The sequence below is a fragment of the Podarcis melisellensis genome, assembly GCF_964234715.1.
Source record: "Podarcis melisellensis genome assembly, chromosome: 13".
Taxonomy (NCBI): Eukaryota; Metazoa; Chordata; class Lepidosauria; order Squamata; family Lacertidae; genus Podarcis; species Podarcis melisellensis.
In genome coordinates this window covers 10,058,187-10,129,111 of record NC_138545.1, presented here as the reverse complement: position 1 = coordinate 10,129,111, position 70,925 = coordinate 10,058,187, and the positions used below count along the sequence as shown (strand labels likewise).

Genomic DNA, 70,925 nt, shown 5'->3' with positions numbered 1-70,925 from the left:
AAAAAAAGGAGCCACATTTACTTGATCAAAGAGCTCTCCAGGGCTGTATAAATAAAATTGTAGTTTAAACACAGCAAAACAAAAAAAACTCCCCCCCCCCCAGATTCTACAATATATATATGTGCACCATGTTGTAGAATACACACCTGTTTGAGGTAAGGGGTTTAAGGTAAGGGATTATAATGGGCAATGTGATATATATTTCATTGGAATGTCATAATGACATGCCCTGCTAGAAGCTCTTCACATCATCAGTTAGGGATAATGCCATTGATTTCTCCTTTTTTTTGGAAAACATTTTTATTTGGTTTTACTTCCCCTCATCCCCTATTTGGTTTACTTCCCCTCATCCCCTCCATGGGGTTCTATTTTAAACATTTAATATTGCATATTCTTTGATACGCCAACTTTTATATCAATCCATAATTATCCATGGTAGTTGGAACACAACAAGTGAAATAAAAATCCCGCTAATGTTTCCATCTGCTTACAGTGGTCGCCTAAATAGCTTATAATTTCACTGCCATTCTTTTATAAAGTTTTTATCCTCTTGGTTGAGGTAATGCCATTGATTTCAATGGAATGAACATCTGCAGGGGTGTACTTAGAGTCAGAGTGTAAATTATGTACAGTTTGGATTCTGTTCCCTCCAAATCATCAGGCTCCCTTGACACTGTTAGTGAGCACCCAAAACCAAGCAGAGCATCCTAAGCCTCTTGAAGGTAGAACAGATCTTAGTTAGAGAGCTGGGGCTCAGCAAGGGATGGGGCAGAAACCCATTCAATTCACATTTAAAGGTAAACCTGCCCAATGTGCACTTTCTAGAATGAAAAGTGATTCGAAGCACAGCCATACTTCTCTGAAAATTGCAACGCAATTCTTCAGCCCAGTAATGTGTACCAGAATGCATATACGAGGGCAAAGTTTCAGGAAACTCAAATTCAATCATTCCTCCTTTAAATGTGAACGCAATCTGATTTCTCCCCCATCCAGAGTTGAATGTCATTTGCGAATTTTGTTTTGCCCTTGCAGAAAAGACCAGAGCCCACCATCCATCCATGCCTTATGCCAATTCTTCAGCCGTGCGGGAGTTCTACCTGGTGGGCTTCCCCACAGAACCTTCCACGCAGTTGCTTCTCTTCTTCCTGGTGTTGACCAACTACCTCATCACACTCTCAGGGAACACGGTCATCATCTGCATCACTCTGTCCGACCATCGCCTGCAGAGCCCCATGTACTTCTTCCTCCGCAATTTCTCCTTTGCAGAAATTTGGTTCACGACGGTGACGGTGCCTAAGCTTTTGGCCGGGTTCCTCTGGGGAAGCCACACCATCTCCTTCGCTGGTTGCATGACTCAATGTTACTTCTACTTTCTCCTCGGGGCTACTGAGTTCTTGCTTTTAGGAGTCATGTCCTTTGACCGCTATCAAGCCGTGTGCAACCCCTTGCGCTACCCAGCACTGATGACCAGGAAGTTCTGCCTTAAGCTGGTCTGTGGGACATGGGTAGCAGCCTTCTTCACTATCCTTGGCCCACTCATCATGGTCACTGGTCTACCCTACTGTGACTCCAACGTCATCAACCATTTCTTCTGCGACCGCACGCCCTTGGTGAACCTGGCTTGCACAGACACCGAATGGGTGGAGACCATCAACTTGGTTCTGGCTGGGGGGCTCATCCTCGGATCCTTGGTTCTGACTGTCATCTCCTATTGTTTGATCACCCTGGCTGTTCTGAGGATCCCCTCCGTGCAAGGTCGAAGCAAGGCCTTCTCCACTTGCGCCTCCCACATGGTTGTGGTCACCATCGTCTACGGCAGCCACATCTTCATGCATGTCCGGACCACACACACCTATACCGAGAGGGTGGACAAAGTGGTGGCTCTTTTGACTAGTGTGGTGGCCCCATCGCTCAACCCCTTCATCTACACCCTGCGGAATGAGAAGGTCAAGGAAGCCCTTCGAGATGTTGCAAGGAAGAGAGGACTGTGCCTCAAGGAAGAAGTAAAGGAAAAGACTGGGAAGAACTTTCACAAAATTGTGGTGGGTGAGATGTGAAGCTGCTGGTGTGACCGGATGTAGGTCTTGGGGGTCCTGCTACATTTGCACAGGGAAGGACAGGAGCTCCTTCACTGAGTACCTTCAAGGCAATGTTGGACTAATTTCTATTTATGAAACAAGCATATTCTGTTTTCTTCCCCAGAGCAAGATGATTTACTCAATGTAACCCAAGAATCACTTTCAGTTCCATTTATTTGCTTCTACTTCTAGGTTAATAAATACATTTTACCTCTCAAATGTCTTAAACTCCATTCAGCATTCATATGGTTTCCAAGAAGTCTCCCATCCAGGCACTGACCACAGCTGGACTTGCTTAGCTTCAACAAAGTTGCTGCACTGTGTACTGTCAGACCCTAGCCCCAGACCATGATTCACATTCATCTGAATGGTCCAGATGAGTAGCTGAAAGTTTGAATTGAGTACACTGAGAAGAAGAAGAAGAGTTTGGATTTGATATCCTGCTTTATCACTACCCGAAGGAGTCTCAAAGCGGCTAACATTCTCCTTTCCCTTCCTCCCCCACAACAAACACTCTGTGAGGTGAGTGGGGCTGAGAGACTTCAGAGAAGTGTGACTGGCCCAAAGTCACCCCGCAGCTGCATGTGGAGGAGCAGAGACGCGAACCCGGTTCCTCAGATTACGAATCTACCGCTCTTAACCACTACACCACACTGGTGAAGGACTGTCCCTTTGTGGTCAATACTCAAAATGAGTGATTTTTTGTGTGTGTCAGGTGCAGTTGCTGATTTACATGAAATGTTGACTTGGAATTGCAGGTAGCAGGAGATAGAAAGTAGAAGACTCTCTCAAGGGAAGAACTTGAGGTGGAAGACTGTCATAGATATTCTTACTAACTTTCAGGAAATGACATTTATGTTGATTTGAATTGATTTAAAGTTTCCATGCCCAAAACTTGTATGGTGCATGTATAGGCATTCTTTGTGGGGTGCTGGTGGTATTTTATATCCTGGTCTGCACACATGTGGCTATTTAAGACACTTTATTGGTATTCAAAACATACATATAGAATAAGAGCTTTTCTACTAGAAAAACATAACGGTGCTGGCACTCAGCATGAAGTTGTTGCAATAAGTGAGAAGGTAAAGGACCCCTGGGCGGTTAAGTCCAGTCAAACTTAACTATGGGGTGCAGTGTTCATCTTGCTTTCAGGCCGAGGGAGCCAGCATTTGTCCACAGACAGCTTTCCGGGTCATGTGGCCAGCATGACTAAACCACTTCTGGTGCAACAGGACACTGTGACAAGAGCCAGAGCTCATGGAAACGCTGTTTACCTTCCCACTGCAGCGGTACCAATTTATCTACTTGCACTGGCATGCTTCTGAACTTCTAGGTTGGCAGAAGTTAGGATAGAGCAATGGGAGCTCACCCCATTGTGCAGATTTGAACTGCTGATCAGCAAGCCCAAGAGACTCAGTGGTTAAGATGACAGTGCCACCCGTGTCCACTCCCCCCCCCCAGTAAGTTCCACACTTATAAACAGTACTTTTTAATAGAAAAAAGTGCTGGTACTGCATACTTTTGAGTACCTCCAGAATAAACAACAGCAGTGCATAGAAACTTTTAAACATCTTGTAGTACACAGCAGCCCCTCGGCGGTAAATATTTCCCATTTCCCATCAGTAAATGAGAGTGACTTGTGCTCATGAAGAAAGTTAACCCTTTCTCCCAGAGGAGAGTTCTCCAACAATCAAATGCTGGGGCATTTATTCCATCTAGTTGACTGCTATGCTTTTCACTGATTCACAGCACTGAATTCTCATCACCTCTCATTCTATTCATCTGGCAAAATATTAGAGACATGATATGAATATTCCTTCATTTGGCTTATGATTCTCAGTAACTCATAAAACTCATCTTGAATGTAAGTTGGAACACTATAATCCCCTGAGTTCTTCTCTGGCTTGGATCTTGATTTGAGCCAGAGAATAACTCATCTTCTTTCTGTCTGACACTGCTGCAAAGCTTTGACCCCCTGCTCCCAGTTTTCCATTTTAAGGAAGTTGCTCCCAGAAGAGCAAGCATCATGACTGAGCAAATGGATAGCTTTAAAAGAGGATTAGACAAACTCATGAAGACTACCAAGGGCTATTCACTATCCACAGTGTCTATGTTCTGCCCCCACCATCAGAGGCAGTATGCACCTGAACACCAGTCACTGGGAATGACAACTTGTGTTGTGTTCACATTCTATTGTGCAGTTATTCCTATGGGTATCTGGCTGGCCACAGTGAGAACACAATTCTTGACTAGATGGGCCTTTGACTTGATGCAACAGGGCTGTTTTCTATTCCAGTGCTCCTTTCCACTCAGGATCCCTGTGATGTAAGTTCGGCTGAGATACACGTAGTGATTATCCCAAGGCCAACCAGTGCATTTCATAGAAGAACATTTTTTTGAGTCCAGAACTCTCCACCTGAAATTGAACACTCATTCCAACACAGTACATTGGTAAAAGGGAGAATAGGATGATGTTGTTGATGATGATTTCATTACAAAAGAACTGGTTCAAAAGAACTAAATGAAATTCCCGTTTCATCGACTACCACATCAACTTTTGTATTAGAGAATTATTCTAACAGTATCCCTGGAGTCTGTCTCTCTAGAGCCCCACTAATGATTTCACACTCTCAATGCATTACTAAATGGGATTCCTCAAACCTGTCCTCTCTCATTTGCACACGTTGGGAACAATTCAATTCTAACTACAAATGGGTGGGTTACTTGCCACAGAGCATGGCAGGAGGAAGATTTTTCAGTAGAGTTCATCTTTTAAGAAAACATGAACAGCTGAGATCAAAGAGGGTTGAAGAATGGAGTATTTTACAAATCCAGTTTGATAGACAGACAGCAGGTTTCTTGACAGAACACAAAATAACATTGAGTATCTAGAAGCATCTTCCTTGCAACCATGCCTACAAATCCAGTATTGGACATGACTGGATTTTTGCTTGCTACAGTAAGTAAATGTTGGTGTTTGTCATAACTGTGTATTTGATTAAAGTCATTTAGTAGATTTATATCCCATCCCAAATAAATGCCTAAAAAGTGTGGTGGGAAAGATGAATAAGGATTGTAAAGCACCACCTGTGTTTTGGGTTCAAAGTTCTGACTCTCACCATTCTACTGTTCCTTCAAGAAAATGTGCTGAGAGTGACAAGGGGAAAGTCTGATGGAGAACCAGAGTGTGTCTGAATTCATCCTGCTGGGCTTCTCCATTGACCACCACGAAGAGATCCTTCTCGCCCTCTTCTTTTTGGTCCTCTACGTTGTGACTGTGCTGGGCAACATGGTCATCCTCTTTGTGGTGTTGGTGGACAGCCGGCTCCACACCCCAATGTACTTCTTCCTTGGCAACTTTGCTGCCCTAGATATCTTCTTCACCTCGGCCATCAGCCCACAATTGCTGTGGAACCTCTTTTCCAATGACAAGTCCATTTCTTTTGCTGGCTGCATGACCCAATCCTATTTCTACTTCTTTCTGGGCACAGTGGAGTTCATCCTCTTGACTTCCATGTCCTTTGACCGATATGCTGCCATCTGCAAACCCCTGCAGTATCATGCCATTATGAACAGCCAGGTGTGCATTCAAATGCTGGTGGGTTCCTGGCTGGGTGGATTCCTCTCGGTCCTCTTTCCCACCATCCTGATCACCAGATTGTCATTCTGTAGGTCCAACGTCATCAATCATTTCTTTTGTGACAGCGGTCCACTGCTGGAACTGTCGTGCAGCGATACCAGTTTCATTGAGCTGATGGACTTTTTTCTGTCTGCTGTTGTCATCATATGTTCATTAACTGTGACTCTGTTTTCCTACATGTTCATCATCTCAGCGGTAATGCACATCTCCACCACCACTGGCCGGGCCAAGGCTTTCAACACCTGTGCTTCACACCTGACCATAATCTCCATCTCCTGCAGCATCAGCATCTTCATCTATGTTACACCTTCCCAGAAAGAGACCTTGGAAGTTCACAAAGTGCCTGCCGTTCTCACCACCATCGTCTGCCCCTTTCTGAACCCATTTATCTTCACATTGAAAAATGACACTGTGAAGCAGGCACTGAAAGATGTGTTGAGACAATACGAGGTGTTGGTCACTCAAAAGGCTTGGGGCTTCTTGCAAAAGAAAAGGCCCATTTAAGTAAGTTTGGAGGTGATTCATAGGCCTAAGGGGAAAATGGAAGAAGCTAAAACAACATCCAATTGTTTTGTTTGGGAGTAACTGTGTAGTCACTGTGATTAAAGGGAGGAGAGGCAATGGCAGATGTAGATAAATTCTCTATTTTATTTGGGTAACCTTTTTATGCTTTATTGAAACTTTTCAGCGAGAAAATAAAGTGAATGAATAGAAAAGAAAAACGACAAAAAGAAAAAGAAGAAATTGTGATAGGATACAAAATATAGGTTTACAAGTAATACTGTATATATACCATTTTGGAGGGGGGATTTAAAATTCTCAAATATTATTTTAAACCATACACCGCTTATATGAAGTTTGACAACATATAAATGTAGATGGACTCTCCATGCCCTAACTTCTGCCAAAGACTGATATTGATCATTGCAGGGGTTTAGAATAGATGAGAGCCTTGGGCCCTTTTCAACGCTTCGAGTCTATGATTGGAAAGATGATACCATGGTCCCCTTTGAACAACGGACCAAAGATATGACAACTCTTGCAACATATGAATGGATTGCTTTTAGATGCTGATGGTATATGGATAAACACAATGGTATTTGGAATGCATTTATTAAAAATATATAATGTCTTTCATATTGTTTGGAAATCTCTATTTCCTTTTAAAAATACTCCCCACTTTAAACATGGTGAATCTGTGTGAAATGCAGTACGTAACTCGAGAAAGGTGAACTTTTGGACTAGCTGACATTGCCTGGCACGAATTCTCATCAGTGATGGTCAATAAGGCCTCAGTGGTCAGGGATTGTGGGAGCAACATTTAGAGGGCCACATGTTCCCTGTCCCTGATATGAATAAACTGACTGCAATCAGGCTTCTTCTGGGTTAGGGTGCTGAGGAAACCTTGAAAAATGACACTGTGAAGCAGGAACTGAAAGATGTGTTGAGACGATACAAGGTGTTGATTACAGTGGTACCTCGGATTAAGAACATAGTTCGTTCTGGAGGTCCATTCTTAACCTGAAACTGTTCTTAACCTGAGGTACCACTTTAGCTAATGGGGCCTCCTGCTGCCAGCACACAATTTCTGTTCTCATCCTGAAGCAAAGTTCTTAACCCAAGGTACTATTTCTGGGTTAGCAGAGTCTGTAACCTGAAGCGTCTGTAACCTGAAGCATCTGTAACCCAAGGTACCACTGTACTCCGAAAAATTGAGATCCATGGAGGGGGGGGGGAGGCCCTTTTAAACAAGTTTGGAGGTGACTCAGAGGATCTAGGAGAGAATGAAATGAAATGAAACAACATCCAGTTGTTTTGCTGGGGAGGAACTGTGTAATCACTGTGATTAAAAGGAGGAAAGGCAATAGCAGATGAAGTTAAATTCTCTATTTTGTATTAAAAAACAAAACACTTTGAACATGATGCATGTGTGAAATGAGGTATATAAATTAAGGAAGCTGAACTTGTGGACCTGCTTACATTGCTGGACATGAGCTCTCATCAGTACCAGTCGGTTTGACCTGGTGGTCAGGGATTGCATGAGCAACATATAGGGGGCCACCAGTTCTCTATCCCTAATATAAATGAACTGACCAGGACTAGGCTTCTCCTGGGTAAGGAGACTGCTATAACAACCTAGGTCACCCTGATATTGACTGGTAGCAGATTTAGAACATACCAGATAAAATACTTTTTCACAAAATACTAAACTTCTGGAGCTCACTGGTGTGAGAAGTGGTTTTTAGATTGCTTCATAAGGATATGAGGGAGGGAAATCACAGAACAACAAAAGAGTATTGTTGCTGAGGCAGAGTCCAGGGATGGTGAACCTCAGGCCCAATGACTGACAGCAGTGCTTCATGTCCCTTTCTGGCCCTTAGGACTATTTTCAGGCCACCCCCCTAACCAATCCTGCTTCACAACCTTCTTGAGTGTTTCCCCCAGCTACAATGTATCCTTGAACCCTGATAAAGTCTCTTGCTAAACTGGATGGAGGATGGAGGTGTCTGTGTGTACAGTGGTAAAATTAACATTCATGGCTCCATCCACTTAACACTCCTAGCTGATACATCATTGGTATGTGGCCCTGAGAGGGTTGCCTAGAATTGAATGTAACCTTTGGGCTGAAAAAGGCCCCCCATCCCTGGACTACTCAGTGTAGGCCACAAGATTATGGGCTACACAGGAAGCTGTCTTATTGTGAGACAGGTCGTTGGTCCATCTAGTTCAGAATTGTCTTCACTGACTGACAGGTGCTCATTGAAGACAACACTGAGCTTGATGGATCAATGTTCTAACGGGAACTTCGTTCTGATGCAGCTGTATATAACTTTGTAGTTTTTGTGTTTTTTAAATCAAGGTCAATACCATATGAAGGCATATGATGCCACCACTGAAACTAAGTACCGGGCAGGTCTGTGTCTGGTCAGTGGTTAGATGGATTACCACTTGAGAACCATATGCACACACCACCTTGGATTCCATGATGGAAGAAAGGCAGGATGTACACGTAAGAAAGGAAATAATAAAATTCAGAATTTTTGTTATGTATAGACACAGTGCGGGAACCATGTAGATGCAAGCATTGGCATGATGACTGGAAAATATACAGATTTGCTAAAAAGCATAGAAATACAGGAAGCTGCCTTTCACCAAGTCAGATCCTTGGTCCATCTGGCTCAGTATTGCCCACAGTGATTGGCAAAAGATTCCCAAAGCTTCAGATAGAGGTTTTCTCCTCGCTCCAATGCAACCATAACCATAACTCTAATGCCAGCCCTGTCAGGAGATCCTAAGGGGCAAAACCTGGGACCTTCAGCATGCACAATATGTGCCCTACCACTGAACTTCTGTCCTGAAGTCTCATTAAATTTGGTGGTAGATGTGCTTCACCTTGTAGGGTGACAAATAATGGAATCCCTTAGCTTCCTGTTAATAAGTAAGCCTTGCCTTGGAATGTTCTTCTGATTGCATCCCTAGAGAAGATGAATAGAATCATCTTAGGAAAGCGAACACACAACGGATTGAGAAAGTAGGCTGCAGAAGGGGAGGAGGGATGAGATTTTGGGTGAGAAGAAGCTTCAGATTTTTCTGTAGAGTACAAATTGAACATTGACTTCTTGTTCAACTTGTGGACTCACCTCACTTCCTATTTTTCCTTTAAATACTTTTTGGAATAATTTCTCTCCTGTCAGTGTGGGCCTTTTTCTGTCTCATTCCCTTTCCTTCCAATCCATTATGCCTATACATTTGCTATCAATCAACTCCACACAAACAGCATTTGTATTTTAGGAGGAAAACACCCCCAAATGTTGTGACCTCTTATTGAAGAGGATGTTCATTTAAGCTCCCAAAATTTCACGCTTAAAGCACTGGTAAGAAGGGAAAGTGCGGACTGACCGTTTCATGCTGTCTCAGTTGTTTTCCTGGAACAACAATATTGCCATTTCTATATGCTTCCAAAATGGATTAGGCTAATGGTAGATTAAGCTAATACTACATGAAGTGGTTTGTGGGAAGTGTGACACTTCAGCCACAAGGGCTGAAGACCAAATGACCTTTGAGGTTCCTTCCTTTCAATGCAGTGATTCAGCAAAGTCATTTCGAACTCAGGGGGACTTCCTTCTGAGTCTTACGAATGTGCTGTTAGACAATTAAAAAGAGGGTAGATGGTCATTCATCACTAGATGAATACAACAAAGAAGAGCACCTAGGGTCTCTCATTAAATGAAATGGAACTAAAAGGAACATCAGACTGCATCTTGTTCATATGCTAAAGTGAGTATTTTTACACAGCCGTTTTTCACTGTTTCAGGCAAGTTGCCTTCCATTTATATTGTAGGATGAGGCTAGTCTTTCTTGTGTGAATAATCTGGAGGGTTCTACTAAACAAAAAAAAAGTGTACAAACATGTTGATAATGGGAGAGAATGTGCACAAAAAGGGTATTACTTTGTTTTCAGGACAAATCAGAAGTCACTTTGTAAAGTTTGGATTATATGCCACAGTCCCCTCCTCCTGTTGTCCTCTCTAAGCCTCTTGGGTCAATTGTCTTACAGATTTAAAACCACAATCAGTGAACAAATCAGTTGGGGTGCCACATATCTGAAATTCCCCGGACGTATATGGAATATTGTCGTTGGTAGCTGTGTCTGGGTGGAAATCGGCAGAAATATCTGGCAAAATCTGGACGTATAGCAACCCATGTCAACAGTGTCATTTTTTCTGATTTCCCATAAAAATGGCTCAACAACTTTTCTGTCTGGATTTTCATTTTTAAAAATTTAAAATATGGCAGCCCTAAAATAAGGTTGATCAGGAGCTACTGGGAGTTGTGTAGCTGATTTGCAGTAGACCAGAAAGGGTTTCAAACTCCCAATCATTGGGCATCGAGAGCAACAAAATTGCTTCTTCTGCTGAATTGGACTGTGGAAATGAAGAAAGCTAACCAAGAGAGTACTTCTCAGTTTAGCTCAGTTTCACTCAGAGGCACCATGGGCTGAGTCTATTTGAAAGTCTTTTCCACCTGGTTCTGCTTGGTAGATCTTAGGATTATAGTTCATCATCATCATCATCCAAAATAGATCTGACAAGTCAGAAATCTGCAAACCCCTGCTGCAGATCATCAGGTTGTGGTTGTAGATGGGGGATGAGGAGGGAGGAAGAAGAAGTACAGTTTTCAACGTTGATATGCAATCCTTAAAACTGTATTTGAAATTTAAGCAGCCCAATCTGTATATGATTCCATGGGCTCCCAGATTTCATTAGAAACTTTTAGGCAGATGCTGGACGACAGCCTTTCAGGCATGGTGTAGCAACACATAGCCTACATCAGCAGGGAGTTGGTCTACAAGATTTCTGAGGTCCCTTCCAACTCTTTGAAACTCAAACCTGGGCTAGAAATTAATTCTATTGCTGTTGCATGCCATTTTATGGAGGCAAATTCTCTTTGTGTTTGTTTGTTTGTGTGTGTGTGTGTGTTTTGTTTTGTTTTGTTTTGTTTTGAAAGATTAGAGATGGGAAACCACACCGGATATGAAGACTTCATCCTGATAGGTTTTCTGATGCAACGTGAAGCAGAGATTCTGTTGGCAACAGTTCTTATAGCTGTGTACATCTTGACACTGTTGGGTAACATGGTCGTTCTGTTCATTACCTCCACCAACAGCAGCCTCCATACACCCATGTACTTCTTCCTTGGCAACCTCTCCATCCTGGACCTTGCTTTTTCGACTGTGACTGTTCCGAGCTTGCTAAGGGGCCTTCTTTCTGGAGCCAAGACCATTTCTTTTGCTAGCTGCATGGCCCAATCCTACTTCTACTTCTTTTTGGCCACAGTGGAGTACTTCCTCTTGACGTCCATGTCCTATGACCGTTATGTAGCCATATGCAACCCATTACGTTACCCCATCATTATGAATGGCCAGGTTTGTGTCCAATTGGTATTGGTCTGCTGGCTGGGTGGGTTCATCTCTGTCCTCTATCCAACCATCATGATCACCAAGTTCTCCTATTGCAAGTCCCATGTCATTGACCACTTCTTCTGTGACAGTGAGCCTCTGCTGAAACTATCCTGTACCGATACAGGCTTGATACAGATAATCACTTTTCTGCTGTCAACAATGGTCATCCTCTGCTCCTTGGTTCTAACTCTCATCTCCTATGCGTACATTGTCTCCACCATTTTGGCCATACCCACTGACACTGGGAGGAAGAAGGCCTTCAACACATGCGCCTCTCATCTCACCTTGTTCCTAATGGCTGTAAGCATCTCCATCTTACTGTATGTGATCCCATCTAAGAAATCTGCTTTGGGGGCTCGCAAGGTTCCAGCATTACTGAGTAGCATAGTCAACCCATTCCTGAGTCCTTTCGTGTATACACTGAGAAATGATTTGGTCAAGGGCATCTTGCAAGGGATTTTTGGTCAGGGCAAAGCTTCAGAGACTCAGAAGCTTCGGAAGTTGCTCATGAATCATGCTTAATTTTGTGATTTTGTGGGCAAAGCATTGACTTCAGTACATAGCTGGAACTTTCCAGTGACCCTCATGTTCAATTCCTCAAAAATCTGTCTTCAGCTACACTCTTTCAATGTAAGCCCTTGTTCGCTCATGAGAAGATCACCAGAAACTTTGTATGATAGAAAGAATTGTGGTGATTTTACCTGCAATTTTACCTTACAGTTGAACTAAATGTACTGTAGTGGACCATAACGTCATTCTCTGAGATGAAGAGGGAACTATATAGTCCTAAGACAGGTGCATTTTATTTAGCAGGGGTGAGCTACCTCAGGGTTGGGAGACAGATGTGGTTCTCCAGGCCTCTCTTTTTGATTTTCAGGACTTTCCCCAAACCACACACTATGTATGAGTGGAACATATCATTGAACTATGATAATGCCTTTTCAGTAGCCAGATTTAGAAGGTGGAGGAGATTTTTAACTGCTGTTATTTTCAGACAGTCGAGAGTCAGAAACTTTGCCTGATCTACTACAAATCAACCAGAGATTTAACAGTAGCTATTCTAATATACCTTCTGCCCATCCCTGGAATTTAATACTATTTATTGATCCATATAATGAATCAACATTAGAATGCACACAGAGAGGAATGCATTTCCTAGACCTTGCAGCTAAGTGCTGCCCTCCTGCTTTGTAAAGTAGCACACACACACACATGGTTTCAGGTTTAAATATAGCCTGGTTGAAGGATAATTGATATTGGCATGTAGTTTAAAGTGGATTTGTGTGTTGAATGGGTTAGAGTCCAGCTAAGCATGGGGAGACTTGCGATCATATCCCTACTCAGACATAAGTTAATGAATTGATTTGTGGATTTCTGCTTGACTCATTGGAGTAAAAGGAGAATAAAGTAAATTAATGAAATGAAATGCAAAATCAAATACACCTGAAATACATTTTTGTTCAAGTGCTTGGAATATACTGTGAATTGCCCCAGGAAAACTGGTTTTTCCAGCAGTTTGTTAAAACTACCTTGGTCCTGAATACCTGAAGAAGCGTCTCCACCCCCATTGTCCAGCCTGGACACTGAGGTCCAGCGCTGAGGGCCTTCTGGCGGTTCCCTCACTGCAAAAAGTGAGGTTACAGGGAACCAGGCAGAGGGCCTTTTCGGTGGTGGCGCCTGCCCTGTGGAACGTCCTCCCAGCAGATGTCAAGGAAATAAGCAACGATTTTACTTTTAAAAGACAACTGAAGGCGGCCCTGTTTAGGGAAGTTTTTAATGTTAGGTGCTGTATTGGTTTTAATATTCTATTGGAAGCCGCCCAGAGTGGCTGGGGAAACCCAGCCAGATGGGCAGGGTATAAATAATAAATTATCATCATCATCATCATCATCACCATCACCATCTTCTTCATCATCATTATTATTTGGTTGGTAGTACTCAAACCAATAGCTTCAAGTTACAAGAAAGGAGATTCTAACTAAACAACAGGAGGAACTTTCTGAGGGTAAGAGCTGTCCTACAGTGAAATGGACTCCCTTGGAAGGTTGTGGACTCTCCTTCCTTGAAGGTTCTATCAAGAACTGTACTCGCAGGAAAGCATGGTTGCTGACACAGCCATTGACTGCATCCAGACTCTGCCTATCTTGGAAGAGTTAGATGTCCTTCCTCCCCCTGATGAGCTGAAGAACACCATCAACTCCCAGGATAAGACAGAATCCCAACAGAAGTGTTGAAGGCCTGCCTCAACTCTTCCCTCAGGGTGCTCCTCCACACCTTTTCTTGCAACGTTGGGAGACAGGATCCATGCCACAAGACATGTGTGACCCCATGTCAGGGGCTGGACTGAGGAGGAATGGTGGAGGCCAATCCCCTTTCTCCTGAACCTTCCTGAGAACAGGAGGACAGTATAGATTTAGAACAGTATTTAGTAAAACACTGCAGAGGGCAGAAGCTGGGAAATATTGGAAGAGGAACAGCAAGAAGAAGAAGCGCCAGGAGAGAGACAGCTGACAGACTCAGTGACCTTGGAAAGCATACCTGACCCCCCTCCCAGGACCAGGCGTGCACTGAAGGTAGTAGAACAGAAAGCTCAGATGCAGAAAGCTCAGATTAGCCGATGCAGGGGTGATGCAGAATAGGGAAGACACATGGGGGGTGGGACTTTATTTGCAGCAACACCATTATTAGGGAAGGCTGCATTCCTTCCTCACTCTCTGTGAATTATTGAATAAATTGCTTGGTAAGAACTATCATTTCTCTGATTCTTGGCTGACAACGCAGCCTGACACCGCAGCACGATCAGTCATGATTAAAAACATAGCTTTTTAAAGTGCCCCATTCTTTAACTTGGTAATTTTAGAACAATTGGAAAGTAATCCCATAAGATTCAAGGAAAGAACTCACTATGAGTTAATTGTTTTTTTGTTGATTTTAAAAAGCAACCTCCCTCTGGCTTTATTTTTTTTAACCAAATTTATTAATCAGCAAAGGCAAAAGAGATAACTAGATTGAGATATCCAAATAAATACAAAATAGCAAGGGATCCAATACAAACAAATTCAAGGAGGTGCAAATTTCAAAGAATGGCCATGTTTTGGTTCTCACATTATTTCAGAAAGTGTGAATTAGGTGGGCTCATCTTGAAATGTGAACTGAAAAAACTCTTTCCCCATCACTAATTCTGTTGAGCACATACAATATCCATTCAGAAAAAGCTCCCAGCTTTTACTGCTAATGTGTACAGAAGACCTGATTCTTCCAAAGATTACAACAGAAAATATCCACAACTGATAAATGTGAGGACTTCCATTAGCTCTCAAATGGGCTCATCCCTCACTTCCTGGGTTAAGAGTTGTTAAACCACTCCGGAAGGGAAAAAGGGATCTCCTAATGTCAGGCTTCAAGGAATCGGCTTCCTCCTCCCTTGGCAGTAGATAAGCAAAACAAAGTGAGCGGAGTCTTCTTACTAGTTTGAATTCTATAAGAATCACAGTGAGGGATAACAAATGTCTCCCACTAAGAATGGCGGTATTCCCAATTAAGGCCACACACGCGCGTGCACACGCATGCACACACACACACACACACACACACACACACACACACCCTCCCAATCTACGTCACCCCTATGTCTGGTAACCCGAGCCTGTAGTTGCTGTACTTTCTGTTCAGCAATTTTCTCAGCTCTCCTAGAATGTGGAGAGGGAAGGGAAGGGGGATGCTATCCAACAACTGTGACTCTGTTAACCCTCTCTCTTCCAGTGTTTCTTCTCCAAGCTGCTCTTCATCCATTTTCCCAGCTTTCCCCTTCTGAACTATGCCCCTCTGCAAACCACTGTTCTACATCTATACTGTCCTCCTGCTCCTGGGGAGATTCAGGGTCAGGGGGAGGCAGTAGCTCCCACCATGCCTCCTCATTGTAGCCCTCCTCAGCACAGTCCCTGACACCTAACAACTCTAAGAACCCTTAATAAACTACAGTTCCTGGGATACTTTGAGGGGAAGCCATGGGAGTTTAAAGAGGTGCAACACTGCTTTAAATGCATGGTGTGAATGTGACCCATTCCACAAAACAGAATTTAATGGAAATGGTTGCCTATTGCAGCCAGCACCCAAAGGTTCCTGATTTTGATGCCAAATCCTACCCAAAATCAATTTGGAGTCTTATAAAACCTCCCAACAAATTGCCTAGTTGTTCCTCTCAAGGCATCCTGGACCTGTCTGTTCCTAAGGCAATATATGAAAGGGATGAGAAGAGGGGCCACCACAGTGTTCAGAAGAGCCACCCCTTTGTTGAAAATTAATTCATTGGCGCCTTTTGGTTTTATGTACATGAAAATGCAACTGCCGTAGCCGAGAGAGACCATGATGCTGTGAGAAACGCAAGTGGAGAAAGCCTTTTGCCTCCCTGCAGTTGATGGGATGCGCATGATGGTGGAAATAATATTGATGTAGGATACAATGTTTATAGCCAAGGTCCCGAGGAGAGAAAGAACAGCGGTGAGGAGAACCATGAGTTCCAGAAGACTTGTATCTGTGCATGCCAGTTTAATCAGAGGCCCAATGTCACAGAAAAAATGGTCCATGGCATTTGGACCACAAAAGGGCATTTGAAATAATGTAATTGCTGGAGCCATGATAAGCAAAAATCCCCCAGCCCAAGAGCAGAGCACCATCAATGAGCAGGTTCGGCCATTCATTATGGTTGAGTAGTGAAGAGGGTTGCAGATAGCCACATATCTGTCAATGGACATGACCGCCGCCAGAGCAAACTCTGTGGTTCCCACAACCAGGTATAGATACATCTGCATGAAACAACCAGGTAGGGAGATAGTCCGTTGGCCATTGACCATGTTGGTCAAAGCTTTTGGAAGGACGGTGCTGGTGAAACCAATGTCCACAACTGCAAGATGTCGGAGGAAGAAATACATTGGGGTGTAGAGCTGCTTATTCACCAGCGTGATCAGAATAATCACTGTGTTTCCCAATATGGTCAGAAAATACGTGGTGGAGAGCAGGAGAAAGATCAAGATTTCAAGCCAGCATTTGTCACTGAAGCCCAGGAGTATGAATTCCCTCACAACAGTGTTGTTCCTCATTTCTGGGCACTTCTCTGAAAACAAAGTGAAGGAAAATGAGTCAATAAGGCTGGCCTCTCCAAAAGCAGAAGTCATTTAGTGTTGATTCACTCCCATTAAATCAATACAGTAATTCCTCATATATTTAAGAATGGACTTGCTGAAACCAATCAAGGTCTCTATGTGTCAGGGACTGGCTGGATGAGGAAGAGTTTGGATTTGATATCCCGCCTTTCACTCCCCCTTCAGGAGTCTCAAAGCGGCTAACAATCTCCTTTCCCTTCCTTCACCACAACAAACACTCTGTGAGGTGAGTGGGGATGAGAGACTTCAGAGAAGTGTGACTAGCCCAAGGTCACCCAGCAGCTGCATGTGGAGGAGCGGAGACGCGAACCCGGTTCCCCAGATTACGTGACTACCACTCTTAACCACTACACCACACTGGAGGAGTAGGGAGGGAGTAGACTCCATGCGTTTCTGCTTGATACTAATAAATGAACTGAAGAAGAAGCTTGCTGCATGCCTGGTTTCTCTTGGCTGTTCACTAAGTGTGTTGCCTGTCAGCTCCCTCATGACACTAAGCAATCCATCATATTTTTTCTCCCACAGTGGCAAACCAGATGTCTGAGGACCGTGACCCTCAGTTGTTTGTCTCTAAATTTTTGGTTGTCTCCATGTATCAGTGAATTTTGGTGCCAGTGTAAAGTCATGAGGTCCCCATTTTTCAGCAGTTCAATATGAATTATTTTGGCATGGATTCTTCAAACACAGCTGAATCGTTTGAGGAAGGAGGAAGAAATGTGGGCACTGTAAATCTGGAATTTATGTAAATAATATCGTGCAGATATGTAATAATATTACAGAAACTAAGGTAAACTAATAAGTAGTAAATGTGTAGATATGAATTGGGGTATGAGTTTGGTTGGGAGAGGAAAAGAGTCTGCTTGGAATGTGGGAAGTGAGTGGTGCTTGGATAAGAATTTGAAAGGGAGTGTGAATAATGGGAGACAGTTCAGAGAAATAATTGTGTGGTAATTGCAGTGAGATATGGGAAGAGTGTTTGGGTGGTGGCAGAGTTAGTTTAATAAAGGAGGCCCAGCCTTGTTATTAGTCGCTGTGCTGTATGTAACCAATAAGACTCTGTAAAACTTCTGTAACACTAATCAATCATCAGACCTTTTAATATTTGTATCTCAATAAATTATTTTATCATACACACTTGCCTTTTGATTGGTAATGATAGTGGTAGGAAATATATGCAGGTACAGTGGTACCTCAGGTTACATACGCTTCAGGTTACAAACTCCGCTAACCCAGAAATAGTGCTTCAGGTTAAGAACTTTGCTTCAGGATAACAACAGAAATTAGGCTCCGGCGGCGTGGCGGCAGCAGGAGACCCCATTAGCTAAAGTGGTGCTTCAGGTTAAGAACAGTTTCAGGTTAAGAACGGACCTCCAGAACGAATTAAGTACTTAACCTGAGGTACCACTGTACTTACTATCTGTTGTAGCAGATGCGGTTGGCGGATGGGTGGCAGCTAATAGATTGAGGTTGAATTCTGACAAGACAGAAGTACTGTTCTTGGGGGACAGGGGGTGGGTGAGTGTGGAGGACTCCCTGGTCCTGAGCGGGATAACCGTGCCCCTGAAAGACCAGGTGTGTAGCCTGGGAGTAATTTTGGACTCATAGCTGTCCATGGAGACACAGGTCAATTCTATGTCCAGGGCAGCTGTTTACCAGTTCCATCTGGTTCGCAGGCTGAGACCCTTCGTGCCTGCAGACTGTCTTGCCAGAGTGGTCATGCTCTGGTTATCTCCCGCTTGGACTACTGCAATGTGCTGTATGTAGAGCTACCTTTGAAGGTGACTGGGAGTGGCTGCCAGGACCATATAACACCTGTTCTAGAGGATCTTCACTGACTCCCAGTACATTTCCAAGCACAATTCAAAGTGTTGGTGCTGACCTTTAAAGCCCTAAACAGCCTTGGCCCAGTATACCTGAAGGAGTGTCTCCACCCCCATCGTTCAGCCTAGACATTGAGGTCCAGTGCTGAGGGCCTTCTGGCAGTTCCCTTACTGCGAGGTTATAGGGAACCAGGCAGAGGGCCTTCTCGATAGGGGCGCCCTCCTTGTTTAACACCCTCCCATCAGATGTTGAGGAAATAAACAACTATCTATTCTTCTAAAAGGCAGCCCTGTTTAGGGAACTTTTTAAGGATTGATGTTTTTATTATGTTGTAAGCTGAGGATAATAATAATAATAATAATAATAATAATAATAATAATAATAATAATAATAATAATAATAATAAATAAAAAATTCAGATGTAACTCTCAGAAACCTAGCCCCAAGCTGCGCATCTTACAGAGAGAAGGAGAAGTTGTTAGAAGAGAGTTGCAGTGTTATATTGTTTATAACACAGCCATTCACCATCCGGATACGAGTTCTCTGCAAAGTACTCACCACTTACAATCCAAACTCACCAGAGGGCTTCAGCATATTCTCCTTGGTCCTCTGCAGAATGGTGCCTAGTCTCTGATTTCTGCAGATGGTAGATGAGTGCCTAGAACTTGCAAGCTGCAGCTGTTAAAGGATCTTAAATGCAAGACTCAGTTGTGCTGAAGCTGATTTTCTGCTTGCTTCCCAAGCAAAGGTAAAGGCTAAAAACTGCACACTCTAACAGAGCAAGGCTCGGTATTATAGGGGATTTACTCCTGGTTTAGAACACATAGGTTTCCCATTTTCCATCTTTCTCAGTTGACTATGCCTTCCTGAATATTCTTTGCTTCTTTGCTTCATATAAGCTTATCAGCATGACTGTATGTATTCCTACATCTCTTTGCATCAGGACTGAACATGGAATCAGCCTCTCAGACATAGTGGTGCATGCTGACATCCCTAAGCACAAAGCATAAGAGATATTGGGTCTTTACTAGGTAGGCTACACAAGAGACGTTTGTTTTAATTCTCTGAGGAGCAGGAAACCTACTGTACAACTGATGAATAAAGCTAATTTTGTAACATATTAGTCTCTAAGGGTCATAGGTTGTAGATGTGCATTCCATGTGCATTGGCAAGTTCTTTTTAGTTATTTCATACTATTATTTTTGTAGATGCAAACCAATATGTAACATAGTGTTCAACCTTTAATTACTTCCCTGATAGTTTATGATCTGTTCCTTTTAGGAGTCTTTTGGTGTGTGCTTATTTTGTTGCTTTTTCATTTTGTAATTTTAATATTTGTATTAGCTTGCTGGAAAACAATGTGTGCAAAGCCTAGAGTGAATTGTATTATGTGAGATGTTACTCATACAACTTAAAATCTTCATTGGTTTACATGAAAATTACATATACAGTGGTACCTTGGCTTACAGCCACAATCCGTTCCGGAGGTCCGTTTGTAAACCAAAACAGGTTGTAACCCAAGGTGCGCTTTCGCCAATGAGGCCTCCCCCCCAAATTGTTCGTAGTCCAAAAAAAAAGGGGGGGGTTAATAAAAAAAAAGAGGTTGCAAACCCGGACACGCACTTCCGGGTTTGACGTGTTTGTAATCCAAAACGTATGCAAACCAAGATGTAGGCAAACCGAGGTACCACTGTATATTGGCAGTAACTAACAAAAGAAAACTATTTTCTCCCAAAACTTTGCTTTCTTCCTTCTTTTACCCTCCTTATTATTTTTTTATTTCAGCAATTTTCAAGTTTTTTTGCCAACCATTCACACTGAATGCCTTTGCGTTTGTTGCCAGAATATCAGTTGAACTGAATGCCATTGGGAAACAATGAGAATTCATTCTGCTGGTAACAAGTTCAAACCTGAGACTGGATGCTCTTTACCTAAATTGTTTTAGTCACTGATACTATGTAATGAACACTGTTGCTGTTTGATTCAGAGGGGAGTGAATAGAAGGAGCAGAAAGAGGAAAAGAAAGGATCACCATTAGCAAAATAATAGCAGGGTTTGTCTGGGCAGAACATCCACCTTTTGTGTGGTGGTAGCATGCATTTGACTGAGCACACAAAAGGTCACTGGTTCAATCCCTTGCATCTCCAGATAGGATTAGGAATGTCCTCTGTCTGAACCCTTGGCAAGCCTCTACCCATCAGTATAGAAAATACAGGGCCAGATACACCAAAGGTCTCTCTCAGTACAAGACACGCTCCCATGTTTCTAAAACCTTTCTACAGTCCCATTTCAAATCATCAGTGCTTGGAAATCCCAGAAAACTTAATTCTCTGACCAATGACATCTTTCAGGGCCTCCTTGACCTGCTTGTTCCTCAAGCTGTAGATGAACGGGTTGAGTAGCGGAGACACCACATTGTTCAGAACACCCACCGTTGTGCTGAGGTCCAGTCCCCCACTCTGCCTTGGTTTGACATACATAAAAATGCAGCTTCCATAGGTGATGAAGACAACCAGAAGGTGGGAGGCACAAGTTGAGAAGGCTTTCTGCCGCCCTGCCTTTGAAGGGATGTGCATGATAGTAGAAATAATCTTAAAATATGAAACTATGGTCACAGTTAAAGTTCCCAGGACACTAAAAGTGGCCAGGAGAAAATCAAGCAATTCTAGGGACTGAGTATCAGTGCAAGCAAGCTTTACCAATGGCAGATTATCACAGAAGAAGTGATTGATGACATTTGGGCCACAGAAGGGTAAATGGAACAACAAAATAAGAGGAACAATAAGGTATAGGAAACTGAATATCCAAGAACCCAACACTAAGTGGGTACAGAGACGACTGTTCATGATGGTTGTATAGCGAAGTGGATTACAGATGGCCACGTATCTGTCAAAGGACATAGTAGCCAAGAGGAAGAATTCAGTGGTCCCCAGTATGAAATAGAAAAAGGACTGAGTGAAACAGCCTGCAACAGAAATGGTTTTGTCATCAAAGGCCAGGTTGAGCAAAACCTTGGGGATGGTGGAAGAGGTGAAACCAATTTCCAAGAGAGAGAAATTTCTGAGGAAGAAATACATGGGGGTCTGGAGACGATGGTCAAGCAAGGTGATGGAGATGATAAGGACGTTCCCACCAATGGTCAAGAAGTAGGTGATGAGGAGAAGTACAAACAGGAGAAGTTGTAGCCACCGGACACTGGTGAAGTCCACAAGGATGAATTCAGCAACTATGGTAGACTTGTTTTCCATTGTAGGCATTCATCATTCATTTGTAGGGAAGGTTTTCTAGAAAAGAAAAGAAATCCAATTGGTAATGGAAAACTCAAGATGTCTTCAATCATTGTTATAATGTCTAAAGGCAGTGTGATGGGATAATGAGCTGCTTGTGCGTAAAAGCTTGATCCCTCTGGTGTTTGGCTGGTCAACCAAACCGAGGCACTAACGGAGCCTCCCAAGGCGTGACTCCGTTAGTCGCTGGTAGAATCTGACAGTGGGCGTCTACGAAATTTACGCCAGCATAAAAGTTGTTTCACGGACATGCGCCTTCGTGACTCTCTGCGTAACAGCTTCCGGCGAAGGGTGGGAGTTGCCAACGGGGGTCTTGTTACCTCTGCACTATTCTCACTAGAAGTATCCCAGAGCCCTCCCTCCTCCGACTCCCCTTCTGCCGGAGCTTCTGCTCTCCCCCTGCTGGTTCCCTCCTCCGCTGCAGAATCTCTCCGAGTCTGCTGGAGCCTCTGCACCATCTCTCTTTCCGATGGCAGTTCCCTGACATCCACCTCCCCCTCAGGGCCCCCTTCACCCCCCGCTTCCTCTCCCACTGGCGGTGAGGGCGGAAAGCCCCTAAAGGAACTCTCCTCGTCGTCCGAGGATTCAAACACTTCTAACCATGGCGTACCGTCTCTCTCCCCGTCTTCCTCTTCTTCGTCGGAGTCGGCTTCCTCACCCACCCCTGACTCTGGGAACCCTCCAAACTCTCCTTCCTCATCGGTGGTCCCAAAGTGTTCCCTTCTAAATCGTGCCACGGGTTGCGGTTTTTTTGGGAAACGCCGATGAAATGTTTCTATTAAAACCTCGTCATTGACTACCTCAGCGGGTACCCAAGTGTTTTCCGACTCTACTTCCCCCTCCCATTCTACCAGATATTCCACCTGATCCCCCTTCCACCTGGAATCAATGATTCCTGCCACGTTCATGTCGCGTTCTCTCTCTTCTATCACGGGCGTTCGGGAGACCTCTCTCTCACGCTCTCCCCCCCATTCACGTCCCTCTCGGTACGGCGACAGTAATGACCTGTGAAATACTGGGTGCAATTTCATGTGACTGGGCAGTCTGAGTTTGAATGCTACTGGGTTCACCTGCTGTATGACCTCAAAGGGTCCCAATCTTTTGGGTTTCAGTTTCTTACAACCCCCCTTGAAAGGTAGTCCCTGGGTGGATAGCCACACCCGGTCTCCCACCCTTATAGTTTCACCTTCCCTCCTATTTTTGTCTGCTTGCTTTTTATATTCTTCCTTGGCTCTCTCTAAGTTAAGTTGTAGCTGACGGTGGATGGCTTCCATCTCTTCAACAAAATGTTCCGCCGCCGGCACACTCCACCTCTCCCCTCCTTCTCCTGGAAATGCCCTGGGATGACACCCATAATTTGCCAGAAAGGGACTCAGCCCTGTGGACACGTTCTCAGCGTTGTTGTAGGCAAATTCTGCCAGAGGTAACTTATCTACCCAATCATTTTCTCGGTCCTTTACATAACACCTCAGGTATTGTTGTAAAATCCCGTTTGCCCTTTCCACTTGCCCATTTGTTTCCGGGTGCCGGGCAGTGGAGAAATTGATTTCCACGTGCAGTAAGCTCATAAGTTTCCTCCAGAACCTGGAAGTAAACTGTTTCCCTCTGTCGCTGACCACCCTCAAGGGGGCGCCATGCAACCAGAAAATATGCTCTACGAACAACTTGGCGGTTTCCTCCGCTGTGACCGCATGTGAACAGGCTATAAAATTACACATCTTAGTTAATAGATCTACCACTACCATGACCGCCGTTTTGCCCTTGGATTTTGGCAGGTCCGTCATAAAATCTATGGAGACTGCCTCCCATGGCCTTTCTGGTGTGGGTAAGGGTTGTAAGAGCCCCGCTAGCGCCACCCTCTCCGCTTTCGCTCGCTGGCACCTGTCGCAACCCCTGACATATTCCCGTACATCCTCCCTCACCTTGGGCCACCAAAACTCCCTGGTAACCAACCACATGGTTTTGTGCTGTCCAAAATGCCCCGCTGTGGGGCTATCATGCAACTGCTTGAGTACTCTGCCCCTCAGTTCCCCATCGGGTATGTACAGTGCCCCTTTGTAATACAACGCCCCACTCTTTTCTTCAAACCCCCCTGTGTTCTCCTCTGTCCTCCTGAGTTCTCTGAGTTTCTCTTGGGCGTATTCGTCGTTCTCCGTACCCTCTAACAGTTCTTTCTGCCCCACCAAAGCCGCCCCACACACCCAGCGGTCTTCAGGGATTACGTGCCTTGCTTCCGGCGCGCCCTCCCCCTCTAAGTACTCAGGCTTTCTGGAAAGAGCGTCCGCCCTTACGTTCTCGGACCCTGGCACGTAACGAATCTCAAAATTGAATTTGGAGAACTCCTGGGCCCATCTCACTTGTCTCTGGTTCAGCACTCGGGCTGTTCTCCAGTACTCCAGATTTTTGTGGTCAGTCCGGACTTGAACCTTGTGCTGCGCCCCAATCAGCAAGTGCCGCCATCTCCGGAATGCTTCATGAATAGCGAGCAGTTCTCGGTCGTATACTGTGTAGTTCCTCTCGGATTTGTTCAACTTCCGCGAGAAGAATGCACACGGTCTCCATTCAGACGCATCTTTCCCCGGCTGGAGAAGCACGGCCCCTACCGCTCGGTCTGACGCGTCAGTCTCCACTCGCATTGGTTGCCGTAGATCCACGTGCAAAAGTTGCTCCTCCGACGCAAACGCTGCCTTTAAGCGTTCGAATGCCCCTTGCGCTTCTTCCGTCCAAGCAAATTTTTTCTTGCTGCTAAGACAATCCGTGATGGGCGCTGTTAAATGGGCAAAGTTCTTGATGAACTTCCTATAGAAGTTTCCGAAGCCCAGGAACCTTTGCACGTCCTTCTTGGTCTTTGGTGTTTTCCATTCCAGTACCGCTTGAACCTTGCTGGGATCCATAGCCAACCCCTTGTCAGACAACCGGTACCCCAGGAATTCCACCTCCCTGCTATGAAACTGGCATTTCTCCAGTTTCACCCACAGCCGATTTTCTCGCAGTTTGCTCAGTACTTCTCTGACATCTCACACATGCTGCTCCTCATTCTCTGAGTACACCAGGATGTCATCTAAGAACGCCACACAGTTCTTGTAAAGCAATGGCCCCAGGACGTGATTCATGAATGATTGAAAGCAGGCGGAGCCCCCTTGTAATCCAAAAGGCATAACTAGGTACTCAAACGCCCCCAAGGGGGTGAACATAGTGGTTTTCCACTCATCCCCCTTCCTCACACGTATCAAGTTATATGCCCCCCTAAGGTCCAGCTTGGTAAAAATCTTCCCTTTTCTCACCCGTGTCAGAATGTCATCAATTCTGGGCATAGGGAAAGTCACTGGTTCTGACACAGCATTTAGGGCCCTGAAATCACACACAAGCCTGGGTTTGCCCGTGTTTTTTTTGTCCACAAAGAACACTGGGCTACCCCCCACCGCTCGTGACTCTCTGATGAAACCTCGCTTGAGGTTCTTGTCAATGAACTCCCTTAACTCCTGCATCTCACGGTCTGACATGGCATACAGCTTGCCCACTGGCAATTGTGCTCCTGGGAGTAAGGTGATTTGACAGTCAAAGGGTCTGTGCGGGGGCAGTTTATCTGCTTCCTTTTCACTGAAGACGTCAATCAAATCAGCGTATTGTGGTGGCACCTTCCCCTTGTCAGTCACTTCCATCCCTGCTAGAGTGGCTCTGGCCCCTGCCTGACCCTCTCCCTCCTTGCAGTGTTCTAGGCAATGTGCTGAACCAAAGGAAACCACCCTCTGATGCCAGCCTACTAGCGGATCGTGTAGTGCCAGCCAGCTCATTCCCAGAATGATGGGAGCTCCTCCCAAGGTGGCTACATTAAACGCTATCAGTTCTGTGTGTCTTGCCACCCTCATAATCATTGGTACAGTCTGTTGGCTCACTTCTCCCCCCAACAGTTCCCTCCCATCAATCGTGGTTACTTGCAAAGGCTTACTTAATGGGAGAGTTTGTATCTGGTGTTCAGCAGCAAACTCCTTACTCATGAAATTACAGGAGCTGCCTGAATCCAATAGCGCTTTTATCTTTAGTGGGTGTCCGTTTGACAGTTCCAGCAACACCTCTATCACAAGCGCTGGTCTTGGAGGTTCCGGCGTGGGCACATTCACTACTCCCTGGCCTGGCTGCTGTGCCCTGATGTTGGCAACCAGGCGTTGGCTTTTACTTGCTCCTCTATTTCTCCTTCCTCCTTTCCCCCAACAGTTCCCGCCATGCCCTGCCATTCCTTCCTTTGCGGACAAACTCTGGCAAAGTGCCCTGGCTGTTGGCAGAGATAACATCTCTTGGCACTCTTTCCCTCCTTCTTCCGCCCTTCACTGGTGTTTGAAACTGCGCGCGCGCGCGCTGTTCCCAGTTCCATCGGCTCTGCGGGCGGAAAAGACTGCTCTGGAATCTCTGGAATGCGGAAGTCCTTCCAACGTTCCCCCTTTCCTTCCCGCTTTTCCAAAGCTCTTGCTTCTTGGCGCGCTCCTATGGACAGTGCAGATTTAGTCAGCTGATCCATAGACTCCGCCCTGGGCGCCCGGGAAAGTTCATCTTTCACAGTTGGGGAGAGCCCTTCTTCAAATAACATTTGAATTGGTTCACTTGCTAGATCCCACCCCAGTCTATGAATAAGCATAGTGAACTCAGTCCAGTACTCACGTACAGATCGGCTCCCCTGTTTGCACCCCATCAACTGCCTCCGCACCACCCCCTGCTCAATCTCGCTGGAAAACATCAAGTCCATGGCGCGAAAAAACTTCCTCGTGTCCTTTAAGATATCATTATTGGCTGCCATCAGGGGTCGAACCCAGTCCCTCGCCTCTCCCTCTAGATGGCTAATTACGTACGCCACTCTAGAGTTCTCATCGGTGAAGTCATCAAACAGTAGATTGAGAGCATATTGCATCTCCGTTCTAAAGGCTTGATAGTTCCTGGGATCCCCCCCAAATCTCTGCACCAATCCAGGCACCTTTCTGGCAAGTGGGGCGGTTTTCCCCTTATCCGCATCTTGAGCCCTCCTCTCCTCAAGCCTCGCCGTTTGCAGCGCGAGCTGGACCTCCATCGCCCTGTACCTTTCCTCCAGGCTTGGACCTGCTCCAGCTCCAGCTCCTGCGGTTCCGGCTGGTTCGCTCATGATGCCCTCTGCTTGCACAAGCTGCTTTCAAAGACTGTCAGATTGCTGTGATGGGATAATGAGCTGCTTGTGCGTAAAAGCTTGATCCCTCTGGTGTTTGGCTGGTCAACCAAACCGAGGCACTAACGGAGCCTCCCAAGGCGTGACTCCGTTAGTCGCTGGTAGAATCTGACAGTGGGCGTCTACGAAATTTACGCCAGCATAAAAGTTGTTTCACGGACATGCGCCTTCGTGACTCTCTGCGTGACAGCTTCCAGCGAAGGGTGGGAGTTGCCAACGGGGGTCTTGTTACCTCTGCACTATTCTCACTAGAAGTATCCCAGAGCCCTCCCTCCTCCGACTCCCCTTCTGCCGGAGCTTCTGCTCTCCCCCTGCTGGTTCCCTCCTCCGCTGCAGAATCTCTCCGAGTCTGCTGGAGCCTCTGCACCATCTCTCTTTCCGATGGCAGTTCCCTGACAGGCAGCATTGACAGCAATCTGTAGGAAATGCTGAAATATGAGCAACCAAGAATAAAGCAATTTCGAAAATGAAACAATGGGTGGAATTAATCAGTGTATGTTAAGTTAAACATTTATATTTTTCTTAAATAGTCAACACATTGACCTTCAATCTTTACAGATCTAGGATCTGCTTTTAAGGCAAATATACATTTATGGACCTATTTCTTAATATTTGCCATATATTTTCTCTTGTTGCAATCCACCTTGGAACAGGTCATGATCACTTAGTGGGTACTGACCCACTAGCTGAAGATTGGTTGATTATTTAATTTATTCTCCACTTAATATATTAAAAATATCTCTAAGCAGTGTACAAAAATCTCAAGCAACCACAGACAACTTAAACAAAATATTACAAAAATATACAGTTGCATATAAAAATGTTACATTAATACAACTCTCAGCCCCCAGGTTTTCACCCAGGGTCGAAACAAACTCTCACCTCACCCACAAAAGTTCCACAATGATAAGAGTTCCAGGAAACAGCGGGCATTGCCCTGGTCTCTCACTCTAGACTTGTTTCTTATAGGCAGGCCCAAGGTGGATGGCTCTTCCTCAAGCTGCCCAGAGCAGTGTCCCGTTCAGGCCAGTGGAACACACAGAAAGAAGGGAAGAGCGGCAAGAGGAAAATTTGTGGGGACTGGGGTGGGAAAGAAAAGGAGAGATCAATCTTTCAAGCTGCTTCTCGTGACTGTATAAATAATGATCATCTTTCTTGGTTCAATAAGAATGACATCACCATGCTTGCCAAAGTTTTTCCTCCTTTGCTCTTGTAACTATTCCCATTGAGGTTAATTGGTGAACACCATAACTATATTCACTAGAGAATTCACTTTGTGTACGGGGATGTGGGAGGCAGGGACCGTTTTACTTCAAAGCTGGGATTCATTTACTTTATTTTACCCCTATTCATGAATCACTGCCTATAAAATATCTAGAATATATTTTATAATAATAATAATAACAATAACAATAATAACAATAATAATAGCATTGATGATAAAACAATTACAACAGTTTTGTATGTAAAACATTTTTTAAAAATGCCATATATAGAGACAATTTCAAAGTCAATGTAGATCAGGCCAGGGATGATAAAAATCTCCACTTAAATGCCTTGAAAAAGAAGGTCATCAGTTGGTGCTTTGAAGACAACAAGGTGGTCCCTGTCAGGCATGAAATGGGAGAGAGTAGTGTCACCACACTAAAGACCTAATTTCTACATCACACGAAACTGATATCCTATTGGCTATCAGTTGGCTATCTAAGAAATGGAAAATTTTTGTTGGGATGCTTTGTTAATTTTGTTTGATTTGGCCAATGGACCAATGGACAGTGCTGGCCCTACTATTAGCTGGAGGGAGAGGGCCACTTCATGCAAGAATGGTGAGCGGCAGGGAGCAATGATGTCAGAGACCAGGCTGAGGAATATTGCTCTGATGAGGAATGGTGGGAGCCTCCCCCTGCTCCTGACCAGGATTGTGAAGCTGCCCAGGAGCAGTGGAGCAGTATAGATTTGAAGCAGTGGTTTGCAGAGGGGCATAGTTCTGAAGACAAAAGTTGGGACGAACGGGGGGGGGCGGTGAACAGCTAGGAGAAGAAGAACTGGGGGAGAGAGAGAGTTATCTGACTCTCTCGCTTGAAAGTCCACATCTGCCCAGCCCAAGGTCACGGCGAGCAGATAAGGTGGCAGCCCAGAAAGCGAAGCAGTTGTGAGATCAGGTTGCAAGGCGTGGACGTGACTAGAGAGGAAGTGGGTGGAAACCTTAATTCGGAACACCGTCATTCTGAGAATGGCTGCTTTGTTCTTTTGCTGTGATCATTCAAGACTCTTTAAATGGTACGCGGCTCTTTTTGCTTTGTTCTGCTTATCTCCAGCCAAAGGGGGGAGGAAGCTGAGTCCCCAAAGCCTGACAAATGGTGAGGTGTTGAAGGACAAAACTTTGTGTGCCACATGGTCTTCCCTTTAACCTTCTAAACTAGCACAGTGCCCTCAGGTGACTGAACAGACATTTCTAACACATGCTACATTCATAACAATTGAACAAATAGTCAGCCTTGTTTTCTGTTTGTCCTTCAACTTAGGGAAGGTGTTTTTCAGCAAATACTGTATAGTCTTTCTCTTCTAGCTCCCAATTTCATGTCTCATACTGCTCCACAGGGTCCCCCAACCTTCTAGAGCAGACTTGAAGGGAAGTATGGGACAATGTAGAGAGAAGGAAAGAGCAGGAATTACCTTCTCCTCCCCTTTGATGGAAGATTCCTCAAAATCAATAAGCCTTCTGCAAGCAAAGAGGCATCAGTATGTTTGTGGAACTCAAGCGACCATTCAAATACCACTTTTCCCACACAGCATCAAACCCCAAAAAGTGTCAAATGTCTCAGGCCTATGAATTGTGTATGCACATATGTAACTATGTATGTATGCATTTCCTGTCTTTCTTCATGGAGCTCAAGGCGATATATGTTGATTCTCCTCCACACTTTATCCTCGCAAGAAGTCTGTGAAGTAGGTAAGGCTAAGAAAGATTGACTGGCCTAAGGGTCACACAGGGATCTTACAAGTTGAGTGCAGGTTTAACCCTGAGCTATCCAGTCCCAGTCCAATACTCTTAACTACTAAACCACACTCCTTACAAACTTCATACCACAACTTCCTGAATTCCTGTTTTGGAATGTAGGCTAGCGGGGAGTTCTGTGTCCAGATTATCTGTATTTGCTCTTTTCTTGAAAATGTTTCACATTTCCCAAATACACTGTTGGTGAATCAGTGCTCTCTCTCTCTCCCCCTCCCTCCCTCCCTCCCTCCCTCCCTCCCTCCCTCCCTCCCTCCCTTCCTCCCTTCCTCTCTCTCTCTCACACACATTTTCCACATACATGTTGGTGGCAAGAAAAAAAAAATGGTATTAAAAGAAGAATTCTCTCAATGCCAATATCCAGATTTGGGGCAAGTACTCTTTGGTGAGAGAACCACAGCAGAGATTTAAAATCGCAAATTGCGCAGCAAAGTAAAGAGTGGAAATATAGGCCATTAGACCTTTAAAATATGCCCTTGTGAGTTCCTTCCAAAATTTCCCTCTTCCATTATGATAGAAAAAGACCCTGAGTCTGGTAAGTTAAAGAAATGGTTTACTTACAAACTTTCCAAAGGTCAGGTTCATGTGCTTTTCCATACAGCATTCAAAAAAATGTAGCACAGGCAGTAAAACTTGGCTTAGTTACAGTGGTGAAGTTTCTTAAATAATTGGTATAGGAACACAAGAATGTCCCGTAAGAGCCACACAGTCTGAACTAGGAGAAACTAGTTCAGACCTCTTTCACCACTGAACTTCTCTGGTTGACTGAAGTACAACAGTAGGCCTGTGTGAGGTGGAGGGAACTAAGACTGGCTTACACCATGGCATTAACCCCTTCATGCATTGATTAAACTTAAGCATGTTGCTTATAGGAAGCTGGTTATCCCACAATACATTACCAGAATATAAATGACATTGAGTTCCTAGAAGTTGACAAAAGAAAGTTAGTTTCTAAGACCAGCTTCTGCAACCATATGTATCAATACTTACTGTTTAGTATTATTTTTTTGCTCTGATATACCTGAATCACCCTTCCAGAATGAAAAAAGCTGTCTAATTGTTGCTCTCAAAGCATCTTGAACCTGTTTATTCCTCAGGCAGTATATGAATGGGATCAGAAGAGGAGAGAGAACAGTGTTTAGAACAGCTACCCCTTTCCTGAAGCCTAACTCACTGGTCCCTCTTGGTTTTATGTACATGAAAATGCAACTGCCATAAGTGATGGAGACCACAATGAAGTGAGAAGCACAAGTGGAGAAAGCCTTTTGCCTCCCTGTGGTTGACGGGATGCGCATGATGGTGCAGATAATATTGATGTAGGACACAATGTTTATGGCTAAGGTCCCAAGGAGAGAAAGAACAGCAATGAGGAAACTGAGGAGCTCCAGCAGGCTTGTGTTGGCACATGCAAGTTTCATCAGTGGTCCATTGTCACAGAAAAAATGGTTGATGACGTTTGGTCCACAAAAGGGCATCCGGAATAATACAGCTGCAGGAACGATGATCAGCAACAATGCCCCAGCCCAAGACCAGAGCACTAGCAATGAGCAGATCCGATTGTTCATGACGGTAGAGTAGCGAAGAGGGTTGCAGATGGCAACATACCTGTCAATGGACATTGCTGCCAGCAGAAGGAACTCTGTGGTTCCCAGGACAAAGTATAGAAAGGACTGTGTGAAGCAACCAGCTAGAGAGATAGTCTTCTGGCCAATGGCTATGTTGGCCAAAGCTTTAGGAACAATGGCACTGGTATACCCAATCTCCACAAATGCAACATGTCGTAGGAAGAAATACATTGGGGTGTAGAGCTGTTGATTTACCAGTGTTATTAGAATAATCAGTATGTTTCCCATTATTGTCAAAAGGTATATCCCCATTAGCAGTAGGAAAAGGATAATTTCAAGTTCATGGTTGCCCGTCAAGCCCAGGAGTATTAATTCTCTCACCATGGTGTTGTTCCTCATTTTAGGCACATCTCTGTAAGTGAAAGGACACCAATCATTTCAATACTGACCATTTAAAATAAGGACAAGTTGTTCAGCTTTGATTCTTGCATTGCCACTAATATCATGAAGTATTGGATCATCTCAGGGGTTGCAGCAATGGACTTTGGGCTTTCAAATTTCAGCAGCACCCTGTGTGATGCTGAAATTTGGCACCCCACCACCTCTGGCCTTCATTATAAGTTATTGCTGTGGTGCCCTCTGTGCCATCCTCTCAGCTCAGCATCCACTGCGGATGAACTGGCCGTGCTCCCCTGAATCCACCTCTTTTGGTTGTCAGCCACAGGCAAGCTGATGGCTGTTCTCTGTTGTGTCTCTCCCTCCACCCACCCCATATCTGGTAGTCAATGATCTGCTGTCTCTGTCCAAAAGGACTCATAACTACCATGTAAACCAGCCTTCAACCAATGTGGCGTCCTCCAGATTTTTTGGACTACAACTCCCAGTATATCCAGCAAGCACATAAATGTACCATAAAGCCTTAATCAGTTTCTGTTCTCATTTATTCTTCTAGCTAAAGATGCAGGTTGTGTTTTTTTTTGTATCATGCCATTCAGCATTTATTTATATAACATATATTTCAGAACAGTCTCTCTCATATAGCATGTGACAGTCCTTCAGATACTTTGCTCTCAGGCTATTTAGAATGGTATGGATTAGGGATGGGGAACCTGTGACTCTCTGGATAATGTTAAGACTCCCGCTCCAATCTTCCATGACTATTGGCCATGCTGGGTGAGGCTGATGGCAGTTGGAGTGCAGCAACATCTGGAGAAAAACAGGTTACCTGGAATCCAGAGCAGAAGATTTTCATTGCACATGGGGGGGGGGGGAGTCCTGTAAATATTAAAAGTTGATGTTCCATCCCCAGCAGACCCATGAATTAGTGCAGGCCCCTCTCTGTCACCATCCAAAGGCTCATCATAATCAATTCCATTGATTATGATTTAAATGATGTTGTAAATATGCACGCATGTACAATCGGTTCCCTTTTTAATTTTTTGCAGTACTTCGCAACACTTCTTGCACTGCCAAAACATGAGGTTGTAGTGAAATACTCACCAATTACCAGTAAAATCAAATTAGGGAGCAGAGACTGTTCTCTTATTTTCACAAATGCAAACCAAGTTGTTGGAACCTGCAGGTTGTGATGGTGAAGAGTAAACCATCCGTTGTGATGGTGGCAATGTTCTCCTGCTAACTAAGTAAATGGAGCTTAGGCCCCCCACTCCCTGTTTTCACAACCGATTAACATGCCACATTCTTAACGCTTTGTGGAGGATTATTTGCTTTCTTTCTGCACAAACTAGTTACCTTAGTTATATTTTGCTGCAGGTGTGAAGACTGAAGCAATCTCTAGGTGCTGGTTCATGTTCCTAAACACATGATGCAAGAGGTATTCACTCTTTGCTTGTTAGGATACACAAGGGACATGCATATTGTTTCTAAAGAGCAACAGACTTATTGTACGTTGTATGAAAATCGCTCAGGAGGAATTCCCATAGGCACCTGGTTGGACTAGATGGGACTTTGGCCGAATCCATCACATGCTCTTGTGTTCTGCAAATGACATGTAGTGTAATGGCTTGGGTCTCTCCGACACACACAAGATGACTCTGGCAGTTCATTATTTCAGATTTATTAATCAAATAACAAACCCTGGGTCAGAGCTCAGCTAGGCTTCGGCATCATCTGATGGCACAGTTGCAGGAACTAAGCTCTGCCCCCTTTTCACCCAATAGGAAAACTCCCACCTTCTCTTCCTTTCCTTTTTGCGCTTCTCGTAAAGTCTTGTGAACATACGAGATTTTGGAGAGAGCACTGCTGGTGTTCCTGTTTCCGAGTCCATGTCTGAGCTGACAAGCTGCATTCTTTCACTCTGGCTCTCCCTTCCGTTATCTTTGTGCTCAGAGATCAAGTTTCTGCTGCTCTCTGCGGATTCTCCCCCCCCCCGCACATTCCATTCCTAGCTGCTCTCTCTGTGTGTTATCTTCCTCATTCCCTGTCAGCAAAGGAGCATAGCTGACATGTAGGTAGCCTGCCTAAGCTTCACTTACCTATACTGAGCTTGTACAATATGACGTGATTCCATGAATATTGTCATAACCAGGCCTTCTATGGCCCATTGCGTTCAGTTTTATAATCCTCCTCCAGCCCAGAAGTAAAATAGACATTAACAAAAGAAAGAAAGAAAAGATGAATCTGTTAGAATTCCTGCTCCATGATTGCAGTCATGGGATTGTTGTCTTTCACATGATGCTATATGTTTTGACTCCACAGAGTGGGAAGTGACATAGACAGGATGTTTGTGTTATTGTGTTCCGTGAAGTGGGACTATTATCCTTTGTTCTTTTTTCTCTCTCTTTGCTGTCTGATGCTAGAGAGAGAGGGAGCCATGTTGCAGTGCTCTGTGTGTGTTTATATGTAAATAAAGTAGATTAGCCAAAACGCTGAATTGCTCAGGTCTGTCACACGAAATGCACAAACTCTGCGGATCCCTAAGTGTGCTGGTGTCGGTTGACATCGGTCACTGTGATGTTTGGGCTGAAGAAAGCTTATGAAGCTCCCAAATGATTGACCAGGAGGGAGGGAACATGCCAGTTGGGCATGTGTCTCTGCCAGGGTCCTACTCGAGTGTAGGCTGAACTCCTGACAGAATCTACCCCACACAATATGACACAGAGGGACAAATTTGGTGGTGGAGGATATGAATGTCACCAGTGGGTGTGAATGTCATGAGGAGCAGGGCTTATGCTTTTGGGCACACTGAAATGTATTGGCTGTACCTGAATGTTCATAAAATGATGGCGGGGGTGGGGAAGCTGGCTATCCATAGGCAGGAAAGGATTGAATGGACAATGAATGGAGAAGGAGAAACACAAGGGAATGTTTAGTGACTGAAGAGAAGGCTGGATTGGGAAGAAGTAGGGAACTAATGGAGCAAGGGACCAAGAAGAGAGGGAAATCTGAGGGAAACTCACAGCACTTAACATCTGTAGGCATTATATGCTAAGGTATTTAGTTGTGAGAGGCAATCATATCAGAGCTACCTAAGGCCACTCAAAGTGAGTGAGGTTAACTGGGACACAATGCATTGTGTATAAAAAGCAAGGAATTCCACAAATTTACACATTTTCCTGTCTGAGAAAAGGAGAAGATGGGCCAACCAGATTCCACACACAGAACCTTATCAGATCTATTTCAACATTATATATGGGACAGCACCCTCCACTATATCCAAGTACAGCCATCTAGGTTAGCAAATGAAGAGCAGGCTAACTTCTGGGACTCTGGGGGAATGATGGATGGACTACACAAGCACCCAGCATCTGGTACCTGAGGCAGATTCCTCACACTGTCTAGTAGTAGGGCCAGCTCTGAATGGTTTGAAATATCTTGCTAGTTCTTTAGCTGCAAACTCCGGTTTAATAGATTTTGCTGGCTTTCGACATCATGCCTCAATGCTTCTCCTTTGGAGTCTAATTCTGATAAACTTCTAATTATTTTTCATGACTACATGGCTCACTTTTCCAGTTGACATTGCTGGAGAAAGATTTCAAAACCAATTCTGTACCTGTGGGAAATTATTTATTTGTTTGTCTTTAATATACAAAATCAAATATATATAATACCATAATAATATAATTTGTTACATAGAATCAAAAGACAGAAAAAGAATTTTAGTTTATTATTTACTTATCATTTGCTATTTAAAGCCTTATCCTAATTCTGGCTGCATAAAGTTCCTTACAAAATATACAGGTCAATGTTATCTTGCAGTTTGTTCCACCAATAGTTAACAAAAAGGGTTCAATTTTTCAATAAATTGATTACTGTGTTGTCTTCTTCCTCACATGTTAACCAGATCTGTCAATTTAGCCATATGAACATCCTCTCATAACAGCATTAATCTATCAGCCAGTGTCAGAAAACAAAGATTATTCTGACTGCAGCTGATTATCGTACAGGCAGCTTCTTGTAAATGAATGGCCATCTCTCAATGCAGTAAAATAAGTCAATAATAAACATAACCAAAAGGGATTAGTTGGCAAAACATAGTCTCTCATTTCATTTATTACATGAATTATCAACTTCCAAAAAGAATGAATGTTTTGCTTTGCAAAAAATTATATTGAATTTCATCTGATTTTTCTTATTTGATTTTTCTAAACAAAGTTAGATATTTTACTCACATATGGTACTAGAATATAACTGGCATTCAGATATTGAAAGAAATCTAGTATTCCAATTTCGAATGGGTGTCTCCATGATCAGTGTTTAATATTACTGTTTATTCTGATGTCAATTGAACCCCAAATCATCTTGAGTCCTTCCTAATGGCAATAAACTGTCTACATGCTCCTCTCAAGGCATCCTGGACTTGTGTGTTCCTAAGGCAGTATATGAATGGGACAAGAAGAGGAGCCAGTACAGTGTTCAGAAGAGCCACCCCTTTGCTGTAGTCCACTTCACTATCATGGTTGGGTTTTATGTACATGAAAATGCAACTGCTGTAAGTGATGGAGACCACCGTGATGTGAGAAGCGCAAGTGGAGAAAGCCTTCTGCCTCCCTGAAGTGGATCGGATGCGCATGATGGTAGAGATAATGTGGATATAAGACACAGTATTTACAGACAAGGTCCCAAGGAGGGAGAGGGTAGCAGTGATGAAATTGAGGAGATTCAGCAGACTGGTGTCCGTGCATGCAAGTTTGACCAATGGCCCATTGTCGCAGAAAAAATGGTTGATGACGTTTGGGCCGCAAAAGGGCATCCGGAATAATACAACTGCAGGGACGATGATCAGCAGCAATGCCCCAGCCCAACACCAGAGCACCAGCAATGAGCAGACCCGATTGTTCATGACGGTTGAGTAGCGAAGAGGGTTGCAGATGGCCACATACCTGTCAATGGACATTGCCGCCAGCAAGAGGAACTCTGTAGTTCCCAGGACAAAGTGCACAAAGGACTGTGTGAAGCAACCAGCTAGAGAGATAGTCTTCTGGCCAGTAGCCATGTTGTCCAGTGTTTTAGGAACAATGGCACTGGTATACCCAATCTCCACAAATGCAATGTGTCGTAGGAAGAAATACATTGGGGTGTAGAGCTGTTGATTCACCAGTGTTATTACAATAATCAGTATGTTCCCCATTATCGTCAAAAGGTATACCCCAATTAGCAAGATGAAAAGTATAATTTTAAGTTGATGGTTGTCCGTCAAACCCAACAGTATAAACTCTCTCACCATGGTGTTGTTCATCGTTGTTGGCACTTCCCTAAAAGGAATGGGAAATCAAACCTTAGAGCTGTGTTAGCCTTTAAAAATTCAATTTTAACTCTCTGCAGTTGCCTGAGTGTGACTGTTACTGATATCATGAAGAATTGGATCAGACTATTAGATCTGTTTCAGTCCTTTAGAGACCCTACTCCCAGACTATTTAGATCAGAGATGGCCTTCCAAATATTATTGGACTTAAACCCCATCAACCCTGAGTTGGAGTCCAGTGACATGTGAATAATCACAAGTTTACCATCCCTGGAACAGAACCAAAGCAACATATTTTCATTGAACTTGGATAGGTAGGTGGGACATGGGAATTGTCTGCACTGATATGTCCACCAAAGCAGGCCCTTGCTAGTTCCCATCCAAATGCTCTTCAAAGACATCTCCATATATGATGCATCACAATAACAATAACCATAGCGAAATCTAAATGATTCTGTGAATAAGCATCTCATATGCAAAATCATTTTCTTTTACAAAAGCAAATACTTTGCATCACCAAAGGCTGCAGCAAAATACTCACCTCTTAACATCAACTTAGAAAAGGGGGTGATGTTATCATTTGTATAGATGCAAAGTTGGTTGCTAGAACTTTCAGGCCATGGTGATGACGCTGACATTCTTCCACTAACCAGGGAGATTGAATGATTGTAAAGGTTTCACTCCTTAAGCCTATTTTTTTGTGTTGCCTCTGAACATGCCATGCCCTTAACACTTTGCCAAAGAGTCTTTGCTGTCTTGGCTCACAGACTAGTGACCTTGGCGATATTTCGCTATGCACATTTCTCCTTCCCTTTGTGCCAGGAGTGAACACCAAAGCAACCTAGCTCATGTCCTTAAGTGCTGGTTTGTGTCCCTAAGCACATCTCACAAGAGATATTCAGTCTTTGCTCGCTAACAATACACAGTAGACATGAATGTTGCTTCTCTAAGGTACAACAAACTTATTGTGCAACATATGAAATAGGGTCAGGCTGAAACCAATTTTGTGTGTGGGCTTCACATAGGAACCTGGTTGGCAGTTGTGGGAACAAGATACTGGGCCACAAGGGTCTTTGGCCTAATCCGGCATTGTTCTTCATAAAACTATCATATTTGGAAAGCCAGATACAGGTCATGACCGTATAAATAACAAATGATGATGATGATGATGATGATGATGTGGTGTTGTGGCCTGCCATCGCCAATTGCAGCCTGAGGGAATCAAGAGACCTGAGAACTCTCTTGCCAGCTGGAGGACTTGAATTTGGCCCACCTGCCATTGGCATCTTGATGGGGAGGGGGCTGTCACACGGTGTTGGTGAGTGGGGAACCAAACATAATGGATACATAGACAAAATTGACACCACCTCCCCAGCACTGTGATGGATCCTGCTCCTACAGGGTGACTGTGGTGGGTCATTTGCATCCCTGATTCCTATTGGTTGGGTAGTGGACAGGGGCATGAAAATAACATAATTGGAAATTTAAAACAAAAGTCTATACGCCAGATCTGAAGTATCTGCAGTGGCCTTAAAGGGACAAGACACACTCCCCAAAACAAATCTATGTTCAATGGACCCTTTGCATGGGGGGGGGGGGGTGTAGGAACCACACACCACGACTCCATACATCCAAATGCGTAACGTATATATGGTTGACCCCCACCTGCAGGCATAGCTTACACAATACCATAAAACAAACAAAAAAATTATAAAATTTCTTTTTGAGAAATTGATATCAGGTGATATCAAATTTATATCAAAATGTGTGATTTCATGGAAAACGGGTGGGGCTTTGGCTACTTTAAGTCGGATGACTGGTAATCCCTTTATTTTGCTTCCCATCCCTGCTGTAGATAAGATAAAAAAGATCAAAAGTTAAGTGGCTTTTCTGCTCCTTCAGGGACCAAAGCGAAGGTCCCTAAAGCATCATGATGAACTAAGAGCTAATATCTGTTGCGCTAAATGCTTGCTTAGGGACAAGAAGCTGCACCATTGCCTATAAGATGTGTCTAAGAAGTAAAGACTGAATATCCTTTGCACTATCTGCTCAAGGACCTGAATGAGTACCATGGACATAGCCAGGCAATAACATTGCAGAGATTGCTGGAATGCAGATTGCTGAGAATATAGTTATGGTCCTTTGGTTTTGCAGAAAGAGAAGGTCTCTCCTTCACTGGACCTGAGAGGTCATAGCTCCATGGCAGAGCACATATTGCATGCAGAAGGTCCCAGGTAGGCAAAATGGGCCTTTTTTCATTCCGTGTTGAATTTGCACATATCGCCCTGATCCAGTAGGCTATTCTTACATTGTTATGGTTTTATGTTCCTATGTTTTTAAGACCTTGCTTTTATTTTGCAGAGAGAAGAATGTAGATGCAAAACTTTTGGAAACCAGGAAAAGTGGATGTGAACATTTCAGTTAGGTCAGTTGGTTAGAAGGTAAAGGTAAAAGGTAAAGGACGCCTGGATGGTTATGTCCAATCAAAGGCGACTATGGGGTTGTGGCGCTCATCTTGCTTTCAGGCCGAGGGAGTCGGCGTTTGTCCACAGACAGCTTTCCGGGTCATGTGGCCAGCATGACTAAGCCGCTTCTGGCACAACAGAACACCTTGATGGAAAGCAGAGCCCCCAGAAACGCCATGGACTTTCCCGCTGCCTATTTATCTACTTGCACTGGCGTGCTTTCAAACTGCTAGGTTGGCAGGAGCTGGGATAGAGCAACAAGAGCTCAGTCCATTGCAAGGAATATGGTCATGGGTTCAATGTCCATAGGGGCCTCCTGCAGTGCAGAGGATTGGACAAGATGACCCTCAGGGTCAATTCCAACTCTACAGTTCTATGATTCTATGATCTTCCCGTTAATGTGAAGTGCAAGAGGTGTGCAGTTTACTTTGGTTTCTCTTCAGATTGTATAAATCTTTGGCCTTTGCTGAGAATTTACTGTTGAGTGTCAATGGAGATGACTTTAAACTTGTATTTAAATATTGTGATCCAAAATCAGTTACTGCATAGAAATTAGGACATTCTTGTTTTCTTTCTTGGTAACTAATTGTGAAGCGTATGATTATTTAAAGCACTGTTTAAAAGTGCCATTTTTGTTTCTGCACTGTGTCTTTTGCTATCAAATTGCATGCGATGAGCCAGAGTATGGCCAAACTAGATGACATGAGAGAGATGTGAGGAAAGCATTGTGATTCTGACTTAACTGAAAAGCAGGTTGAGAGGTTGTGGTCAGAACAGTGGTGTAGACAGAGGCATCACAATTCTGGTTACAAAGTTCTAGGGGCTAAGAATAGACAAGGCTTAGCATCTAAACTAAAGATGGATCTGGGTCTTTTCCAGCAAATCACCTGTTGAATCTCCTAGCAACTCTACAGCAGAGACCTGATGGCAAAACAAACAAACAAACAGCTACTTGAATTTAAAATGATTTATAGACATTGACTCCAGACTCTTCATTTCTCTTTATTTTACTTCTAGGAATGTATCAACAATGAGGAACAACTCTATGGTGAGAGAATTCACACTTTTGGGATTTACAGACAGCCGACGAGTTGAAATTTCCCTTTTTACCCTCCTGCTTGGCATGTACATTCTGACAATAATTTGGAACACTGTGATTATCACAATCACACTTGTGAATCAACAGCTCAAAATCCCAATGTACTTCTTCCTAAGACACTTTGCAGTCTTGGAGATTGGATTTACCAGCACTGTCCTCCCCAAAGCATTGGGCAATATGGCCAATGGCCAACAGACTATCTCTCTACCTGGTTGTTTCCTACAGGTGTATCTATACCTGAGTGTGGGAACCACAGAGTTCCTTATGCTATCAGTCATGTCCATTGACAGATATGTGGCGATCTGCAACCCTCTTCGCTACTCAACCATAATGAATCATCGAACTTGCTCATTGCTGGTGTTCTTCTCTTGGGCTGGAGGATTTTTGATCATGATGGCACCTGCAATTACATTATTTCAATTGTCCTTTTGTGGCCCACATGCTATAGATCATTTTTTCTGTGACATTGAACCACTGATTAAACTTGCATGCGGGGACACAAGTCTCCTGGAACTCTTGTTTCTCCTCAGTGCTATACTCTGTCTCCTTGGCACCTTGGCCATACATATTGTCTCATATACCATTATTATTTTCACCATTTTGTGCATCCCATCAACCACAAGGAGGCAGAAGGTCTTTTCCACTTGTGCTTCTCACATCATAGTGATCTCAATCACTTATGGCAGCTGCATTGTCATGTACATTAAACCCAGAGGCACAGGTGAATTAGCATTTACCAAAGGGGTGGCTCTTCTTAACACTGTTGTATCTCCTCTTCTGAACCCCTTTGTTTACTGCCTGAGGAACAAACAGTTCCAGGATGCCCTGAAGGCTGGATTTAAGGAACTTGTTGGATTTTCTAGGACAAGGGAATAGAAACGACCTCAAATCACACATGAAAATCAGAGATCAACTTTGGAGCAAATTGGAAAAGCTTGCATTCCCTGGATTTCTTTCAGGGGTGAATATCAATCGGAGACTGATGTTGTGTGTCAGAGAATGTCTAATATGGTCCATGCAGAGGTGGATTTAGGGGAGCACGACTTGCTCAGTCACACTTGATGCAGAGCCTCAGGGGCTCCACAGTGGGGCATGGCAATGGTGATGTAGAATGGAATAATGGGAGAGATGGGAGAACACAGAATTTTGGCATCACACTGTGTGCTACTGAAATTTGAGAGCCTAGGGTCCACCATTGGTCCATGTCAGCTGTTTCAATTTACACTGGTCTTTAAGAGGATCCTATTTATGTGCCATGTGAGAAGCTTTAAAATATGGAAATTTTGTAATGTTTCTTTGCATTTTTGTAACATTTTTTGAGAGTAAATCACATAGAACAGATTTTTTGAAGTATGAAAAATATGAAATAAATAAAATAAATAAAGCTATGTAGCCTGACTGTACTGTATTTATTACAGAAGGGCCCTAATTCAGGGGTGGAGCACTTGCTCTGTATGAAGAAGGTCTGAAGTTCAACGTCAGACATCTCTTTTTGACATTTTTTTTTACTGATTTCCCCCAAAATTTACAAATTTACTTAAATTTCAATATATATTTTTTCTTAAAATTTTGACTTCCCATCCTTAATTCTATGTTTTTATTCCCATCTTATACCTACTGCTTTATATAACATACTTTTATATAATACAATTATTCTCTATTTCACTTATCATTGTTTTCATTCCACTGCTCATAATTCATATCTATCTATCATCTATCTATCTATCTATCTATCTATCTATCTATCTATCTATCTATCATCTATCTATCTATCTATCTATCATCTATCTATCTATCTATCTATCTATCTATCTATCTATCTATCTATCAGCTATCAGCTATCTATCTATCTATCTATCTATCTATCTATCTATCTATCTATCTATCTATCTATCATCTATCTATCTATCATCTATCTATCATCTATCTATCTATCTATCTATCTATCTATCTATCATCTACCATCTATTTATCTTTCATCTATCTATATCTATCTATCTATCATCTATCTATCTATCTATCTATCTATCTATCTATCTATCTATCTAATCTATCTATCTATCATCATTTTGTTTTATAATTTAGAATATTCATTTAAACAACCTTAAAATATCCATGACTTCCCTTCTTCTCGTTCCATGGTTTATTTTGCATATCATAAATCCCTGCATATTTTACATAAACTAAACCATTCAGTAGTCCATTATTACATCCATCAAAACTTATTTACACTATTGAATTTATCTTAATGCTGCCCATGTTTTCAAGTGTACACAATTTCCTCTCATATATTCAATAAACATTTTCCAGTCTTCTTTAAATGAATGTTCTTCTTGTCCTCTCATTCCATATGTTAGGTCCATAAGCAGCATATATTTTGTCAGTTTAAGTTGCCATTCGTCTTTAGTTGGGACCTCACTTGTTTTCCATTTTTGGCCTAACAAAACGTGGCCTGTAGTATGGCCTATATAAATAACCTTTTTTGACACTTGGGAATTTCTGTCTGAATTATCCCCAGCACTCTGGGTTTTTTGGGGGGAAAGTACTTTTAAACATTTTTTTTTCAATTTGTTATGGATTATTTCCCAGTCCTCTTTTACCTGAAAGTTCAGGGTTCAAATCCCACTTAGCGATGAAACTCCCTGGGTTCCTTGGTACAGAAAATTAACCTCAGCCTGCTCGACCTCACAGGGTTATTAGGAAGACAATTTGGTAAGGTTAGAACCATGTGACCATCTTGAGCTTCTTGAAAGAAAGGTGAGGCAGAAGGTTGGTGGTTCGAATCCCCACAATGGGGTGAGCTCCCATTGTTTGGTCCCAGCTCCTGCCAACCTAGCAGTTCGAAAGCATGCCAAAAAGTGCAAGTAGATAAATAGGTATCACTCCAGCGGGAAGGTAAACGCCATTTCCATGCACTGTTCTGGTTTCAGTGTTCCGTTGCGTCAGAAGCAGCTTAGTCATGTTGGCCACATGACCTGGAAAACTGTCTGCGGACAAACGCCCGCTCCCTCGGCCTGTAAAGCGAGATGAGCGCCGCAACCCCAGAGTCGTCTGCTACTGGACTTAACTGTCCTTTACCTTTAAATGTAAAGGGTAACGGGACCCCTGACCATTAGGTCCAGTCGTGGCCGACTCTGGGATTGCGGCATTCATCTCGCTTTAATGGCCAAGGGAGCCAGTGTACAGCTTCCGGGTCATGTGGCCAACATGACTCAGCCACTTCTGGTGAACCAGAGCAGCACACGGAAATGCCGTTTACCTTCCCGCCAGAGCAGTACCTATTTATCTACTTGCACTTTGATGTGTTTTTGAACTGCTAGGTTGGCAGGAGCAGGAACCGAGCAACGGGCACTCACCTCATCGTGGGGATTCGAACTGCCGACCTTCTGATCAGCAAGTCCTAGGCTCTGTGGTTTAACCCACAGCGCCACCCGCGTCCCCTTTACCTTTACATTGTTATTATTTCCACTATCATACACATCAACCACAAGGAGGCAGAAGACTTTTTCCACTTGTGCTTCTCACATCATCGTGATCTCAAACACTCACGGCAGTTGCATTCCCAGTTATATAAAACCCAAAGGCACAGGTGAATTAGCATTTACCAAGGGGGTTTCTCTTCTTGACATGGTTTTGCCTCCCCTTCTGAACCCTTTTGTTTACTGCCTGAGGAATAGACAGGGTGCCTTGTAATCTGGCTTTGGGTAGAGTGTTGGGTTTTGTAGCAACTCAAGGTGCTTGAGCTCAAACATCAGCTCAAACATCAAAAACATATGTCAACCTTGCAGCCAACTGAATAAGCCTTGCCTTTCAGTAACACAGGATTTCCTTCAAGGAAATCCTTCAAGTTAATGATGTCAAGTCCTGGATATTCTGTGTTGATTGTCAAGAGCAATTCAATGACAGAAATCAGGGTTGAAGAACCATGAAACTCACCAGGTGCTCATGGGCCAGTCACGGCCTTTCATCCTACCTCACCTGACAGACTTGTTGTGTGAAAAGTGAGGAAGACAAAACCATATGCACCACCTTTAGTTCCTTGGAAGAAAGGTGGGGGTAGATATATAATAAGGGGGGGGGAGGAGGAAGGAGCACAATAGTTTCAACTCATAACCCCAGGATAGTAACCAGCCACACAGAAGCCCAGAAGCACCATGACTCTTCCATCAAAGCTTGCAGTAGTATGACAGTAGCCTCTTACATCAAATGTTCAGCAGTTTTTTACTGCTCCTCTGGGAAGCAAAGCTCATGTCCCTGTTGTGGGAAAACAAACTAATATCTCTCAGGCTAAATGCTGCCTCAGGAAAAAGAAGCTGCATTCTTGCTTAGGAGAGGTTGCAACCAAGAAGCAAATAGCTCATGTTCTGTCTCCCTTAAAGAACAGAGTGGGTACCATCGCTTCTCATAGGGTGTTTCCATTTTGCAAAGAAATGCATGTCCTAGATTGCAGAGTTTTATGTGGTAAAGAAGAAGAAAAAAATTTCTAGAGACCACTGAGGCTATAGACATCACTGTCTGGGATATTGTATGTTTTGTTTTATTTTATTCCATTATTTTAACTGTGCTTTAAAATTGCATTCCAAATGATGTGCTATAAAATTACATCCTGTGTCAAAAATGAGAGAATTATATTAAAAGAATTTTTTGCCTTATTTCCGTCACAAATATGTTTGTGTTCCTGTTTATGGAATATTAAATAAAATTCCTTTTTAATGTACCATTTTCTACTTGGGACCTGACTGTGAAGTATACAACACGCCTTATTATTCACAGCACTGTGGACTTGATTGCCAGAAAAGGAAAAACAATACTTGCTTAGTATACCTGTAGTTTATAAAACATTGATACTAATGAATGATTTCTATTCACTTTAGTTGTAGGAATGTGCCCAAAATGAGGAACAGCACCATGGTGAGAGAATTCATACTTTGGGGCTTTACGGACAACCGACAAGTTGAAATCTTGCTTTTCACCCTTCTGTTTCCCATGTATCTTTTGACAATAACTGGGAATGCTGTGATTGTTATAATCACTTGGGTGAGTCCACAGCTCAGCACCCCAATGTATTTCTTCCTTCGACACTTTGCAGTCCTGGAGATTGGATTCACCACCTCTGTCATTCCTAAGACATTGATCAACATGGCCATTGGCCAGAAGACCATCTCTTTGCCTGCTTGCTTCACACAGTGCTTTCTGTATTTTGTCCTGGGTACCACAGAGTTCCTTCTGCTGACAGTTATGTCCATTGACAGGTATGTGGCCATCTGCAACCCTCTTCACTACCCAACCATCATGAATGATCACTTGTGTTCACTGCTGGTACTCTGCTCTTGGCTAGGGGGGTTGTCACTCATTATGGTTCCAATAGTTGTCCTTTTTCAGATGCCCTTTTGTGGTCCAAACACCATCAACCATTTTTTCTGTGATAGTGGGCCACTGATGAAACTTTCATGCGCAAACACGACTTTATTTGAACTCCTCAGTTTCCTCATTGCTTTGCTCTCTGTCCTTGGGACCTTGGCCATAACAATTGTGTCCTATATACGCATTGTCTCAACTATCATGCTCATCCCTTCGACCACAGGGAGGCAGAAGGCATTCTCTACTTGTGCTTCTCACATCATAGTGATCTCCCTCACTTATGGCAGCTGCATTTTCATGTACATAAAACCAAAAGGCACTGGTACGTTAGACTTCAGCAAAGGGGTGGCTCTCCTGAACACTGTTGTGTCTCCCCTCCTGAATCCATTCATTTACTGCCTGAGGAACAGGCAGGTCCAGGATGCCTTGAGAGCTGGATTTAGACAGTGTGTTGGACTTCGCAAGTCCCCAAGGTGATTTGTAATAGGACCTACATCAGCTTGAACATGAATATCAGGCCTTTAGTTTGCTTCCCAGTAACACTGCAAGGATGGGACACCATCTATGGGTGAATACAGTGTGTGAAAAATGTCAAATAAATGCCAAATCAATTTTGGCATCAGAGAGCATAAAGTTCTGAAATCAGCAGACTACCAGTTGTACATTCTTTGGTGAACACTGGTAGCTGAGTAAGATTGTCTTCCATGAAGATGGTCTTAACGGTGTGTCCATAAGTGACTGCAGAAGTTGACTCTGGTTGTGAGAGTGGGGAAATGTATATTATATATTCACACACACACACACACACACACACACACTATTATAGGGTTTAATTTTCATCCTCTGCACACAGCACCAGTGAGGCTGAGTTATTGATTACTTGGGCCAGATGTCAGACAGCAATGTTCAAGGCCATGTTAGGGAGGAATGTGTGTATGTGGTCTGGGAGGAAGCAAGCTCATCATCATCATCAATCTTTATTACGGTCCAGAGACCCAACAAATCATTACAAAGCAATGCACAATTCAGACAGCCTACCTCCAGGTAAAACAAGCATTTTGTTCAGACTTAAAGATAGGGATCATTGGTTCTTGCAACCACCAATAAAAACTTTGCCACTGCTAATGTTCTAGCACTTGTCTGGTTTTCCAATAGGAACATGACATAGTGAGCCTCTGATTTTCCTGAGAAATGTACCAGCAAGGGTAATATCTGTTCATCCCTGGCTTGCTCATATTTCACACAGTTCAGCAAAATATGTTTTATAGAATTGATGTCTTGGGCACATGAGCAAAGTCTGTCCTGGTAGGGAACTCCTCTCAACCTGCCATCCAACACTGCAGAAGGAAAAACGTTTAGTCTGGCTTTGGTGAATAACCTTCGGTAATTTGTTACTGTAAGGTGTTAACTTAAAGATATGCCCATATTGTACTCCTACTGCCAGTGGACTACAGACTGTGTGTGATTGAGAATGGTTGGGGAAACTTTGCGAGTACCTGGAATTAGCAAAACTGACAGATATAATAAGGAGAAAATCCAAAACTATGGTTATGAAGCAATGGGAGTTCTTAAATGATTATTTACAAAACCAGGGCTCAGCTACAAAAATCTGGTTGTGTTTAGAATAATATTGTGCGTAATATAAAAAATACAAAGTGAGACATTAAGGAAATCCAAAGGGAAAATATGAAGAACAGAGGTTCTGACGAATGGATTATTAAAAACACATGAGGTAAGTGGTGGAAGTCTTTTTTTTAAAAAAACCAACAATTTATTTAAGGTAGATACGGACAAGATGAAATTATACAATTGAATATAAATATAGATGGGAAACGGCTATGTATTGTGAGTACTTATCTACTTTTAAAAATGTTCACTTATGATCTTTTTCTTTTACTTCTTTATTCTTTCTTTGTTCTATTTTTCTTTTTTTGATATTTTATCTTTCATTTCACTGCTTTATTGTGAATAGCATTTTATAGAGGTATAAATAACTGTAAATATAAAAAGAGACAAAATATTCTCTAATTCTTTTTCCTTGGTTAGATGTATTTTCTTTTTCTTTTGTATTTTCTTTTGTTGTGAATATGTATGTTTTCTAATTTGTACTTAATAAAAATATTAATAATAATAAAAAGAGATCACAAGTCGCTGTGTGTATTATCCCATAATCTTTGCTTTAACGTCTTTAGGGTGCCTTCATAACCCAGGTAATAAAGTTTTTTTTGGGGGGGGACAAACCAATAGAGGTGGCTTTTCTAGCCATGGTTTTCTGCCATTTGCTGACAACTCCTCATTGGCCAGATGTTGATGCAAACCCTTCCCTAGTTCAAACACTGAAATCCTGAGCCAATGTTTTAGGGCAGCCCACCATGCTTTAGTTGAAATTGGACATTCACCAGCTTCTAACAGAAGTATGGAGTTGGGGACACAGTTGGGTAACTGCAGCAGAGATCGTAGAAATTTTGCCAGAAAGCCACCTAGCTCAGGCAGACATTTTCAGTGTACAGTGGTACCTCGCAAGACGAAATTAATTCGTTCTGCGAGTTTCTTCGTCTTGTGGATTTTTTGTCTTGCGAAGCACGGATGCACCCTGGTATTAACGGTTTTAAGAAAAAGGAAACAAACTTGCAAGATGTTTCGTCTTGTGAAGCAAGCCCATAGGGAAATTCGTCTTGCGAAACAACACAAAAACCGAAAACCTCTTTCGTCTTGCGAGTTTTTCGTCTTACGAGGCATTCGTCTTGCGAGGTACCACTGTACAGGAGTTGGGAAATGGATTTTGCGTTGAAAACCCTTAAGGCTGCTGGAACATACTTGCCGCCCTTTGTCAAAAAGCATCAGAGTATGGCTAGCTTTGTGATCTCCACCTTTTGAAGGGAGGTTTGCCAGTAGTGTTTTGTATGATGGAATGTGAGCTCTAGATAACTGAAGTTCAAGGTTATGGCCATCCAGGACCCATTTAACTCGGGAGAAGCTTCTTTCGGATACTAAAATTTTAGATTTTTCATAATTAATGGATAAACCATTTCCAGAACAGTAATCTGAACAAATGCAACCAAATTTCATCAAACTATTTTAAAGATACGACTTCTGGGGAGCAATCATTGAGGAATGAAGGTCTCTTGTCAGCTCTTTACTGGCTGTAAGTTATTGTAATTATTGTATAGTGTAAATTGTTGTTCCATGGCAGCTGTCAAATGCAGTCAGGCATCAGATATGCAGAATAATTCTTTGACTGTAAATTACAGCTATGGTTTAAGGTGTGATATAGTGGTTAGAGTGTCCAGGGTTCAAATCACCTCTGCGCCATGAAACTCACTGGATTCCTTGGAATAGTCAGTTCATCCCAGCCCATCTCACCCCGTAGAGTTGTTGTGAGGGAAAGGTTAGAACAGTGCTTTCCAAACTATGTGTCACAACATGTTAGTCTGTCGGCTACAGTATATACTGCAAAGGCTCCCTGCACTCCTCCTGGGACTGGAAAGGTGTTAGTTAACCTTCAGTTTGCTAGTAAAACTGAATTAAAAGGTAAAGGGACCCTGACCATTAGGTCCAGGCGCGGACGAGTCTGGGGTTGCGGCGCTCATCTCGCTTTATTGGTCGAGGGCCACCGGGCATGTGGCCAGCATAACTGAGCCACTTCTGGCGAACCAGAGCAGCACATGGAAATGCTGTTTACCTTACCACCAGAGCGGTACCTATTTATCTACTTGCACTTTGATGTGCTTTCGGACTACTAGGTTGGCAGGAGCAGGGACCAAGCAATGGGAGCTCACCCCGTCGTGGGGATTCGAACTGCCGACCTTCTGATCGGCAAGCTCTAGGCTCTGTGGTTTAACCCCACAGCGCCACCCGTGTCCCTCAAAACTGAATTAATGTGTCACAAAATGATGCATGTCTTAAAAAGTGTGTCACCAACATGAAAAGCTCTGGGTTAGAACTATGTACACAGTTTCGAGCTCCTTGGAAGAAACATGAGAAAGAAATGTAATCAAAATAAAAATTCAGTGAATCTTCAGCAAAATATACATAGAATAAAGGTAAAGGTAAAGGGACCCCTGACCATTAGGTCCACTCGTGACCAACTCTGGGGTTTCGGCGCTCATCTTGCTTTATTGGCCGAGGGAGCCGGGGTACAGATTCCAGGTCATGAGGCCAGCATGACTAAGCCGCTTCTGGCAAACCAGAGCAGCACACGGAAATGCCTTTTACCTTCCCGCCGGAGCGGTACCTATTTATCTACTTGCACTTTGACATGCTTTCAAACTGCTAGGTGGGCAGGAGCTGGGACTGAGCAATGGGAGCTCACCCCGTCGTGGGGATTCGAACCACCAAACTTCTGATTGGCAAGTCCTAGGCTCTGTGGTTTAACCCACAGCGCCACCCACATCCCTATGGGATACATAGAATATCCCAGCCAATATTCAACATCAAAATTCAAAGAAGAAAGAAGGCAGGGAGGAGCAAAGTGATTACAACTCTTGATCACAGAATAGTAACCAGCCACTTAGAAGCCACATATGCAGACTGTGAACTTCACAAACTAGATTGTGGTAGTATGATATGAGCCTCTTGCACCAGATTTTTCTTTCTTTCTACTCTTCTGGGAAGCAAAGCAAGGTTCTTGGTGTAGCATGAATAACTTGGCTTGGGGACAAGAAACTGCAGCAGTTCCGTAGCTGAGCCCCATACACAAGTATTCTTCCAGGTTAGTTTGTTGTAGTGGGAATCAAAGCCCATGTCTCTGGTGTATCCTAATAAAGTGAGAGCTATTATTTCTCATGCTAACTGCTGGCTTAGGAACAATAAGCTGCACCATTGCCTATGATGAGTGGTTGCCTTTTTAAGCTACAGAGTGAATAGCTCTCATACAAGCTGCACAAGGACCTGAATGGGTAACATTGCATGCCGTAGGATTCTTCATGGTAGCAAAGAGATGGATAAATACATGGCATAAAATTTGCAGAGCTTGTTGGTTTGTGATGTAAGGAAGTGGGAAAAAAATATTTTAGAAAGAATGGAGGATATAGAAATCGCTGGCGGAGAAATTGTATGCTACATTGTATTTTCCTGTTTATGGTGGTTTTAATTTTGCTGGACTGACACATTTTTAGTTGTTAGCCTCCACAAGACAGGAAAGGGAGGAGATACAATATCACAGTTTGGAGCTGGATCCAATTGCAAATTTTATCCCATTGGCCTAAGCATTTCTGTTTCTGCACCAGGGTTTGTCTACTTGCTCTGTGCACCCTCCTGCTTTCCTAAATCTGTTCTGTGGGCTCCCCAATCCCTCTAGATCAGAATTGGACAGGTGCAGAGAGAGGAGATCCTGTTGTGCAGGCAGAAGTACTTCCACCATTGGGACAACTTGATTGGATACAATGTAGTGACAATAATATACAATGCATGTGAAATACACCTCTTGATGTGTTTGGTGTGGTGAAAATATATTGTGAAATTGTGTGTCCTCTAATCCACCACTGTGCTCAGATTCATATATACTTTTCTTCAATGTGGAAAGCACTAGTCCAAAAGGATGAAGTCTGAAATTGTATATGTTTCTTTAAACTCAAGATACTTTCTCAGTCCTGGCTTAAAGGTACATGACTGGAGGCAGTAAGACTTCTGAATGCCAGTGGCTGAGAACCACATGAGGGGGAGAATGCTCTTGTGCTTGGATCCAGTTTGTGGGTTTTCCAGAGGTATCCGAGTGGTCACTGTGAGAACAGGATGCTAGAACAGAGGAGCCATCAGCCTTATTTAAGTATGAGGACCACAGTACATTTTGGGCAACTTTCCGAGGTCACATACCTATAGCTGGTGAGACCATATGAATGAATTTATTAATACGGTCACAGACCAGCATCAACACACACAATATCACAGATCATAAAAAATATCAGAAATACAAGGGACAATATGAATATAACAAGGCTTTAAATATAAAAATTAAAATTAATTGTTAGCGTGTTCCCTGTAATTAACATTTAGGGGTTTGAACATTATGGGATACCACTTGCTTCCTGCGATTGATTGCAGACGCACAGAATTTAGCTACATTTAATGTAGTCTTGGGATTCTTGTCCTCTAGCAGTAGTTTTAAACTATGGTATTCCGATTCTTTCCTGGACTTTTGCAAAACAGGTGTGATAAAAGTCAAACGTATATCCTCATAAAGACGACAACGTAATAGTACATGTGAAGCAGTTTCAACTTCCAATGAGCCACAAGGACAGACCCGTGCTGTGTATGGTTTACCCTCAAATCTGCCCATGGTGAGACCATACACAAAAGTTGGTAGAACAATTAAAATAATTTATACCTTTGCATGGTAGGCTAGTCTCCACACACACACACACACACACACACACACACACACACACACTTCTGTCCATCTTCAAGCAAGGAAGATGCATTATCAGAGCTCAAACTTGCATCCCAGGCAGGAAAAGTTACTCGTGGGTGATTATGAAGCAGGGGCAGTGAGGATGTGGCCAAGGGAATGGATGCGAGGATGGTGAGAGTGTTGAGGACCTGATAGAGGGGCCTGGAGTTCTGCATTTAAAACTGAAGTTCCCAACCCTTGGCTTAGACCAATTTCTGCCCTTAGCAAAGGCAGCTCAATCAGGGAGATGAAATTGAGGAATCAACTTGTCCTTTTGTGGGAAATCCATTCACAATGATTATGCATGGCTTGGTCTGAGATTACCAAGGCTGAAAACATGAGGCAAAATGTTTAATTAAATAAGTAATCATTATAATTATAGGCCATCTCTCCTGCAAGTAGCTTAAGATGACACACATGGTGCTTCTCCACTCTCATTTTATCCTCACAAGAACCCAGTGAGTAGGGCTTTTTTTCAGCCTGAACTCGCAGGAACTTGGTTCTATCACCTCTCAGGTGGGTGCCATTGCCATTCTAAGAGGACAAGGGAGGCATTCATGGTGAGTTCCAACACCTCTTTTTCTAGCAAAATAGCACTGCCTGGAGAGGGTCCCTGGAGAGGGGATTAACCCTGCTGAATTTCAGGCAGGTTGCTAGCCACTTAAACCATTTGTCCTCCAGGTTGCTGTTCTTTTAAAATCTGTACTACACTGATGTTTTTAATATTGCACTGTATTGTGTACTGGCTGTGTTCAATGTTCTAGATGGTCTCATTGTGTCCACAAGACCTAGTGACACACATACGGAAGTACTAATAAAGAAAGGATCAGAAAACAGAACACAGCTATTAAAAAAATTGCAGTCCTAACCTAACAAAAAAAATGGCTGAAAATATTTTTTATTGAATTTTCCATAAAGTCCCATTTTATATTTGGAAGTGTATAAAGCACATGGTACATATGATCATTAAGGGCATGGTGCATAAAAATATTTGCAGCACTGTTTAAAAGTAGCATTACTACGCCTACACAATGTGTCTCTTGCTACCAAAATAGACAAGACAGGACAGATCATGGACAACCTCAATAACATCAGAGAGATGTACTGATTTGGATTTTCTGGACAAAGAACATGAGAAGCTGACGTCAGAACAGAGAGAGAGAGAGAGAGGTTCTAGAGGTTAAGCAAGGATGGGCATGAGTTGGCACCTGATCCAGAGATTGCCCTAGGTCAGTTCCAGCAAATCACCATTCACATCTCCTAGCAATGGTACTGCTAAAACTTAATGGTGAAAGAAAACAAATAAAAGAATAAAGTTGAATAGAAACCCATATTTACAGTGGTTTATAAACACTGAATATTGACTCTGGATACCTCTTCTGTTTACTTCTAGGAACATGTTAACAATGAGGAACAGCACCATGGTCAGTGGATTCATACTTTGGGGTTTAACAGATAACCGACAAGTTGAAATATTGCTTTTTAGCCTCCTGCTGGGCATGTATCTTTTGACAATAATATGGAATATAGTGATTATTACAGTTACACTTGTGAATCACAGTCTGAACACCCCAATGTACTTCTTTCTGCAACACTTTGCAGTCTTGGAGATAGGGCTCACCAGCACCGTCCTCCCCAAAACTTTGGCCAACCTGGTCAATGGCCAACAAACTATCTCTCTACCTGGTTGTTTCATGCAGATGTATCTATACCTGGTTGTGGGAACCACAGAGCTTGCTCTGCTGGCGGTCATGTCCATTGACAGATATGTGGCTATCCACAGCCCTCTTCACTACTCAACCATAATGAATGGCCGAACCTGCTCATTGATGGTGCTCTCCTCTTGGGCTGGGGGATTTTTGCTTATCATGGCTCCAGCAATTACATTATTTCAAATGCCCTTTTGTGGTCCAAATGCCATGGACCATTTTTTCTGTGACATTGGGCCTCTGATTAAACTGGCATGCACAGATACAAGTCTTCTGGAACTCATGGTTCTCCTCACCGCTGCTCTTTCTCTCCTTGGGACCTTGACTATAAACATTGCATCCTATATCAATATTATTTCCACCATCATACGCATCCCATCTACAATAGGGAGGAAAAAGTCTTTCTCTACTTGTGCTTCTCACATCATAGTGATCTCCATCACTTACGGTAGTTGCATTTTCATGTACATAAAACCAAAAGGCACCAGTGAATTAGACTTCAGCAAAGGGGTGGCTCTTCTGAACACTGTCGTGTCTCCTCTCCTGAATCCATTCATTTACTGCCTGAGGAACAGACAGGTCCAGGATGCCCTGAGAGCTGGATTTAGACAGTGTATCACATTTCACAAGAACCCAGTATGATTGGGGAGAGCATCAGCCAAACATAACTTCTGATGTGAAAATACGTTTAACAGCCAGCTTAGAGGTTAAGGCTCAAGAGACTAATTTTAACACCTGGGACCAGAAACAATGAAACAAATATCTTCGCATTAAGACTTTTTAAAGATGGACATTCCTTCCCACTTGGTGAAAAGCATGAAAGGCTTCTCTCAGAGCCACTTTCCCCTGTTGCATCAGAATGAGCTTCCCTAGCCAGACTCCCCATTTGCAACTCACACCAGGGAAACAAGGTAGCAGCTATGTTAAAAAAATGTCAAACACACACACACACACACACACACACACACGCACACACACACACACACGAAGGCACAAGAAGCTTAGAATTTTATTTAAATGCCTTTTGGGATGGCAAGGGAAACCCATGTAAAACTTCAGCACAGCATTACAACTAAAATTGATTATGTTAAACCTGTCAGAAGATCGCCTAATGTCTCCCAGTTTAAGGATGCCAGGATATATATTGAATCTTATTGGCAGGAAGGGTTAAGTTGACATGAGGCCAGTGCTGGATTTATGTATAAACTAAATGAGCTATAGCTTAGGGCCCCACTCTCTTTGGGCCCGCCAAAATAAATAAATAAATAATCACTATTAATATACTTCTTAATTGTATTTCAGTTCAACAATTACTTTGATAAAATACGTATTTTGTTAAGTTCAAATGGCTTTAGATACATATTAGGTCCGTAAATTACCATATACTATTCAACCATATACTATTTACGGACCTAATATGTATCTAAAGCCATTTGAACTTAACAAAATACGTATACTATTCAACACAAAAAACAGCGACAATTTGTTGTTGACAAAGGACAGCTGGACATATAAAGGGCCCCATTACCTTTAGTAACTTAGGGCCTCATCAAACCTAAATCTGGCCCTGCAATAGGCTGAATCAATCAGCTAGGAAATTCAAATGCTCCTCACATATCCCTTTGGTAATTAATCTTACAAATGTTCCTAGATGTGTTTCTTTGTTAAGTAGTGGGAGTTGATTGTTTTAGATATTAATATGTAAATAAAGCCAGGGAACTTCCCTGGCAGCAGAAAACATATATACAGTGGTACCTCTGCTTAAGAACTTAATTCGCTCTGAAGGTCCATTCTTAACCTGAAACTGTTCTTAACATGAGGTACCACTTTAGCTAATGGGGCCTCCCGCTGCCGCCGTGCCGCCACCATTTCTGTTCTCATCCTGAAGCAAAGTTCTTAACCCAAGGTACTATTTCTGGGTTAGTGGAGTCTGTAACCTGAAGCATCTGTAATCTGAAGCATCTGTAACTCATGGTACCATTGTATAAACCCTGTGTGTGTTCGTACCATGAATCTACCTTTCTTTCCTGTAAGATTGATCCTGTGGCACTGGTATTAAAGATGCTCTAATCTTCTGGGGTTTTTCCTTTGAAATTGTGTATGACTTTTTATTTTTGGTAAATTCCCCACCTGGAAAATGGACCTTCAGAAGTGATTTTTTTCCCCTCATGACACTTCTCAACTATGATCTTATTCCACCCCACTCCCTAGCCCTGAAATCTTCAATATAGGCAACACATAAATATTTTAGAACGGCTTTTATAACATGCAAAATTAATCAAATTAGCCAATAATAGAAATGACTTCCCATATTTATTGTTTATTTCTTTGAAAAAATTTAAACCCACAATTCAGCCAAATAAGATAGTCATTGCCCTCAGACTTACAGTCTAAAAGTTACAACACACAAACACTGAGAGGGAGAATGAGGAAAGGATAATCAGCCACTAGTTCTTAGATACAAAGTCCTTATAACTATCAGCTGGAATGGAAATGTTGGGAAAGAGGAGGGGCCAAAAGTTGAATGTTTCTTGGCAGAGTCAATGGAGTGACCCTGCCCCCCCCCATCTCTTGTAGCCTTATGGAATGTCTGCTGTCAAGTGATAGTTGAGGGAGATGGAGAGCCTTTCTCAGGAAAGCTGATGAAGTGGCTCTTCATTCTATTACATATTGACTTATTATGCAGTAGGCTTCAAAAAACTAAAACTACCATTTGTAAATTGAATGTTTGGAATAGAATTCTCAAAACATCTGGGTGTTAGAATTCCTGCTCCATGATTGCAGTCATGGGGTTTTTGTCTATCACATGACGGTGTGTGTTTTGACTCCACAGAGTGGAAGTGACGGAGACAGGATGTTTGTGTGCGTTCCATGAAGTGGGACTATTGTCCTTTGTCCCCCCCCCTTTGCTGTCTGATGCTAGAGAGAGAGGGAGCCATGTTGCAGTGCTCCGTGTGTGTTTATATGTACTTAAAATAAAGTAGATTAGCCAAAATGCTGAGTTGCTGAGCTCTGTTACGGAAGCTGTGAAGAATCTGCGGATCCCTAAGCGTGCCGATGTCTGTTGGCATCGGTCGCTGTGATGTTCAGGCAGAAAAAAGCCTTTGAAGCTCCCGAACGATTGACCAGGAGGGAGGGAACATGCCAGTCGGGCATGTGTATCTGCCAGGGTCCTACTCGAGACTAGGACGAGCTCCGGACAATGGGAATGTTTGAAAAGTTCCTATGTTTCCTGGATGTGAAAGTTTCAATATGTTTTTCAAACTCATGAATGTAACAGGGAAAAAGAAGGAAGGAAAGAAGGATACATGGGTTCTATAAGGCTATTGGTCAGGAGGAGGATGCTGTCTCCAATGTCTGAGTGTTGTCTCTTTCATCCTCCACTGAACAGCGATGGTTATCAGGGCTGGAATTAGGTTTGATGAGGCCCTAAGCAACTGAAGGTAATGGGTCCCTTTATATGTCCAGCTGTCCTTTGTCAACAACAAATTGTCACTGTTTTTGTGTGTTGAATATATGCTATATGGTAATTTATGGACCTAATAGGTATCTATGTCCATGGAGTTTTCTTGGCAGGGATACTGGAGTGGCTTGCCGGTTCCTGCTCCAGGTGGATCACATTTGGTCAAAACTCTCCACTATGACCTTTCCATCTTGGGTGGCCCTGCATGGCATAGCTCATAGCTTCTCTGAGTTATTCAAGCCCCTTCGCCACGACAAGGCAGTGATCAATGAAGGGCCAGCAAATTTGGAAAATATGCCAGCAAATTTGGAAAACTCAGCAGTGGCCAGAGGATTGGAGAAGATCAGTCTACATCCCAATCCCCAAGAAGGGCAGTGTCAAAGAATGCTCTAACTACCGCACAATTGCACTCATTTCACACGCTAGCAGGGTTATGCTTAAAATTCTACAAGGCAGGCTTAAGCAGTATGTGGATCGAGAACTCCCAGAAGTGCAAGCTGGATTTCGAAGGGGCAGAGGAACCAAAGACCAAATTGCAAACATGCGCTGGATTATGGAGAAAGCTAGAGAGTTCCAGAAAGACATCTACTTTTGCTTCATTGACTATGCAAAAGCCTTTGACTGTGTCAACCACAGCAAACTATGGCAAGTTCTTAAAGAAATGGGAGTGCCAGATCACCTCATCTGTCTCCTGAGAAATCTCTATGTGGGACAAGAAGCTACAGTTAGAACTGGATATGGAACAACTGATTGGTTCAAAATTGGGAAAGGAGTACGGCAAGGCTGTATATTGTCTCCCTGCTTATTTAACTTATATGCAGAATTCATCATGCGAAAGGCTGGGCTGGATGAATCCCTAGCCGGAATTAAGATCGCCGGAAGAAATATCAACAACCTCAGATATGCAGATGATACAACCTTGATGGCAGAAAGTGAAGAGGAATCAAAGAACCTTTTAATGAGGGTGAAAGAGGCGAGCGCAAAATATGGTCTGAAGCTCAACATAAAAACAACAACGAAGATCATGGCCACTGGGCCCATCACCTCCTGGCAAATAGAAGGGGAAGAAATGGAGGCAGTGAGAGATTTTACTTTCTTGGTCTCCAGGATCACTGCAGATGGTGACAGCAGTCACGAAATTAAAAGACGCCTGCTCCTTGGGAGAAAGGCAATGGCAAACCTAGACAGCATCTTAAAAAGCAGAGACATCACCTTGCCAACAAAGGTCCGTATAATTAAAGCCATGGTATTCCCAGTAGTGATGTATGGAAGTGAGAGCTGGACCATAAAGAAGGCTGATCACCGAAGAATTGATGCTTTTGAATTGTGGTGCTGGAGGAAACTCTTGAGAGTCCCATGGACTGCAAGAAGATCAAACGCATCCATTCTTAAGGAAATCAGCCCTGAGTGGTTGCTGGAAGGACAGATCATGAAGCTGAGGCTCCAATACTTTGGCCACCTCATGAGAAGAGAAGACTCCCTGGAAAAGACCCTGATGTTGGGAAAGATGGAGGGCACAAGGAGAAGGGGACGACAAAGGACGAGATGGTTGGACAGTGTTCTCAAAGCCACAAACATGAGTCTGACCAAACTGCGGGAGGCAGTGGAAGATAGGAGTGCCTGTGGCTGAGAGAATGGCTGCTTCTTGAAAACACAGACATTCTGGACTTAGAAGGTTTCAACAATGTATTTGGGTGGCATGCATATTTGTGGTATGATAAGGTCAAAGCACATAAAGTGTTTATAAACCATATTGTCAGGAAAGCACTGTTTAAGGTCTGGACAAGATATAAGGACTTACTCGAAAATAAAACCCCAAGGTGGTTTTCACCAATGGAAGCAAAGGCTCAGAAAAAGCTCAATATGGAGGCCAAACGGCCAAAATATTGGTAAATTTTGGAACAAGAGGGAGATAGATTAAAACTGCAGAGTTTTGAAAAACTAAAAAACAAAGTGCGAGACTGGCTTCATTATTATCAAATAATGGAGGCTTACAATTTGGACAAGAAAATTGGCTTCCAGGTGGAAAAATCAAAATTGGAAACAGAACTGTTAGATCCCAAAACTAAGAACTTGTCAAGAATGTATAACTTGCTGTTGAATTGGAATACTAAGGATGAAACGGTGAAATCAGCTATGATTAAATGGGCACAAGATGTTGGACATAATATTATGATGGCTGACTGGGAATGGTTATGGACCACAGGTATGAAGTTCACGGCATGTAATACCCTAAGAGAGAATATAATGAAAATGATTTACAGGTGGTACATGACACCAGTCAAGCTTGCAAAAATATATCACTTGCCTGATAATAAATGCTGGAAATGTAAAGAGACTGAAGGTACATTCTTTCACCTTTGGTGGACATGCCCAAGGATTAAGACTTTCTGGGAGATGATTTATAATGAAATGAAAAAGGTATTTAAATATACCTTTCTGAAGAAACCAGAGGCCTTTCTCCTGGGCATGGTCAAAGAAGGACAGATTTTTTTTATGTATGCTACAACAGCAGCAAGAATACTTATTGCAAAGTATTGGAAGACACAAGATCTACCCACCCGGGAAGAATGGCAGATGAAGGTGATGGACTACATGGAACTGGCGGAAATGACTGGCAGAATCCGAGACCAGGGAGAAGAGTCGGAGGAAGAAGTTTGGAAAAAATTTAAAGTTTATTTACAGAAACATTGTAAAATTAAGGAATGTTAGAAGGATGTTGGAATGAAGTTACGTGGTTTTAGCAGAAATGTTATAAAAGATTAAGAAAAAATTGATTGTTAATTGGTGAGAATGTAAAGTTACATTATATTAAGATAAATTACTAAGATAAAAACAAAGATGGAAAGGATTTGCTGAAATAGCTAATTGAACTAGAATACAAAAAAGGGAGGTGTGAGGAGGTCAAAGAAATAAGCAAATGAAAGATAAGTTATGGAAAGATTGATTTTTGTTTTTTTTCTCTTAATTGTTTTTATTTTTCAGTGTTTTTGCTCTTTTTTCTTTTTTTTCTTTTTAATTTTGTAATCTTTCAAAACCTTAATAAATAGTATTTTTTTTTAAAAAAAGGAAGATAGGAGTGCCTGGCGTGCTCTGGTCCATGGGGTCACGAAGAGTCGGACACAACTAAATGACTAAACATCAATAGGTATCTAAAGCCATTTGCACATAACAAAATATGTATTTTATCAAAGTAATTTTTGAACTGAAATACAATTCAGAAGAAGTATATTAATAGTGAATTTTGGTGGCCCCCCCCCCCAAGAGAGTGGGGTCCTAACCTGTATCCGGCACTGATGATTACCCTTCCTTCCTTGGAAAGCTTGTCTTCAGCTTCTTTGTGGTGCATGGGAGTCTGGACACGGTGTCTTTCAGCACCTCCTTGACCTGCTGATTCCTCAGGGTATAGATGAATGGATTGAGCAAGTGGGTGACAATACAGGTCTGGAGGGTCACAGCTTTCTTGAGGCCAAAGGAAAAGCCTTTGTTGGGCACGATGTACATAAAGATAGCACTTCCATAGAAGACAGAGGCCACCGTGATATGGGAAGCACAAGTGGAGAACGCCTTTTTCCTACCTGTCGTAGATGGGATGCGGAGGATGGTGGTGATGATATACAGGTAGGATACCACTGTCAGCATCAGAGAGCTCAAGAGCACAATGGTCGAAAGGGAGAACTCAATCATCTCCAGGAGAGCAGTGTCAGCACAGGAAAGTCTTATCAAGGGCTCAATGTCACAGAAGAAGTGGTCAATTATGTTAGGACCACAAAAAGGTAGCTTAGAAATAATGATGATTGGCGAAAGGACTGAAAAGAAGCCCCCAAACCAGGAGAGAAGCATTAGCTGGATTGTCAAGCGTATATTCATTATGACGGAATAGCGGAGTGGATTGCAGATAGCAACATACCTGTCCAAGGACATGACAGCCAAGAGGATGAATTCAGTGGTGCCAAGAAAGAAGTAGAAATAACACTGAGCGATACAGCCAGATACGGATATGGCCTTCTTCTTTGATAAAAAGTCCTTCATCATTTTGGGAGCAATGGCTGTGGCCACCATGGCATCCAGGAAGGACAGGTTACAGAGAAAGAAATACATGGGGCTGTGGAGTCGGTGGTCAACCCATGTTGCAGTAATGATGACCACGTTGCCAGTGATGGTCAACATGTAGACCAAAAGGAGCACCACAAAGAAAACGATATCCACCTGCCAGTCTACCGAGAAGCCCAGCAAGATGAATTCATTGACTTTGCTTGTGGTTTGGTTGTTTTTGTACATTTGGGAGGTACCTAAAAAACATAAACTGATTTCAATGTGTACTCGTTAAGTAAATGCCCTTAACTCAATGTACTCAGGAGATAAATATCTCAAGCACAGATGATACTTTGATACAGAAGTATAGAGAAAAGAGTGGGGGGGGGGGGAATGAACAAGGACTTTGTTTTGTCTTCTCTATTAGATGTCCCCATCTAATGGGGTTATAATAGATGTTCTACTTTTATGAGAGAGGGATATAAACGTATCTAGGATTTTGAGTTTCCAGCTTTAGTATTTTAAAGGCTAGCTTGTGTTTAATTTTACTGTGCTCTATTATCTATGGATTGGTCGACCTACATAATTTATTTTTTGTGTACACTGCCCAGATAACCTTAGTTGTGGGATGGCATAGAAATACCCTGAATAATAAATACATAAATAGTTCTGTATTAGTCTGCAGTGTGACAGGTCAGAGGCTGCAGGAGGGAAACATTAAGCTGTAGCCTAACAAATTTTACTCACAGTAGACCTGTTGAAATTAAAGGACCTTGCTTAGTCGTGCTCATTAATCACAATGAGGCGAGTCTGAGTATAATTAATATTGGATACAGTCCACTAAGTACTGAACTCACCAGTTGTGTTTCCTCTCTTCTGCCTGTAAAGATATGAAGAAAAGGCCATTTTAAAATGTGTTAAATAAAAAAGTAGAGCGCATAAATCTCATCCTATCACGTAATGAACATTGTACACTCCTGGTAATTGTATTCTAAAAAACAAAACAAAATCTAATAACAGAAATCAAAGCAAATGCCAAAACAGAAAAGTTGTGTTCTTCGATGCAGCCTTAGGAGCAACAATGCAGATTTCAGAGCACGTCTATGAGAGTTTTGATGATGTTTGTGTGCTGCTTTTAGTAAAAGTAAAAAGCAGGAGGTGGGGGGCATGGAATAATAGCAAGAGAAGGCATTCATTCTCACCATTCCTTGTCCCTGGTATCTATAGGATATCTATGTGATGAGGTGACTTCTTTGGTGGTTTCTAACTCAAATTCCCATAAGTCTTCATTTTCTGTATTTCATTGAGAGCTTCCCAAAGGAATAATGGTTGCAAACAATTAAGAGTTGGTAGGCAAAATGTTAGACGCTTTAGACCAGGGTGGTTAATTTGTCACCATCTAGATGCTGAAGAATTCCCAAATCTTGCTGGCCCATCAGCATAATCAACCTCAAGGGATATTGGGAGTTGAAGATTCACACTATGTGGTTTACAACTTCTATTTTCAATACTATTTTGTATTCTATTCTATTTTCAATACTAACAGTGCATGTCTACTCAGAGGACACTCCCACTGAATTCAGTAGGACTTTCTCCCAGGTAAACATGTACAGGGCTGCAGAGCAAGTCCCATTGAAATTAATGTAGCTTTCTTCTGAGGAGACATGCATAGAATTTCACCATTGGGGATTCAAGATGGTTCAAGCACCGTTCAGAATTGTTTTTCTTGGGCAAGACGCAGCAGATCTCCTGCAATAGCAGAAGGTTTGTACTACTGCTACTAGATGACCTCTGAGGTCCCTTCCAGCTCTCTGATACTAGGTAGGAGACAGTGTGTCTCAGTGGTCACTCAAGATTTGTGCACAGAGCCATTAACTTTGACCCATTTTGGGTACTCTGCTGGTCAGGGCAGCAATGCACCTACACCTATGGGGCCTCCAAAATCCTGAAACTCCTTCAATCCCACTTCTGTCTCAACAAATACAGTTCTACCACCACTAGGACACTGCAGTATCAGCTCTCATGAGCTGATGGTGATCCTTACTTCTCTCTCTTCTAAGGTCACACCAGTAAGGATTCAAAGAATTGGAACAGCAATGCGAAAGTGTTTGCATTGGAATAGCAGGTGATGGGGTGAAACAGCCATGGAAATGATACTTTGGGGAGTAAATGAGACTTGTGGATTTGGGAGAGTTACATGGAAGAGATAGCAAGGCTGGAGAGTTACACATTTTGCTCTTGGGCTTGAGGTTCCCCATCTTCCTTCTCTCGGCGGTGCTACATGAGATTCCCATGGGGGCTATTATCATCTAGGGTTGCCATATTTCAAAAAATCCAGGCAAAAAAGTTATTGAGTTGTTGTTTCCCCCCCCCCAAAAAAAGTTGTTGGAGCTGCTTTTTAGCTATTTGGAGCTATTTTTCGATAAATCGGCAAAAACAACACTGCCGACATGACTTGCCATACGTCCTGAATATGTCCGGGGAATTATGGGCATATGCCAACCCTACTTACTCATTCTTTAAGCATCAATTTCATCAAGCCTGACAAATGATCGTCATATTGAAATCAGAGGTAAAGTTGTTCCATTTTCATTTCCTTGGCTGATAGTCAAGGAAAGTTCTGTTCTGCTGTATTTACTGACCCCAGCAGGAAACGATACTGAGCATGCTTCATTTTTGTGAACAGAGAAATTGAGGGGGAACCATTTCACCAAACTTTTTCCAGGAAGGGGATCTTGAACAATTCGCTGAGGGTGGGGCTCGCCATTACCACAGCTTCTTCTCTCTCCACCCACAACCACCACCAAGCTTGCAAGTGGGGGGGTGGGGGTGGGCAGCAGCAAGTGTGTTGGGAGCCTGGCCATTATTTTTCACTCCTCACAGTACCCAGATCTATTGCTATTCTAGGGCATTTTGGTGGTGATGATGAAGGAAAATTTACTACCCTCCACTCAAAATGATAGGAAATATTTGGGAGGAAAGTCTGCTTCCTTTATTGGGTATGTGTGGATGACATTATCTGTGTGTCCCCCCCCCCCCAGCCTTCTTGTCACCTGACCCAATTTTATACTTCTGTTACTTTAACCTACTTTAGAGGTAACTGATTTTATGAAATCACTTGTTTACACTTATCCCCCTCCCAGAGGATGAGGCACTTTTGGAACAAAACTAGAATTTTATTTACATAATCTTGATGAGAGATACAGATTAATGGGTTCTCTAATAAGGCACAGCTCATTGTTTCACTCACTCTTTACAGAACTTTATTGAAATTCTCACTTTGAACCTCTCTCTAAACACAACAATGCCTTCTAGAGTGGCTAGTGGTCTGGTCACACTGCATTGTCTCTTGAGACAGATGGGTGCCAACATCAACCAATAAAACACTCCCAGTTCCTTCTAAGATCTTTATGTTTCCCTCATGAAAATGATCTGGCTTGCCCTGCCTAGCTAACTTTCTAATTCAGCCCTAAGAGGGCTCTGAACTGCGCCCTATCTAGGTGCTCTCTAAGCCCTAACAAATATTCACTGTCAGAAAAGCCCTATTTGATATTTAAACTGTTATGTTCTAACTCACTCCTCTCTCCTGATTTGACACAGTCTTGATTGGTTTCTGGGTCAATAGGAGGCTAACCCAGGGTCTGTCCGTCATACCCAGTTAGAAAGAGAAGAGGAGGAGGAGGAGGAGTTTGGATTTGATATCCCGCTTTAGCACTACCCTAAGGAGTCTCAAAACAATCTCCTTTCCCTTCCTCCCCCACAACAAACAATCTCTGAAGTGACTGAGGCTGAGAGACTTCAAAGAAGTGTGACTAGCCCAAGGTCACCCAGCAGCTGCATGTGGAGAAGCGGGGATGTGAACCCGGTTCACCAGATTACGAGACTACCGCTCTTAACCACTACACCACACTGGCTCTCTCATGCATTAAAAGTACACAGTGACCTGTTACCCAGTTTTCTATTTATAACCATTTTACACGTGGTGATATCTTGCATTATCAATGTTCATGCAATCATTTGCTGGTGATAGAGTAGCTGAAAGACAGGACTTGCACCCCCCCCAAAAAAAATACCTTCAGCCCAGAAGAAACACCACAACCAGCAGTCCATCACATACTTGCTCACATACTAATCAACCTGTACAAACTGAATCATGATGGTGCAATGAAGAAAGGAAAGGATACATCAAAGAACTTTCCTCTTCTTCAGACAGTCTTTGAAGGCCTCCTTGACCTTCTCATTCCTTAGACTATAAATAAAAGGGTTCAGCAATGGGGTAACCATTCCAGTAAGGACAGCAACTGCTTTCTGGACATCCCGAGAGCGTCCCTGGCTGGGTAAAGAGTACATGAAAATTGAGCTGCCATAAAAAATGGAGGCAACAGTGATGTGAGATGCACAGGTGGAAAATGTCTTTTGCCGACCTTTGGTGGAGTGCATGCGCAAGATGGTGACGATGATGTAGATGTAAGAGAGAAGAGTGACAAACAAAGAACTGAGGAGCACCACTGAGGACAGGACTGAAGCCAAAGTTAGATTGAAATGTACATCATCACAAGAAAGCTTTAGCATTGAAGCATAATCACAGAAGAAATGGTCTATAATATTAGAGCCACAGAAGGATAGTGGATAGAAATAAATGAATGGGGCAACAGGAGAAAGGAATCCAGCAAGCCAGCAGCCAAAGACCAAATAGGCACAGACCCATCCATTCATGATGATGGCATAGTGAAGTGGTTTGCAGATGGCAACATAGCGATCAAAGGCCATCACAGCAAGAAGGATGGTTTCACACGTGCCAAAGACAAAGTAGAAGTAGCATTGAGCCACACAGCCCAAAAAAGAGATGGCCTTGCTCAGGGAAACCATGTTCACCAGCATCTTGGGGATAATAGATGTGACAAAGAAGACTTCCATGAGTGAGAGGTTGCAGAGCAAAAAGTACATAGGGGTTTGGAGACACTGGTCCAAACATACTAGTGTGATGATGGTGATATTCCCAGCTACTGTTATCAGGAAAACAACAAGAAGCACCACAAAAACGATAAGCTCCAGGTGTCTAGGAAGTTGAAAACTAGATAAGATGAACTCGGCCACTTGCTCCATGCTGCTCTGATTCCTCAGTCCCATGGTGAATGTGGAGTTGTGGAATGATCAAGCAGAAGAAACACATTCACACACATGCAATCCATCGGTCAAGGATGTGCTATGTGAAGTACTTTGTTTTGTCTCTCCTGGGTTTTCCAACGTCCGGCTTCAATGGATGTCCCCAAGCTTTAATCTTATGAAAGAGGGAGCCAAACTTTTCTCTCTCAACATTCTTCACTGGTCTTTATGTCCATGGCCACTCTTTATTTCTCCACTGTATGTTGTATCCAACTACTTTTTACTCACGGTAGACCTGTTGAAAAATAAAGGACCCCAATCATGCTCATTAATTTCAACTAATATAGTCTACAATCCATTATTGCCTACAATCTATTGTTTGCTGAACTTACCTGTGGTGTGTCCTCTCTTCAGCCTGTGAAGAAATAAATAAAAATCTATTTTAATATATGATAAAAAGGAGAGCATTCAAATTTCTTCCCATCCAGCAAGGAACACTGGAATCTCCTAGCAACTGTATACTTAAAAAAACAAAACAAAACTCCCACTAATAACAGAAATTAAAGTGCATGCAAGAATGTGTTCTTTTGATGTGGCATTAGGAGCAACAATACAGATTTCAGAGTATATCTGTCAGAGTTCTGGTAATGTTTGTGTGCTGCTTTTTCTGGAAATAAAAAAAGGAAGATAAACACAAGGAGGCAATAGCAGGAGAAAGAAGCTGTTCTTAGCACTCTTTGTCATAGGTATCGATCATCTACCTGATGAGATAGATGCCTTCTTAGGTGCTTGTAAACTCAAATTCCCAGAAGTCTTCATTTTCTACATTTCATGGAGAGCTTCCCAAAGGAATAATAGTTACAAACAATTAAGAGCTGAAAAGTAAATGTTTGATGCTTTAGAACCAGGGGGTTAACCTTTGGCCATCCAGATGCTGCAGAACTCCCAAATCCCAATAGCCCAGGGCAGCAAGGTCAATCACCAGGGATGCTGGGAGTTGAACATCTGTAGGGCCACTCCTATTTTTGATACTATCAATGCATTAGCTATGCATATCTACACAAAGGGAGCTCCTTCTGAATTCAATAGGACTTACTCCCAGTTAAACATATATACGGTTGTATCATACCAGGGAGCAAGTCCCATTGAACTCTGTGGCTTTCCTCTGAGTAGACATGCATAAAATTTCACTCTTGGGGATTCAAGGTGAATCAAGCACACTTCAGAATGTTTTCTCTTGGGCTAGTAGGAACAGATTCCCTGCATGAGAAGGTTTGACCTACAGTGGTACCTTGATTCTTAAACTTTATCCGTTCCGGAAGTCCATTCCAAAACCAAAGCATTCCAAAACCAAGGCATGCTTTCCCATTGAAAGTAATGCAAAATGGCTTAATCCATTCCAGACTTTAAAAACAACCCCTAAAACAGCAATTTTACATGAATTTTACAATCTAACAAGACATAAAATGAAAGCAATAACCGATGTACTGTACTATAAAATAAATAAGACAATATTGTAAATGATAAAAAATAATTGAATTCTTACCTGCACTGATGATAGTCATTGTTTGGATGGGGGGCTTCCATCCATTTCTGCAGTCACACAATAATCAATCAGTAGCCTCAAAAACAAAAATGCAAAATAAATAGCAAAAACAAAAGTGCCAAATACAGTGGTACCTTGGTTCTCAAACTTAATCCATTCTGGAAGTCCATTTGACTTCTGAAAAGGTTTGAAAACCAAGGTGTGGCTTCTATTTGGTGCAGGTGCCCTGGAAAGAATAGCTGAGAACCGCATTGGACATTCGACTTCTGAAAAACGTTGAAAAACCGGAACACTTACTTCTGGGTTTTAAAAGATTTTTATTGGTTTTTTACACATACAAAAGACAATACAAAACAAAACACACACATCAAAAACATACAACAAAAATTTGACTTCCCCATACCTTCCTTTCACCACATCCTTATTTTATCATTTTTTCAAGCAACCCTTCAGTCAATTTTTAATCAAGTCTCTTTTAAATTTACTTAAGATTTAACATTTACAGCTGTAATTCTTTGTTTCTCACCCCTTGACATCTTATCAGTCCACAATTTTACAATAGTTTTTAAGATATATTTTAAATTTTCTCCAGTCCTCTTCCACTGTCTCTTTCCTCTGGTCACGGATTCTGCCGGTCATCTCTGCCAGTCCCATGTATTCAGTCACCTTCGTCTGCCATTCTTCCAGAGAGGGTACCGTAGTTCTTGCATCTTCCAATACTTTGCCAACAGGATTCTTGCTGCTGTAGTTGCATACATAAATAATGTCCTATCTTTCTTTGGTACCAATTGGCCGACCATGCCCAAGAGGAAAGCCTCCGGTTTCTTTACAAATGTCCACTTAAGGATTTTCTTAATTTCATTATAGATCATTTCCCAGTAGGCCTTAATCTTTGGGCAGGTCCACCAAAGATGGTAGAAAGTGCCTTCAGTCTCATTACACTTCCAACATTTATTATTGGGCAAATGGTAGATCTTTGCAAGCTTGACTGTCTATATATATTTCTGAAGTTTTCCCGGTGAGCCAGTGCATAGATACAATTATCAGTGAATTGTTACATTTGGTATTGTTCAGCAGAGGCCCTTTGAATAGATAGGGAAAAAAAACTGTAATGAAGTGTTTTGTGGGGACAAATCACAAAAACATGAGGCTTGAACTCATAACCCTGGGATTAAGAGTCTCATGCTGTACTGACTGAGCTATCCCAGCTCAGTCAAGAGGAGGCTGCTTGCAGAATCAGCTCAGCCCAGTGGTTCCTTCGACCAAAGCATTACTTTGATCCCCTAGTCACTTCCAGGGGTCTGAGACCGACGGGCACTGACTGGCTTTCTTTAAAAGAGAAAGAAAGGGGAAAATAGAGAGAGGAGGCTGCTTGCAACATGTCAGGAACATTATTTCCCAGAGTGACAGCGAGGGCTCCGAGGACCAAGGGGGGTGACAGGCAGAAAGAGACAGAGGCTTGCTTTCTTCAAAAGTGAGGCAAGCCACTCCCATCCTGGAATGCAGGTCGTAAATTTCCAGGACAGCGTAAGGCAGGCAGAGGGGCTGCAGCTTTCAGACACGCTCTCAGGGGAGGAGGGGAAAACTGGACAGTCTGCTCCTGAGTCTCCTCATACTAGGAGGATGAGAAGAGTCCAGGCTTGGTGTCACGCCAACAGGAGGAGGAGCAGATGGTGGATATCCTGTTGGAAAAGAGTCCACCCTCCAGTGGGCTCAACTGACCCATCGAGTGAGGAAGATTGAGCTGTGTGCTTGGACTGAACTACTGTGTAAATACCGATAAATCTGAACGTTATAAAACCAACAGCCTGCTGTCTCTTTGGTGTGAGAGGGAGATCGTAAATCCTGACATGACATTTGCTCAGGAATGGGTCCCTTGGGCAGGTCCTCTGATATAAGCCTGCTGACATCCTCCTTCTATTGCCTGGGTTGAGAAACTTTATTGATCCGAGGGCAGGACTCTTTTCTGGGCCACATTCACACTCACACTCTCCTCTCTGTCTTCCATCCAGACAAGCAAGCAGAGTTCAAGGACACATTCCAGATGTGGAATAACATGTGTGGGTGTGAAGCAGAGCAAATGAAGGGTGTGGCCTGAGGAGAGTTGTGGACACCAGATAGAGAGGCTTAGTGGGCCACAAATTTGGTACTTCATAGAATCATAGAATCATAGAGTTGGAAGAGACCACAAGGGCCACCGAGTCCAACCCCCTGCCAAGCAGGAAACACCACCAGAGCACTCCTGACATATGGTTGTCAAGCCTCCAAAGAAGGAGACTCCACCACACTCCTTGGCAGCAAATTCCACTGTTGAACAGCTCTTACTG

At 42.9% G+C, this 70,925-nt stretch overlaps 12 protein-coding genes across 12 annotated transcripts in view; 6 read left to right on the top strand and 6 right to left on the bottom strand.

The window, feature by feature from the left end:
• LOC309354942 (olfactory receptor 6M1-like) overlaps positions 1-2,297 on the top strand; it is a 3,436-nt gene extending 1,139 nt beyond the window's left edge. The window contains exon 2 of the mRNA XM_081885254.1: positions 1,033-2,297. Coding sequence (XP_081741380.1) covers positions 1,059-2,057 — 999 coding nt within the window. The 5' untranslated portion in view covers positions 1,033-1,058 and the 3' untranslated portion in view covers positions 2,058-2,297. The remainder of the gene's footprint in view (positions 1-1,032) is intronic.
• Positions 2,298-5,250: 2,953 nt separating this feature from the next.
• Positions 5,251-6,222, top strand: LOC309354697 (olfactory receptor 6J1-like; the record flags this gene model as incomplete). Its single annotated transcript, XM_081884962.1, has 1 exon — positions 5,251-6,222. The coding sequence occupies one exon, from the start codon at positions 5,251-5,253 to the stop codon at positions 6,220-6,222; it is 972 nt and encodes a 323-aa protein (XP_081741088.1).
• Positions 6,223-11,233: 5,011 nt separating this feature from the next.
• LOC309354696 (olfactory receptor 6J1-like) lies at positions 11,234-12,202 on the top strand (the record flags this gene model as incomplete). Its single annotated transcript, XM_081884961.1, has 1 exon — positions 11,234-12,202. The coding sequence occupies one exon, from the start codon at positions 11,234-11,236 to the stop codon at positions 12,200-12,202; it is 969 nt and encodes a 322-aa protein (XP_081741087.1).
• Positions 12,203-15,831: 3,629 nt separating this feature from the next.
• LOC309354695 (olfactory receptor 6C74-like) lies at positions 15,832-16,854 on the bottom strand (the record flags this gene model as incomplete). Its single annotated transcript, XM_081884960.1, has 1 exon — positions 15,832-16,854. One exon carries the CDS (start codon positions 16,852-16,854, stop codon positions 15,832-15,834), a length of 1,023 nt encoding a protein of 340 aa, XP_081741086.1.
• A 4,106-nt stretch (positions 16,855-20,960) lies between these two features.
• Positions 20,961-21,911, bottom strand: LOC309354693 (olfactory receptor 6E1-like; the record flags this gene model as incomplete). The annotated part of the gene is made up of 1 exon (XM_081884957.1): positions 20,961-21,911. One exon carries the CDS (start codon positions 21,909-21,911, stop codon positions 20,961-20,963), a length of 951 nt encoding a protein of 316 aa, XP_081741083.1.
• A 9,232-nt stretch (positions 21,912-31,143) lies between these two features.
• On the bottom strand, positions 31,144-32,121 carry LOC309354692 (olfactory receptor 6E1-like; the record flags this gene model as incomplete). Its single annotated transcript, XM_081884956.1, has 1 exon — positions 31,144-32,121. One exon carries the CDS (start codon positions 32,119-32,121, stop codon positions 31,144-31,146), a length of 978 nt encoding a protein of 325 aa, XP_081741082.1.
• Positions 32,122-36,478: 4,357 nt separating this feature from the next.
• Positions 36,479-37,420, bottom strand: LOC309354691 (olfactory receptor 6E1-like; the record flags this gene model as incomplete). The annotated part of the gene is made up of 1 exon (XM_081884955.1): positions 36,479-37,420. The coding sequence occupies one exon, from the start codon at positions 37,418-37,420 to the stop codon at positions 36,479-36,481; it is 942 nt and encodes a 313-aa protein (XP_081741081.1).
• A 3,501-nt stretch (positions 37,421-40,921) lies between these two features.
• LOC309354690 (olfactory receptor 6C74-like) lies at positions 40,922-41,866 on the top strand (the record flags this gene model as incomplete). The annotated part of the gene is made up of 1 exon (XM_081884954.1): positions 40,922-41,866. One exon carries the CDS (start codon positions 40,922-40,924, stop codon positions 41,864-41,866), a length of 945 nt encoding a protein of 314 aa, XP_081741080.1.
• Positions 41,867-45,883: 4,017 nt separating this feature from the next.
• LOC309354689 (olfactory receptor 6E1-like) lies at positions 45,884-46,828 on the top strand (the record flags this gene model as incomplete). The annotated part of the gene is made up of 1 exon (XM_081884953.1): positions 45,884-46,828. The coding sequence occupies one exon, from the start codon at positions 45,884-45,886 to the stop codon at positions 46,826-46,828; it is 945 nt and encodes a 314-aa protein (XP_081741079.1).
• Positions 46,829-54,136: 7,308 nt separating this feature from the next.
• LOC309354688 (olfactory receptor 6C74-like) lies at positions 54,137-55,090 on the top strand (the record flags this gene model as incomplete). The annotated part of the gene is made up of 1 exon (XM_081884952.1): positions 54,137-55,090. One exon carries the CDS (start codon positions 54,137-54,139, stop codon positions 55,088-55,090), a length of 954 nt encoding a protein of 317 aa, XP_081741078.1.
• Positions 55,091-61,211: 6,121 nt separating this feature from the next.
• Positions 61,212-62,192, bottom strand: LOC309354687 (olfactory receptor 6M1-like; the record flags this gene model as incomplete). Its single annotated transcript, XM_081884951.1, has 1 exon — positions 61,212-62,192. One exon carries the CDS (start codon positions 62,190-62,192, stop codon positions 61,212-61,214), a length of 981 nt encoding a protein of 326 aa, XP_081741077.1.
• Positions 62,193-66,131: 3,939 nt separating this feature from the next.
• Positions 66,132-67,076, bottom strand: LOC309354686 (olfactory receptor 6M1-like; the record flags this gene model as incomplete). The annotated part of the gene is made up of 1 exon (XM_081884950.1): positions 66,132-67,076. One exon carries the CDS (start codon positions 67,074-67,076, stop codon positions 66,132-66,134), a length of 945 nt encoding a protein of 314 aa, XP_081741076.1.
• Between the last annotated feature and the right edge of the window lie 3,849 nt (positions 67,077-70,925).